The sequence below is a fragment of the Odontesthes bonariensis genome, chromosome 6 (genome assembly GCF_027942865.1).
Source record: "Odontesthes bonariensis isolate fOdoBon6 chromosome 6, fOdoBon6.hap1, whole genome shotgun sequence".
NCBI lineage: Eukaryota > Metazoa > Chordata > Actinopteri > Atheriniformes > Atherinopsidae > Odontesthes > Odontesthes bonariensis.
In genome coordinates, this window is record NC_134511.1 from 39,608,935 (window position 1) to 39,681,023 (window position 72,089).

Sequence of the window (72,089 nt, forward strand, 5' to 3'; positions counted from 1 at the left end):
TTTTTTTTTCCACGCAAAAAAATCTCTCATCATTCGTGCATTCACTTTCTATCTACACTGTGTATGCATGTGTGTGTGTGTCGGTTTTTTTGGAGCAAGCTTGTGTGTATGTGTGTATCTTTTAAGATGACCTCTTATGGACAGGGAGCAACGTGAATTCTTAAGTGTGGAAACAAAGTGACGTTTAAAGTTCTCTCTTCCCTTTTTATAATTGACCTCATTCCAGATTTAGCTTTGGAATTGCATGTTGCCCCCCCCACACCACCCCACCCCGTCTGGAAACCGGTAAATGCGTTCCGTTTGTCAAAGCGTGTTAGCGAAGCGCCTGCAGCAAATTCATTACCACCCAACTGCGAGGCTCACTTCGCAACCTGGTCGGGGGAGAGGAGGGAGAGGTCCACGCCAAACTGCGAACAATGCTGCCTTAGTTCGTGCGTGCAACAAAAGAACCGAGGGAACTTGTTTGAATTTCAGAGCACGTCCTCCTCTCACACAGAAGGATGGACTTTAACCCCCCCACCATCATCATCATCATCGCCCCCTCCCTCTTCATCCGACCCCACCATCAACAGGGAAAAAAGAGAACAGAAAGAAAAAAAACTTGCACACTCTGAGAGCTCAATTGTGCATGCACTTTTCTATTTGCTGCTCGTAGACGTTATGGGAAAGTTGTGTCTCTCCCTCTCCCCATCCCTCCCTTTTTCTACTTGTCTTCGTCTGTCATGTGCCTGGGATATGCTCATGCTTTGCACAGAGCAGCTGTAGCACGCCAAATGCAGGCTACAGTGGTAGCGGCAATTTTAAAGTCCCCCCTCCAAATAATACGGCTGGGATTTTTTGAGGGGAACGTATATCTTCCATATCACGATACACACGGACTTCGATGTTCCTCTGCCGCCTGGGACACTTTCTGATTGCTGGCAGTGATCTGACTCGCCTTTAGGAAGTAAGTGCAACTTTCTTTTGCCCGAATTAAAGGTTTGCTGGTGCGCAAAAGTTAAATTCAAGGATACGGAGAAGTGAACAGCATTGCTGTTTTGTTAGAATTTGACATGGATTGATGGTGGGTAGTGAGATTCCGCTCACTTTAGAAATAAATCTGAAGTTTTGGAGTTTTTACACCCAAATCGGAATTAGGGCGCACATATTAGAGTACTACCCGTTTTACAAGAAGCTACTTCACAAGTGATTATTGGTCAAAATTAAGATTCATTTGATGTTTTATGAGTAATGCACTGTTTTCAGTGTATTCTTCTGAAAAGTCCCATGTAGAGTTTTTTAAATCAACATTCTTAGAGCAGTAGGTGCATCTTTTCTTGTTAAGAAAACACAAAACGAATATCTCCTTGATACTACTTTGAAAAAATGTATTAGATGTCTTTTTAACCAACCTAAAAAGGGAACATTTCAATGACGCTGAAGACACTGTCTGTAGCTGCAGTTTGTGTGAATTGGACACAGTGTGACAGGTCGAATTTCGGAGGCGATGAATCCCTGACAATGTCAGAGAAATAACAAAAAAAGACTAGACCACTACCTTTTTTTACTAGATGAACTGATATAGCAAATACAACTCCCTGTGTATTCTCAGTAAATGACTTCATTTGTAGTGCTGAAACAATGAAGTTTCACTGTACACAGAAGGTAAACGTCACCGAAATCGTCATGCCGTGTCTGAAAAACAAAGTGTCCATTGTACTGTATTGTCTATGCATGTATTATTATTATTTGTCCAAACAAAAACTATAATAAAACAATAATGCCAGGCGTCCTTTTGATATAGTTTCACGGAAAAGCGGGGCACTGTAAATTTCAAAAGGAGCAGCAGGTTGTGTGTTTAAAAAAAACCCCGATGTGCTGTAATTAAAGCATGGCCTCTGTGTGGGAGGCCCATTCTGAAGCCTAATTCATCCTAATCAGGTGAGCGTTATAGTTGATCACATTAATTTGAAGTTGACATCACGGTTTGCAGTTCATCAGCTCCACAGCAGGGGGAAAGGGTGATTGGGATTTGGGGTAAAACTGACACTGAAAGAAACAAAGACATTAACATTGTGTGCGCATATTTGTAGATTTGGAGTGATCCCCATATGATGATGTATTATGATAAGGACATTTAAACAAAGCCAGGCTGCTTGCGCATGACACATGTTGCGAATGGAGTCTATTTCGAAATCAGTGACTGAAAAATTGACATTTTAATGAAAAAGTTGTTACTGTGAACATCTAAGGAACAAAGTGGTGTGCACAGTATTTCTTTAATGACACACTCGGGTCACATGAGTCATTTTGTCCATTAAAAAGACCTTCGCTTCGCCCCTCCCACTGACGAGAGCGAACTTGAGGCTCAGGTCTAAAACTGTGGCAAGTTCACAGAACACCTGAGACTAAAGCTGATAAAGCCATACACAAATGTTTCGGTCTTAATTTGCCACCACCTGTGTGTCTCTAGTTCACTCTTGCTCACGGGCACATTCAAACACTGAGGGGCAAGTGAACCAGTCAATCTGTTAGATAATAACTTTCATCCTCAATTAAGGGTGTTTTATGGTCAGAACAGAATCAAAGTTTTGCAAAAGGTACCTTAAACGTACTCGGTAACCTGCAGCTGCACGCTCCTGCGCATGATCCATCACATGTCCCCCTGCTTGTTATTGTTGACTCGGTTAGAAAGATCTCATATTTTGACCCATTTGTGCCGAGCTGTCGGTCAACTGCTCTCATTTCTATTGAAAAGTGAGCGGGTTAACATCCGCACTGTGGAGCGCTGGAGCTTTATTTCGTGTGAGGCGACATCGCCAGCCTACCTGCAGACCATTGTAGTCTCCCCATCGGATGCGACAATGGCTAAAACCACAAGAGGCTTCTAAGGATTTTCGACGCACAATCAGACACGTGAGAGCGGCTTTACTCGTAGAGTTGCAACTCATGTGAGGAGGAGAGCAGTAAGCAGAAGGAGATCATGCAATCGCAAATATTTAACACAGTGCATTGACAGAAGACGCCGGCGCTCATGGCAGCTCCGGGATGCTCTCGTCACTGAGTTACTCCGTATTTCTATTAATCTTTTTTCAAATATTCCGGTTTAATATACACTATTTATGGTCGCATATTCTATGAAAAAACTGTTGAATCGCTCCCACTCTGTGTAAAAACAAACATGCTTCCCCTGTCATCCATTTTCACCCGCGTGAGAGAAGGCGTGCGGACTGCTCGCTGTGAGGCGGACTTATTCCAGTGCGATCGGTGTAATGGATGAAGATTGCGCACTGAAAGGAGGGCGCATTTGCGAATTTTTCATGACATCACCGTAGTTTAATTGTCGTGGTCCGAGGCCTTTGACCTCACCAGGGTTGGTCCATATTTTGGCCACCCCCAGCCCCCCTGCCCCCCATTCTTTACAGACTGATCGCCCGTGCAGCCTACAGAACGGACCCTCTGGCTCAGAGTCATCGGTTTTTATCTCTCCCAAATATTGGATGCGAACGGACAACTTGACACTCTCTGACCAAAAGAACAAGCTCGTGTCTTCATAATCCGAAACATTTGCGTCGTAATTCCTTATGCCTTTATTGCACTTTCCACAGGAAACAGGATTTCCCCCCTTTCTCTGCCGCGTTTCTTCACTGCCGGCCTCACAGGATATCTATTGCTACTGCCACAACGACTTAATAGAGGCGATAGAGCCTTTTGTGGGATTGAGCCCATTTGCATTGCAAATTAGGGCCCCTGTGCAAGGACGACTGCACCTTACTGCGATTTTCAAGGCCTACGTCAACCCAGTAATACTGGCTAATGTCAAGTGAATATGACATTAACATTTGGGAATATATAATCCTTTTTTCTCTGAAGAATTGTCCTCTTTAAAGCGGGTGTTAAACATTGCGGACTGTGCTAGGGGGGTCTTCTACAGCAGTAAAAGGAAATACAAGGAATATAACGCACAGTGTGGCTTGAAAAAGAACACAGGTTACTTTTTATCAAGTACGTTTGAGTGCTGAGATCTGGAAACTTGGAGACTACAAGATGAAATGTTCATGTGGATTACTGCTGAAGATTGGGGAGTGGGTTGTTATCTTTGGTTATCTAGCTGTATGAGTGTTCTGCTCGTCATAAAGCTAGATAACCGAAAGTAAAAACTACTTCCAGACTCGTCGAGGACTTTTGGACGACACACTCTGATTTCCCAGGGACCCAACATTGTAAAAGATTAATTTACTTTGGTTTTCTTTTTGCCACATATACGTGAATGAGTTCAATTATGTCCTGTTTTTTTGTGTTTTGTTTTGTGTTTTCAGGAAAATGTATTCTTGCACATTCTTGAATGTAATTAATTACATTTTCAGAGAGTGTTACACCTACACACACACACACACACACACACACACACACACACACACACAAATATGAAACTTCCCTTCATGTCAGATATTGCATGTTAATATTTATAGTCCATTATGATTCCGTAATATTACGTGATATGAAGTGTTATTTATTCTGGATGAGGTTTCTGCATATATGGCCAATGAGAGCATGGAAGAGTGACATTTGAAGCTTCTCTAGGAAGTCCACGTGCGTGCCCCCAACCCCCTAATTCAGCTTGTTGGGGTCCGGCCAGGAAACAGCGCTGGCATTCCAAACAGTAATAATTAGTACGTATACTGAACTGACAAAAAAATGAGAGACGGAGAGAGGGAGGTGGGAACAGGGCAGGAGAAGGAGGGAGATGACAGAGAGAGGGGAGAGGTGGGAGGGAGTAAGGGGATTGGGGAGATGTTGGGGTAGAGGGTGTGTGTGTGTGTGTGTGTGTGTGTGTGTGTGTGTGTGTGTTGGGGGGTCGGGTCTGCTTAATTGATTCCGTTAACCGCAGTGCAGGAGATGTGAACGACTGGACGATCCCATTCCCACGCTCAGTGGGGCAAGTGGCAATGCCGTGCCCAGGCCCAATATGACAGACAGCGCCGTAAGGGCCTGGAGGGGCCGGGTGGGGGTGGGGTGGGGGGCGACAGGGGTCATGAAAAGACGTCAAGTGCACCAGACTCATCTGCATCCCCAAAGAAAGAGGCGACGTTTCCCAACCCCAGCCGACGCGGCGCTCCCAAACTTGGAGTAGTAACGGTCCTGCATGCGTTAATGTCTCGCCAATTGTACTTGTAATGAGGACCTGGGGTCATTATCTTAAAAGTATGAGGGTTTATGAATGTGAAAGGGATGTGGTGCGATTCTGTAATCCTCAGTGGCCCCCACTTGAGAGCTCGGGTGCAGGCGTTACTTCTGTGAATCAGTGATAGGAGGTCGTTGCACCTCCTATCACTGATTGCATTTGAACTTGACCATAACCCGAGTCAAATTTCAGACTAAGAAACACTGATTCAAATAAAAAAGCATTAGATGACACAGGTAAAACATTAGTGTGGCACAATTATGGAACCTATAGGATTGTTACATTTTACCCTAAAGGATATTACCTAAGCAGACTTGCATTTCCAAAGGGTGCATTGCTCAATTACAAGAAAACTAATGCCATCTGAGAGCTTTTTCAAACGTCTTTAAGTCTCAGATTTTGAATGCTGCTATATCCTTCACATGGGAGATTGTTTGCCCTGCAGAGCACGTGTTTCAAACAAGCCTGATTGATTAACTAAATGACTCGTTGGACAATTCGTTGCGAATTCAATGTCAGTCTCATTGATTTTCTTTCATTCTTGAACATTTCGGGAAATGTCTCTGTCGGGTTTGAAACATCTGACTTAGTCACAGTGCCAGTCCAGCATATGTTACTAAATCTGCCATTTTGCAACAAAGCATTATTCACGTGCTGTGTTAAACGGAGGCCCAGTGGCTGATTTCAGCATCGCCTTTGCTGAAAAGGTATCTTCGAGACTTTCTGACACCATCAGGACAAAACTAGTGTCTCTTGTTCCCTGTCAAAGGCGGCACACAATTCTGGGTAGGTTGCCAAAAAGAAATCTGAGAACACAATTTAGACCGAGCAGCGGTGAATGTAATAAGACTTATTGTCCTCGGTTAAGTCGATTGAAATCGTCGTCTTAAGCTTTATGAAAGAGAATATTGTTTTTAGGTCTGTAGGGGGCATACTAACGTAAAGAAGGAAAAAAACAAAACTCGGTTTGTAACTAAGCCACCATCTCATCATTAACCAAGATTTCTACTGTAGAACATGCAGCGTGTTTCTCTTGCACAATATATACAAAACGGAGGGTTTTCTATATAGAAATATTAATTTCAAACAAGTAATTGGGATTAAACGTGTTCTTGTATCCTATTACTTAGTCTATGTTTTAAGAATCTGTATTTTTTGCAATTTAAGTGGCGAAAGTCAATATTCACAAAACTGTGTGAGTCCATTCGTCTTCGTAGGGAAGTCTAACTTGAGAATAATTAAATAAATAAGTAATAAGTGTAAAAAAAAAAAAAGAAAGAAAGAAAGACAACTCTTGTAGAGTAAATTGGATTTTCAAAGCAATGCTGAGTTGTACTTTACCAGGAGAGTAGGAACACGTCTCAGACAGTTGATAATAACACTTGCTTGCATCCCGGCTATTTCAGTCATCGGGCTGCATAGGCAGCTGCAGTATGATTGGCAGTGATTTGCATGGTGTTTATGGCGTGTATATTTTAATAATTCGGTTCATTGCTTTTTATTAACCCTGCCAACCACTGCCGCCATAACTCCAAAAAACAATGAGCTAAAAATAATACCTTCTCCAGCTATAAATTGTCTCCCATCTAACATTTATTTTTTGTTTTATAGATGTGTTAAAGTGCATTTGTCTTTTCCAGCGTCTAGAGATCAGGATGAAAAAGGCTTTCTGTTGTGTGAGGTGGCCAGAATATTACCATGTTCTGTTTTCCTATGCATTTAAGCAGGTATCGGCAGTGAGTCTACTGCCTGTGCCCTTCTTCTACCTTAAACATACAGTGTTCTGCAGCCTTTGTTGTCACGTGCTTTGTTGAGTAACAAAACCATGACGACTGGGGAAGGAGTTTTCATATTCATTGGATGAGCAATCAGCATATTTTATATGAGTCTGTTTGAGGTTTTATATGAATCCTCTGTGGCCGTTTGTGCACAAATGGCAGGTGCAGTAGCACGTTTGTAATGCATGGGATGGAGGTCATTTCTGCACCAGACAAGGGATGTGAATATAGTTGTCATGCAAGCGCTTGTTATTAATAAATGTAAAGCATACTGTAATTTTTTCTTATTCATTATGGTGTTCTGCCATGATGTTTTACAGTGGCAAAGTGGTTTACTTATATGGCTTCTTAGGCTGTTGGAGTGGCTGTCATAGGAAAAGCTGCTGTGTAGAAATGTTTTTAGTTTTAGCCAGTCACAGTCAAATCTGTTCTGTCCCACTTGACAGAGCAGGATTATTGTCCCTCTGTTAGGGTTTGTGACGGGGCAAAAGCCTCCATGTATACCAGCACATGTATGTCTCTGTTTGTATATGTGCATGCTTTGGTGTGTGTTTGCCTCTGCCATGAACTGATCCTGGCATCTTGGAAACTTAGAGAGGCTACTACAATCATGTTGATGAAAGGGAACAATGGCTGTGTCTCAGTCAACAACGTCTGCCTGTCTGGCTCAGGCCATGTCTCACTCTTTTTGTGTGCGCGTCTCCTGGACATGAACTTGAACTTGAGACAGGCTGCCAGACACCATCTGTGCACCAGGGGTAATGAATTCAGTGCATTCATGGCTGTGGAGCAACCTAGGCCACCACCACCCATTGATGAGCAGATGACCCCCATAGTCTGAGTTAGCTCCTCATCACTAATAGAATTCAACAATACCAGCTGGTAGTAGGGGGTTTACTTTGGCTGTTTTTCCTGAAGACGAATGTGAGGACTGCTATGCCAGTACATTTGAGCTTACGTTCACATGCAATATGCAGCAGTATGTGGTGTGAGCCTGTTTACATGAAACCTCCCATGCTTTCCTGTTTATCTTTGACTCTTGAATAATAATTTACATACCACCTTTCTCCCACCACATCCTCGTCCTTTCTCTAATAAAACAGTGTTTGGTTATTTTACCAACAAAGACATGCTGAATTTATTGCGTCGATAGCTGAATTGGCCCATTCAGTATTTCCCCTGATAAAGGCTAGTAAATGAGTAAGGCATAAACCTTAAACAAGCCAGGCAGAATGTGGATTCCTGCAGGCCCTCCTCCTATTTCTCTCTCTCTTCTTTCAGCTCAAGCTTCTGTCACAATCACATACACACACACGCACACGGACGCATGCGCACACACAATAAGGCTTTTCCCTCTGGTTGGTGTCGCCACGGCAACGGTAGGTGAGATCACCTTGCGCATGGCAGCATCAGTCCTTGCCAATGCAGGACAGGTTCCTGGTTTCTGTGAGTGTTTGTGTGTGAGTGCATGGGTATATGTAGAAACTTGAATGTCACCCACACCCTGTCCGTGGCACTGTGTACACAAATACACATAGTGTAAGGTGAACGCACAATCATATATATACATATATCTATATATGTATATAGATATATGTATGTGTGTGTGTGTGTGTGCGTGTTAATATGCACACACATACCGACACACACAGAAGCTTGGAAGGTGCTACTGCGCTCAGTAATGGTGTCATTGTTGATTAACAGGGATCTGATCAACCGCCCTCCATAGCAGACCAGCCAGCCAATAATCCACTGAGGAATGTCATGGCTCAGCCCTTTTTAATGACATCATGCATGGCCACTTGAGCGTCTTGTGGGGAGCAGCGGGCATGCTGTGCTCTGCCACACTGTATGGCCCTCCCCTTTATCTAACTGTGTGGATATGCATAGCCGACATGTTTGTCAAGTTCTTTGCATATATGTACTTCCAAATATATGTTCCATAAGCAACCTAATGGCATTGAGTTTGAAAGTCATTGATAGATGCCATCTGTGGGTTTGCTGTTGTCAGATTTCATGAGATTATTCAGGTCCTTTTGTATTTTAAAAAATCTTTAGCAGGAGCTGAGAAAAAGTTTTAATCAGAGAAGTACATTTCTGGGTATCTACAGTTTTACGACTGGTGCTTATACCCTAGAACTAAAGTGATTTGTAATCTAGAATGCAGATGCTCTTAAACCAAGGTTAAATGTAAATGTTATACTTTTACCTAAAATTCTGTACTTTAAGCTCTTGACTGACCTTGAAGGTGACATGAATTATAAGCAACTACACTGGAGTAAAGCCTAATTCAGCTGTCTCGAAAGTGAAACTAACACCTTACTTGTATCATAAATCTAAAATCTATGGTTGTTAATATTCCTCGATGACACACATGTATTTCTCTTAAATCTCATGACTGAGCATAAAGCCTCGTCAGGATTCAATGAAAAGCTCAATCTGGAGGCAACAAAAAAAACGTGTATACATATATACATTTCTATATATATACATGTATATATGTGAGAAAACAGCACAAAAATACATTTTTGAAAGAGTTAAACCAGTTAAGATGTGAACCATTTGAACCAAAGAAATACATTTTTTAAAAATATGTTTGTATAATCTTACATAAAAGATAAATATTTGTCATGTTATCTCAGTTAGTTTTTTAAGTGTATCCACATTTAATGCGTATACAAGTATTTTGTCAAATGATAATGCAATCGTTGTTGCATGAACGGATAATACTTTAAAGAAATTCAAGATAACAACAGCTAACTAGTACAGTATACAACCACATTACTGGCCATGTGATTAGATATCAACAGCTGTGCACAATCAGGCTGTGCACACAATTGCTAAATCTGCTCTAAAAGTCTAAAGAAGCCTGTCTTCCAGGGTATTTGTACACTCTTGGCTTTTGATTATGCAAATAACCTGCACTATAAATGAATTAGTACACTTGCATCTGAAATTTGCTTTCTTCAAGATGAAAGGGTGTAAATAATGTATTTTTTATGTCACTGCATTATTCATCCCCTATTAATTACAAACACCAGTCTCAGTCTCTGCATGCTGTATGCTTTACACTACACTCACGTGAGGGTGTTACAAAGCCCTCACAGTATATAAATCCACAATCAGTCAATATCAATGTACTCGTCTCCAAAATATAATCAGAATTGTTTTTCGCAGTATTGACTTTCAATTTGTCATTCTAAAACCCCAAATGGTGTCAGTCATCTTCAGTCAAAGTTAATTTGGCTTTTACCCTAAAATTGGTAATTCAGGTCTGCGCAAGCTCTGATTCTGTAAAACACAGCACTCCTGTATTCACTCTCTAAACATGGAGAATATTTCCTTTTCACGCTTTGCATAAGCCCGTCTATTATGTATGAGAGGAGGAGCTTCAGAGACATTAAAAAAAGCATAAATACTGCAGACGTGCCCCCACCACGATTAGAATATGCCCATCTTTCTGCTCTTTGTAAAGCGTATGGCATCGAGGCCCGTGTACAATTTGAATACGGTGAATCGTTTGAAAAATATATGCTGTGCAGCAATTAAATTATATGGGCCCTCAGACCAGAGCCAGTGCCAGTGCATATAGAACAGCGAGCATTGGTTGCTATACTCGCATTAGCATCTGGTCCTTTTATGTAAATTTGATGAGAAAGGACTCATGCATATACGCCAGGGCTGGGGTGTACTTGCCTAATATCCTTATTAGAGAAAGGTGGATTAAATATTTATTGGGGGGGCTAAGGGTTATGGCGGGAAGGGTGGGGGGGTAGTCTGTCATGTGTTGTCGTGAAGACCTGAGGTGGAAGAAGGGGGAAAGGGAGGAGGAGATTGGCTTTCTGTATGAGTGTCTCTCTCTGCCTCAAGGTGCCACCATCTTAAGGCGTTTGGCAATAGAGAGTGTGGGGAGGGTAGACCTAAAATGTCCGCTGGCACAGACACGTACGCATACACATTAGCGCATATAAATTTTTGTGTAGTATAGGGGCAGGACAGAGATCTGGAAGTCAATCGTTTAGTTACTGTCGTCGGCAGTTTTGCATGCTAAGAATTTCTTTCACATGTATTCATTTGTTTGATTACTGTCAGTTAGTACCACATCAACGCTTGTTCGGTTCTCTTATTCTGGCACCTCTTTTATCAGAGCAAAATTGCTGTGCACTAATAGTTTCAATTGACCATATAAATTTTTTTCATTCTTAAGAAATAATTTGTAAGTTTGACTGCATAATAATTGGAGACACAATCTATTTCATTGTATATAACTGTGATTTTGAACAGTGTTGATTATTATTTGATATCATTTTCAAGTTCTTGCCCCTGTAATATTCCATATATTATAAGAATAAAACTACGTGTAACACAATAAAGAGTGTTTATATGACAAATGTTTTGTGTAGTTTCTGGTACTTTAAAAGACAACGATATGCAAATTTGGCTTTCTGTGAGCAGTTACAGATAATACTTGCATCTTTGAGAGTATACATGCTGCCTTTTTTTTTTTAAGCTGTTACACCAGCAATGACAATATAAAAGCTTTGGAGCAAAGAAAGGAAGTCGGTGACAGTGTTTCCAGTTTATGCAAATCGGCCATGTTCAGTCTATCATTTTCTGTCTTCTTGTCTCTAACTCACTCTCACCGACACATACACACACACCGCAGCTGACCTCTCCTATCTGTTAATTATCATAAATTTGCTTTGTGAGATGGCATACAAACGGGCACACGCGCACACTCTTCCAGCACATAAACACACATTGTTCAGTGTGATACAGACATGGCATTAGCATTCTCTTTCATCATGAAGTGCTCCTGAGCATGAAAAAGAATGTGCGGGAAATTATTCAAGATGAATTACACCACACATCATCCCCAGTTTTTGGGCATCAACACACTCATGCATACACACACACACACACACACACACACACACACACACACACACACACATCGTATATGGGGTTTGCACCACCTTAGGAAGCAATGTTAACTGAGGTATTTGTGTCTTGTTACAATTTACTGTGTCTGTAAAATTTGCTTTATATATTTCTGTAGATACATGTGTGTTCATCCCAGTATAATCAGCCTCCTCATGCACTATAAATGTGTGAATCACTATTCAAATTATTTGAGCTGTGCATCCTTGTACAGTCAGCCCATTGTCCCTCTTTTATATGCTTTTTGTATACACATAGAATCAGCTGTGCCCTGTCCCTACCTCCCTGTTTCCTCTGATGAGTGGTACGCCCCGGCATGCCGCCAAAGAAGTGCGAATAATTAAACGGCTGTGAGTTTGAGCCTGTCGTTGGCTAATGGATTGTTACTGAGAGGAAATGAGAGAGACAGCATGGGGGAAGCTGGGTGGCAAAACAGACCTCAACTTTGGATAATGAAACGGGGTGGAGAGAACATACACCTCATGTACAGGAAACGCTTTTGTTCTATGGTTTCCTCCTTTTGTCATAAAGGTAGGTGAAATGGGTGAGGAGTCACACATTGTCAGAAAGGCACAATAACAACCGCATCACTCCAGTCTAGATGTGATGATTCCAGATTTAAATTGCACTTTGTTTCAAATCAGTGCAGCTCACATAGGTGTCATTTTTTTTTTTAAATTCCACCTGTGCATTTTGCATTACATTTAGCATCTAGGGCATCATCACCACAGTACAGATTCAAAGAAAGAAAGGCAACAACCCGTTGTTACCAGCGAGCCTCCATCCTACAACCCCCCCCATCACCACCACCACATCCCCCATCTCTCCACTTGCCCACCTTACACACATGTCAGCTATGAGCGTGGTGGGGAAGAGCTGTGCGAAGAAAGGAGATAGAGGAGCAGGAGGGAGATGAGATGAGACAAGCCACACAAGCCACACAAGCCACACAAGCCGCAAAGGGAACTAAGTGAAGATGGAGGGGGTAGTGCTGTATAGTTACCCTAAACTCTGCCGTAGGGCCTAAAACACACATACACGTGCGCACACTGGTTTTCCAACCACAACCACAAGACATTCTCATTTGTGTTAAACATTGCATAGATGAGTTTGACAGTGTGGCCTGCAATAACGGTTATCCTTATTACTAATGAAGTCTCAGTTAATTGTAGATGTAATTTTAAGGATCCTTGATTTTTAATGTAATCATGTAGCATTTATTTGATGAATTAAAAACATGTATAAAACAGCTAAACTAAAAGAATGTTGTGTGGGTTTATCAATAATTATTGGCTTACAGCATGCAGACAGTGTGCGTGAGCACATGTGGGTTTTGAGGTTTTGTATGTGTGAGAGCTCTGATGTGGAGCTCTAATAAAATGTGGCATCTGTCAGTTTGATACTGACAAACCCGAAGATTCTCCCAGCTACTTGGGAGCACACCTGAACAAAAAGGTAGAAGAAAGAAAGTACGTAAATGACATGCTTTATATATATATTATAGATTCTCTACTCATCAGTTATGAGTGGAATATGAAAGAAAAGAATCGTAGCTTTTAGATGAAAATTAAACAGAGAGATTTTAAAGGAGAGGGGTGGGGGTCAATCTTTCTTATGTCAAAACTGCATATTTTGTCATTTGAGGACACGATTGTTGACATCTGACCAGTGTTTGACTGCACTCACTCCAACCTATCTTTGCATGGGGGGAATGTCAGCAGTCACATTTATTTACAGGATTAAAGGATCAAAATAAAAAGGAAAGAAAATGACAAAAAAACCAAAACAAAGATAATTGTTTATAGATGCAATAAAGTTTGCCATGTGTGTTTCCTATGACATCAAATTTTTATCCTGATATATTCAGAAATGTCAGTCACACATAACTGCATATTTCTAAATAAAGATTTACCGTAAATTAAGCTTCTTATTGAAATGTTTCTGCTTGACTTAAAAAAAAAATGCAGAGGGTTCAAGTTTGAGTAAAAAGGTTTAGAATACATTTATAAAAAGTTATTGCCATTTTAAATTAATTCAAGTAAACTTTGCTATGGTAAATACTACTTCTACTTCCTTCTTCTGTAAAATAACTGCATGCTTGCAGCCATTCCTTTTCAAAAAAAATCTATTTAGTGGAAACATGATTTTCAACACTTAAAGGTTATGTCTTGATAAACAAAGTCACCTCCGTATGTGTTTGTGTTTTATTTCTGCAGTGATGGAAAAAGATAGCTGTGAAGAGCTGCATTCAGCAGGAAGTAGAGTTCATCACAAGATCTCTGGGATTTTGCTCTCCACCGGAGCCGTCTGAGGTGAGATTTGGTCAATAACCAATATGTGCCTGTGTATATTTTTTCAGTAATTGAGAAAGAACTTGCCACATTGAATCCAATACATATTAATTTCTGCTTATGTCTTTAACATAAATTATAAGAAGAATATGTCAAAAATAGCCAAATTTCTTTGTTAGCAGTGGTTTTGATGGTTCTTCTCCCTCTGTGCCTATATCTGCTGATGTGTGAGTCTGTGTCCATGTGGATCTGTTTGCCTGCAGCAAAGTTAGCCCATGTCTGTTGGATGAAGGCATAGATGTTAGTAGTGGTCCAGAGGACACAGTAAACAGAATAACAGCGGTTTGAAAGGGAGCTGAGGCGATGTGATCGTGGGCAATATCAAATCCCATGACCCATTCTTTGCCCTGTGGTTCATACCAAAGATGATGAGCACAGGGGAAACAAAGGTTACTGCTCACAAATCATCATCCCAACAACACGCACATACACTTATGCTAGCTTCAGCCAGGGAGTGATTTCTCCTCTAGCTACTAAAATCTACGCAACCGTAATTGCTCTCCACCCTGGCAGCGTTAGATTTCCGTGCAGGACATCTTGCTCAATCAATTAAACCCCCCACAATTATAACATGTGACATTTTATCTTATTGAAGACAGGGAAACATTTTAATGAGCTGAGCGTGGTCTCTTAGACAGGAAATGCTAACTATATATTAGCTGATATTCATCTGTGCTGTCTTATTTGAACTTACACACCTTTTTTCTTATGACTTTGTGACCTGTTCAGACGCGGAGGTGCTGTGAAGTACAGGGATAGAAAGTACACAACACTGTACACAGCTATCTGAAATAACATGACATTTGTCACTGTAAACAGAATTCATAAAATATTTTACCACCTATTATCTGCACAATGGCACTAAATATATAAATAAATGAAAAGAGAAAGAAAAATTAAGGGGCTGAAGAAGAGAGGTGGTATGTCAGCACCCTTGGGTCTCACTATATTGTGGTTTCACTGGTTCTAATTACTCCCAGTACTCGCACACATTTGGTGAACTTCTCAAAAAGGCCAATTAGAAGGGCAGGGAAGGTCACTCAGTAGGAAAAGTCAGTGCCTAACTCTGTAGCCATGTAAACTATTCCACAGAGAGAACTCTGCAGCACACCTCAATTTCTGTTTTGTACAGTTAAGACTTTGGCCCTCATAGCTCTGTTTCTTGTCTAATATTTTAAGCTTCACCAAAGGTGTTTTCTTTAGTTTTCTTTTTTTTTTAACTGAATATGAACTGAATTAAACTTCAATAAGGTGTCTTTTTTATTCAGTTCTTAGCTAGAATGCTTGTTGCTTGTTAAACAATGAGGTGAAGGGATAAAGAGAAGTGTCACAGTACAACACAGATGCAGCTCAACCACATAAAGCATATGCACTTTGTTGTACAGTCGTCAAGTTCATCTTTTAGTCCATTTAATCTTACATTTATAGTTTTTCTGTGTTTAGTTTTCACAAGCAGATCCAATTAGATACAATGAACACACATTCTTTGGAGCATCTTTGTGAATGTTTTTCTTACATGTAAAGCCATTAAGCCAGATATCTCACTCTCATCTTCATGCCAAAAACCTAACCCCTATTTGTGTGGCAGGGTCTTTAGACATCTATGTATGATTCTGATTTGTTGAATGAGAAATATCTAAACTCCCAATCAGCTATTTCTGAATGGAGAGCATGGCAGGGTCAAGGATTGGGCTTTGAAACAGGAAGCCAGGTCAGCTCACAATCTTGTATTAGATGTATAAAAAAAAAACAGGAGATATTTTTACTTGAAATGAGGACAAGGATTAACTTACCTAGTCCCCTTTTTTTCAGTACTGTACATACTGTACATATGATATACAAAATATTTCCCAGCTCTTTACACTGTAAATTTATTTTAGTCTTGTTGGCTTAATGTTACAATAAGTACCAAAGAAAACACTGTACTTTGACATCAAAGTATAGTTTGTCTATACGGCATCTCCTCATTTACTTTGCCCTAGTCATAATCATCTCCTCGATATGCGTATTTGTGGTACAGCTGCTTTGTGTTAGGGTGCCAGTGGGAATAAGTATTTATAATGTAGCACCCGTATTTTCAGAATATAAACCCTCCAGCCTTGTAGGTCGGCTTCTGTGCCATCAGTGCTAGCCCAGAGCGATTAATGAAGTCATCTGCATGTGTCTGCATGATTAAGGAGTGCTCAAGTGTCAGAGTGTGTACGACTGTGGGAGGGTGGATGTTTTCTGGTCTGTATGGATAAAACAAAACTACAGAACAAGAGATGCCAGCATACAGGAAGACACAGCAAATCGTCCATTCACAGACATATATATATTTTTTTTTACACAGTGAAGAAAGCATTGTAGCTACAAAGGCTTAATTCTTTTTGATCAGGTCACAGCAGAAACTATAAATGATGGACAAAGCCAGGGAGGCAACCAAAGGAGCAAATAGTGAATTATTTACGAAAATATTGTAAAATATGTGAAATGGTCCTTTCAGTGATTTAGTTTCCATCTATTATTTTCCTATTTCCTATTTGTCAAGTTATTCCATATTTCATGCTTGGATGCAGTCCCCATGCTATATATTGCAGATGCTCATGCCTCTTAGCGATAGGACAATATGTCTTTTCCATGGTTGTACAAAAATTCAGCAAAACTTACTTACTTATCTATCTTATTTCTGCTTATTCTCAGGCACAGCATAATCATGTTTGTGGCTTGTAGGGATTTGATTTTGGATTTGTAGAAATTTCATTGTATCAATTCTTAATTAAAACATATAAAGATTTTTGTTTCATCTAACATTCGAGTATCTTTCAGAGGGTATGTTACAAGGCTGTGTAGGGAGGGTTCTTCTGCATCATCATACAGTCAGAACAAAGGATATGCACATTGTGTAAATCATGCAAATAAATGCAAATTGCTGGCAGGAGGAAATAACGGTGTGGCAGGAGGAGATTTTGTGTGAGCAGAGAGGGATGCAATGGACTTATTTAATACATGCTGGAAAATTTTTCTTTAAGAATAATGACACATAAAGACAAATAAAACTATACTGGTTTTGAATCTGATTCTAAATCTCTTCTTAAGACTTTCCTCCCCCATATGAATATTGGTCAGATAAATGCAAAGGCAATATATACGTTTTGTGTCTTATTCTTTTATTCAAAGAATCATATATTATTTTTCTTTGACGCAATAAATTGGATAGCGTTCAGTGAAGACTGTTTAAAACGCAGTGAATGCAAATGGGATGCACCGCCTGCAAACAGTGATGCATTATGTGTGTGTATGTATACACGTTGGGATGATGCAATATGTCCATGGCGCTGCCTTGGCGAAATGCAAAGCAGATATTAGTGACAAAGACGCTAATGACAGTAACGCCTCTCTTCCTCGCATTTGCAGTAAAAACTTCAGCTTTATCATACATGACATTTTCATAAAGAATACACTATCTTTACAGACTCATCAGCAAAGAATGTTAAAAAAAAACATCACCTTTTTCGCACAAGTATTTGGTTTTGTTTGAAAATTTGTACAATGTTTTTTTCTTGTAAACACAGTTTTAGACAGGTGTTCGGATGTGTTAAATATTCAAATGTGTCTTTTTCATCACAGATAATAATAAATTCGGTTGTAAAGCTATTTAAATCCTGTATATTTAGGAATTACAAAGTAAGATCTTCAAACTTAAAATGAATCGTTCTGCTAAATATAGATCCCTTTTTTTGTATGAAATCAATAACTGCTCCAAATCCCTCTTTGACATTATAGTAATGTAGACACGGCTTACCAATAAAACATTTAGTCAGGTAAACGTACAACAATCGGCAAACTTGTAAACTTGCATTCAAAAAATGGAAATTTCAAAAATCACATTTAAATGATAACAGCCTCCTCCTTCTTTCAGATACCACACACACACACACACACACACACAGAGAGACTAACCCGCAGACACAATATAGAAGGGGAGAAAGGGGGAGGGCAAAAGCAGACAGACATTCACAATTGTGCATAATAATGTTAACATTCCTGCATGTCTAATGCAGGAGATATTGAGACAGACACCAGCAGTCTGTGATATCACTGCACGTTGAATGTGTATAAGATTCTACGCTGTAGGAGTGCATAATAATGCAATAATTGTGGCTTGCATTGACTCGTGGTGTTGGGGCTCCTTGCTGATGCTACTAAGAGGCATGTAATCATTAATCTTATGCAAGATCACGCTTTTCTTTCTGGAGTGTTGACATAAAACTGTAGGTACACCATACCCAGAGTAAATTAGTGACCTGTCGTTGCTATTGCTTTTTAGACAAGAGCAACCATTATATTGTTTTTTCTTTGTTTTGTTAACTGGTTATAGAATTTAGGAGGATTATTCACATTTGCACAATCAACTAAGAGATATGTAAATGGACATTTAAGGAAACAAAGCAAACATTTAGAGAAATAGCATACCCTAACAATGGAGAACTTCATCATCCTTCCTCATGGATTTGTGTATTCACAAGGAATGGCTTAAATGGTGGGACATAATTGAGTCTCTGATACTGTTTCATATATTTTTTAAGGATCCTTCAAAATGGAAAAGCGCAAACAGGGGGAGTGAATATGAAAATGGAGTACCGACATCATAACAGATGGAAACAATGAGGGACAGACAGCAGATACAGACAAGGACAGGCGAAAGATGAGGCTGTTTTTTTTGTTTTTTTTTAGTGCACCCAGTGGGGTCTGCATTGCAGATCACAGAAATACCCCTTGTATGTGTGAACAAGGGATGGGCGGATGCTATCTGGTACACTTTGTTTATTTTTACTAATTATTTAAATTAATTTCCTGGGTGCTATGAGGGATTTATCCTCCCCATTCGGTATGTGTGGCAGGGTGGTGGATTGTGGGAGCGTGCTGTGCGTGTCAGTGTGTTCGTGTGTGTGTGTCTCTAAGAGTGTGTAAGGGTGAATGGGGAAAGGGAAAGGTTCATGGCAAGGCAAAGAGAGACACCAGAGGTTACGCGGGGGTTCGGTACAGTACGGTTAAATTGGTTCTCTCTGAAGAACTAGAGAGTTGTGTTGGAGGTGTGCACACTTCTGTGTGTGTGTGTTTGGTCTGGTGGCAAAGAATATGATCCAATTATTAATAGATGCTTTTGGCTGTGTGCCCATGGCCACGTACCTATCCTCATTTGTGAATTCACATGTTCAGGCTTTTGAAGGTTCATCCGAGCTGAATAGCATAGAAGAGAACAAAACATACTATATATATTGTAACTGATGCTTCATGATTCAGTGTCAGTGGGGGAAAAAGCCTCTAGTCCTGTTACTCTAACAGGTATTTCCCCCAAAAATAGATATAAGTAACGTGTGGAGGAGTCAGTAGAAAAGCATTTTGTGTTAGCTGCCAGAAATGTCTGAAGCTCATTACTAAAAGATATATTTTACACATTTTTGCACGAGCCCTTAGTTGATGTTGCAGCTTAGCAATAGCCTCCTTTGTGTCTCCATGCCTTCCAAGGCTTTGTTTCATTCTAATTCTTATTTCATGTTTCCCTTATTATGATCAGGTATTTGTGTCTCCCAGATTTCCCCATGTCTACTACTTTTTTTTTGTTTCTTTACAAAATGTATCTAACTCTGCATATCTGTGTGTGCTCGAGTATGTGGATGTGTGCCTATATATGTTGTTTGTTTGCATGGTTTTTGGTATTTTGCTCGCAGCTGTGTGTATTATGTGTTTAAAGGCAAACTGTATATTTTAAGCGTAAAAAGTCTTATTGCAGAGAAAGGGATTTGCATTCGTCAGTCGCGCTTACACTGATGTATGCTCCTGCCCCACAAATGTCACATCCCATAACCCAGAAATATTACACTAGTCCCACCTAATTAAGCATATTCATGATGCTGTTTTGCATAGTGCTGGTAGCATACTTCTGTTACAGGCTGCAGAGCAGAAGAATTTGGTCGAGTGAAAAGGCTTTCAATCCACTGATTCAGCGTGTCTTTGCCACAAGCATTGGCTTGATAACACTACATCCATACCATTTTTTTTATTATCTGAGACTATTATGGAAGGAGAGTTTTCTGTTATTTCGAGCAGTCAGTCATATTTCCACTGCCTGCAGCATGTTCAACCCAAGTGGGAATTTATAATAAAGAAATTAGCTTTGTCCTAGATTATGAAGGTCATCTTTTAAGTAGACCAGATTCAGCTAATGATTCTTTTAAATTCTTTCCTATTTACCCCATTCCTTCTCTGTTTCATTTTACTTTGTCTACTTCTCGATTTTTTTCCATCCTTCTACTATAGTAAATATGATTCTCTTTATCGCTGGAATATGCACATCAGAAGGAGACTGAGGCAGCTGAAGTTATGACTGAAAAGACAGAAACGAAGAACCAGTGTTAGCAGCAGGCTCGGCGGCTTATTGTTGCACTTGCAGAACAGACTTAATCAGAGTTGGCTCAGCTGTAATGAAGAGGAGATGGTCCAGGCTGTGCCACTTCTAGGGTATGGGTAAACAGCAATTGTTTCAGTCCGTGGTAAGTTCCAGGCATGCAACAATGATAGTATTGTCCCACCACCTCATTAAGTAGGAAGTAGAAACACAGTAGGAAGCAGAAGTGGGGATAGGAGGTGGGTAAAAAAGGGGCAAGAGGGGATAAGAAGAGGGAGGATGAGGGCATGATAAACAAAACAAAAAAAAGGTTTTGGGGAAGGTTGGAGCAGGTAAAAACCTGGCAGGAACGGAAAAGGGCTGGATATGGGGAGTGGAGAAAAAGAAATAGTGAGAGAGCATTTATGATCACTATCTTTTTTTCACTCTTTAATTGTGTCTCCTTTTCTTATTCCCCTGTAATCTAACACCTTCCCTCCCTGTCTTTTCTCTCATCCCTCCATCAATGATCCCTTCTTTCACCATCTTACCAGACATCTACTCTCTTCCTTCCATCTGCCCTTTGTTCCACTATGTTTCTGGGGATGATGAGGGATGTTTTGCTTGTCATACCACCTTTGTATCATCTTTCCCATTCAGCACCAGATAGAAACAAGGGCTGAAAAAAAGGAGGTAGGAAGAAAAAGAGGATTGGGAGGGGTGTGAGTGGAGAGAAAGGGGACAAGACAAAAAGGAAAGATCACACTGCTTCCTGGCTTAATGAACATGGGCAAAGGATGATAACAATAGAACACATTATATGTTCCTGTTAGTAGAAGCAATCAATTAGCAGGGAGCACACCACTGGCACACCATCTCTCCTGCTCAGCCACTGGCTCATTTACAGCCCAAATGATTGACCAAAGGAACCCCCTTTCCTTGCAGTTTTTCCCACCCTCAGTGCCCGGTGGCCACAAAGGATTGAATTTCCTCCCTTCGTGTGAAAAGGGGCAGTGTTGAATTTGCATTTCTGCTACAATTTACTCCACATTCTTTGGATTTTTTTTCCGTTTTTTCCACAACAGAAAGACTTGGCCCAGTGTAAAATATGTGTGTGAGATAGCATTTGCATGAATGCATTTATACTAACCAAAGTTAATTTACAAACCCAATTTAGTCCCCACCAGCTATACCTATAAAATGATGGGATGCTGATTCGACTGTTGAAAACAGTCCAGTGACAATACATTGTACTCACTAAAGCTTGGTTCTACAAAATGGAAATCAGCTATCACAATGTATCTGTAAGTGACACAGACAATTGCACATCAAATTGTCACTCAGGTTCCATCAGCAATTCATGCACAGTTTGGTGAAATTCCTTCATCCTCTTCTCCTCCATGTTTTCCTCCTCTTTTGTGTGCCATCTAGAGGAATACTTCCAGATAATGGCAGCAATCTGTATTGTGAAAAAGGCAAAGAGTATTTCTGCCTTAACACGGGCACAAATCACCACTGCCTGGCAGAGGATCTGTAGAAGTGTCTGTGATGAGTTCAACTGAATGCTGTCACTGAGGAACTTTTCTGTGATTCCAGTCATCGGCTGGAAATGGAGGAAACAAAAGGAAATGAAGAACTGGGGTGGAAAAATGTATTAAAAGTCAAGATGCAGGACTCTTTTTTCTTTATATATTCATTTATTTATAAAGAAAAAAGACAGAGCATACTGAGAGAAAGATGGCCCCGGGTTTGGGTTCAGGGAATCAGCTGTTGCTGGGGTTTTTTTCCACAGGAAATCAGGGCATTCAAATTCTTCAGCATGACCATCTGGATATTGTGTGTGTTTCTCAACGAAATACTTCAAATAAAGTGTAAATTCAATGTATAAGCTGAACAAGCCGACAAACTTACAGTATTGCTAACAGCTAGTTCACCTTGCATTGTTGTCAAATAAAGTGATGAAGGATATTTAATGTAGAACAGAAATTATGACCAATTTTAACAGAAAAATCCCATCAGGGTTTATATACTTTGAATGATTGATGATGTGACTGATACTTGCTGGGATTAGAAAAAAAAAGTGTTCCCATGTCAACACATGTAACAACATTTAGTAATCTTAATATGGGATGCTAGCAATTCTGTTTGTTGCAAGAAACGTGCTGTTTTGGTCAACAGAAATGTTCTAATTTTGTGTTTAAATTGACATGATGCAAATACTTTTAGCACCAGTTCAGATTAATGTGAATAAGGACACAGCTACTCAAAATAAATGGAAATGAGTGGGAATGCGTGTATGTACATTTAAATGCAAGAAAATACATCACATTGTACATGGTATATGTTGTTCCCTGAGGATAAGTGGATTTCATCTCCTTATATGGAGAACTTGTGCATTTTGTTTGTTTTCAAAGTACTGTGAACCGTGCTTCATTGTGTTTTGACCATTTAAAAAAAAAAGAGGAAAAAGAAACTGTCACAGACTCACACTTTATGTTCTATGTATGTTTGTATTTGTTGCAATATTCAAGTGCAAGCACAATACTTGTAGTAAGTGGTTTTAGCAATGCAGAGGGCAATGTGTTCCCTAACCACTTTCTAAGAGCAGGAGAGGTAGAAAGCATTGGTATTTCTTTAGAAAGTAAAAAATGATCAAATAAGTGAACAATATAAATGGCTTCAGAGCTATTACCTTTAAAGACGTTGCCTTTATTGTGTCTTGGTAACTCTCTCTCCCTTTCTGAAGCGAAACAACACAAACATAGAAAAACAAGTTTGTATCTTTGGTCTTAAAATCTCTTTCTTACCTAAATGTTAAGCAATTTTTTCCTTTCTAATGTATCTTTGAAGGCTGTTGTAGTTTTTCCTCTCCTCTTTATCTGCTTCTCCTTGATCATCTCCTGTGCTTTTCTCACTGCTGGGTCTCTGTATACAGGTAGTCATGCCGCTGACATTTGTGTCCAAGCAGAGCCCAGTGGCATGGCCTTTACCACCCCTTGCTGCTTCTCCCTTCACCATGAGTACCCCCTACCACCATCCCTAACCCACCAAGTCCTCTTCATCTCCATGCACATCAGTACGTGTGTGTTTGTGCATGTCTTTGTGTGTTTTGGGACCATCCTGTGTGTACAATGTCTGTTTATTTAAGCGATGTCCAGATCAACCACAATCATGCTTGCCTTTAGCCTGTGTGCACAGTAGGGGACATTGTATGGAGCAAGTCTCCTTTTCTGCTGGATGCAGGGTGAGCAAATACAGTCACTACATGCTGGGGGTAGGTGGGGCAGACATCCACCCATGTAAATGAGCAATGCTACCTCAGATGTAATCCACACATGAAGTCTATTCCCTTTTAGACAATAACTATCGAGAATATCTTTAAATCTTGTTTTTTTTAAGAGAAAAACTTTTTTAACTTTAAATATTGAAACCTGAATATTTTGCAGAATTTTGGTAAAGTTGATTTTGTGTAAAATAAATAAACACACATTTGCCAATATACAGACATACCTAGTGTCCCTGCAGACATGGGAATGGAGAATTCTGAGGTTCAAGGTCATTTCAAGTATTCTGAACCCGTGGGCCATCCAGTGTCAGTTAACCACATCCTTTAGCTCAGGAAAGCTCTCAAATTCACATACAACACATTGTATGCAGACACAAATCCCACAATATTTAAAAAAACACACACATCCAAGACAGGAACATGTCTGTCAGGTGAGAACATGAAACTACTTTAGTCTACTCATCTATGTAAACAATTATGTGTGTGAAAGGGCTGCAGAGACACAATTTACCATGTTTGTTTCTGTGCCATAGTTTGTTGAGACAGAAAAGAATGGAAGGGGATGACTGTTTTATCATCATACATAAGCTCTCCTTTGCCAAAGATTCCTTGTATTTGGTTTTGTATTTGGTAACGTAAATGATGGAGGTAAAGATTTTAGACTGAGAGCAAATGTAAGGAATAGGGTGGGAGCAGAATTTGGTGTGATTAGCTCCTTTGTTGGAGGTCTGTTGAGCTTCATTGGCTCCAGAGAATAGGTTCCTAATGAACCCAGCCAAGCTTGGACCAAACTTTGTGCTGAGGACAAACTAAGTTATGGTGGTCTGGCAGAGCGATGGGGGTGAGCCGACTGATATACAACGCCTGGACATATGGTCTCCCTATCAGGGCCTCTCCCAGCTACTTTCTCATGTCCTGGCTTCTGTGTGCTTGTGTATGCGTTCTTTTGTGTGTGTTAACATCAGAAGGGATACGCACAGAAAGAATATTTATAGTGCACATTTTTGTTTTTGTTTGCTAACTCACTGAGCAAAGAAACTGGAGAGAACACTGGGGAAGAAAAAGAGGGATTTCGGGAGGCATGGGGGGAGAGGGAAAGGGAGGCTGGTTGATGCTTACTGAAAGCGACAGAGGAGAGAGGGCTGCGGGCTTTGTCTTTACAGCTGACCCCAATACAGAACCTTATCTGACACGTCCTACAAGACATGGAGTAACTGAGTAAATCAGGTCAACTTGGCTTTGTTGTGGCAATGATTTCACAATAACAGATGTATAATAGATTGAAGATATTAAGAAAAAAGGTTTGGAGACTTTTTGCACTATTAAAATTCAAGACAAAAGCTAATTATAGTTATTGTGAAGTTGCAGATTTGATAGCAAATAGCCCTGCACGTGTTTTGCGTTTCTATTTATGTATTTATTTGTGCAAGTATGTGGGGAGGAGGTGGAGGTGATCCTTGGTGTGGTTTTAGGCTAATTGTTTGGGTCAGGTTGGGAGTGTGGGGACGGATGTCTTCAGTGTCCCACCAACAAGGCTTTCGGTAACTGAGCCAGCAAGGGGAAGAATGGGCCCACTACAGGGCCACACAGCAGGCTCAAACAACACTTATTCTAGTGGCCAAACTGTCAGCCAGAACAACTTCATTGTGCCCAAAATTGGAGTTGAAAGCAAGGCAGAGACTTGTGAGGGAGGGGGCTTGGGAAGGTAGGGAGAAATAAGGAGGATGCAATGCTGGAGAGGGAGAGACAAGTGAGGTGGTCTGTGGGAAATCGGGCGACTGGAAAAGGGGGAGTCCCAGAGAAAGTGCAGTCTCTGGGATGAATAGGGTCAGATTGTGTGAGTTCATTCTAGTGAGGAGAATTCCCATAGATCCTACACGAGGGGCACACAGCCAGGAGCAAGGCAGCGGTCTCCAATGGAAATGTATTAAAATGGATTCTGGGATAAAAGAGGGAAGTGTACCAATTTAGTGTTCTACTGTCTGTAGTGTCACTCAGTGGGTCTACACTACATGATGAGTTTAATTCGATTATAGCTATAGTTGGATCATGCTCCTTATTTGAGCAAGGGCAATCATCCAAATATATATGGCGTTGAATAAATCGAGTAATAGGCACAAAGCATGTCATACGATAGGTGGCGCTGTACCCATTTCAACTATTGCTAATAGAGCCACTGATAGGTAGACCTCGTCACCATCAACAACAACAACAAACTCAGGCATTGGAGAAAGATGGCGAACGCAGAGCAAGATGAAGCTACGTCCCTCTACATTTCGTTTGTGATGAGCTGCTTGTTGCACAAACGCGATGCCCAACGGAGCATTCTCCATCGTGTTGTTTGTTTCTTTCCGACGGCGGCGACAACAGTAATATCGTCTCCTTTGACTTCCGGGTCACGATTCCGGGAAAAAAAAATCTCGAGTCCAATTCACCACGTGCTTCACCGTCTACAAGCACATTTAGTGAGTTCAGACGAGTTATCTCGGGGTCTTAATCCGACTGCGAGTAACCCGATCCGATCCAATTTTTAGTCAAACTAAGGTGTATACATGAACTTAATAACTCAGTCTTGTTGTAATTTAGCCATTAATCTGATTCTTCCAGTGCCATGTAACCTCACTGACTGTATTTAATCATACAATTCAGTCACGACACACACAGTTCTTTGACAATGACGTGACAGTGTTTTACATTTTTAAAAATGTGTATCTTGTGTTGCTCTCTTGGTAGACACTTTTCTCCTGGCAATATTTGATTTAAAGAAATTTACAAATTTGTCAGAATATGTCAAAGATAACTGCTACATACAAGTGTAACGAACACGAATCGTAAGTAACGAACATGCATTAGACTCTTCCCCACAGACTTCCCCTGTGATGGACTTTAGGAGGGACTCCAGCTTCAAGCGTTGAACTGTGGTCTGTATGTGGTACAACAGAAAGCCCCTTTAGACTGACACTAAACCAGTTTAAATCAGTCCAACACAGCTTTACGTCACCATTCTCTTTGTCTCTTCTCCATTCTCCTGCTAGCTATTCCAAATTCATCTTCTTGCCCTCTGTAACGATTGGAAAAAGGGTGACAGAGTTTACTTAGTCACACTGAATTTAGAGAGATGAGGAAAGTCTGTGATTGTGTGTGTGTGTGTATGTGTGTGTGTGTGTGTGTGTGTGTCTGTGTGAGAAATATATACGCACGCACATGCACACCATCCCTGTTTGATCCAGAGCTAGCCCTGCAGCTCCCAGAGACTCAACAAAAGGCCTTCTCTATCCATTGTATGAGCTGCGTGTTTCCCAGGAGAGTCCAGCCTCAGTGAGAGAAGGGCCCCAGATCGCTTTCGCCTGACATGGATGTTTATTCGCTGTATGGTCCAACAGAACACCCTCAAAAGGACTGGCCAGAGCATTTTGACATGCATGACATATAGTTTTCGAAAAGCACAGAGGTGCTAGAAGGTGTGAGAAAGAAAAAAAAAAGAAGAGTGAATGTCTTGACAGATGAACAGACATACGAGACAGACAGATAGAGTGCATGCCTGTCTAAGATGGTGTTCTCAGAGCACTCATATGAAAAAGAATATTCAGGGTATTTTTCACCATTTTATTTGCCTCTTGTCTTTACACTAGTCAGATTTCTTGTCAACGTTGTTCATGAATGTAGATTCACCCAGTGGAGGGGTAGAGATTTCTTCCTGATCTTGACAAGCCCTCCCATCCCTGACTGCATACTAATTTCTTCAGAACAACTGAGCCAATGCAAAACAAATACAAACTGCCAAGGCTACTGTTCATTGGAAGCAAAGTTTCAGCAGATGGTAGCTGTCTGTTGAGGGTATGTGATTATTCAGATAGTCTGCTGTACAAGGTGAAGCATACTGGGACAGCTTTTGTAGTTGGCTTTGTGGTATCTTTAGGAGTCTGTCAATGTATCCTCAGTGTATAATCCAAAACCAAATTGAGAGCAGTCATCCACCAGTGAAATAAAAGTCCTTCCCAAGTTTATTCAAACTCAGACCGACATTAACTGATTTAGTCAGTTGCAGGTTTTCAGGTTTCAAAGAATTTCCATGATACATAAAATGATCTGTCCTCAGCTGCTCCCATTTCTCTCGCTGTCTTTATCCCAGAGGTTTGAATACTATCTATCAGCATACCTTTCGTTCTCTGAAAATGTGTACAGTTTTCCTTGAGATTGAGAGTGCCTGCATGGATTTCAGTAGATCTGTAGTAGCTGAGAGTTGAAAACAAACATGGTAGGCTGATACCATCTAATCTGCCGAACGCCATTATCGTCTAAGATATCGCTATACTCCCATACCCGTACAAACCACCCTCAATACCACACTCTTTCTCCCTCTACTCCCTTTGAGGTAAAAGCTTATGTGTTGAAGCTGAGAGTGAATGTAAGCTATTGTTATGGTGTAACCAGACTCTACAGCAGGTTGTTTGATCCTGTTTTGGGCCTGAAAAGCCTTTTTCTTACTTGAACTGCCACACCAGCTGAGAGGGTCAGGCAGGAGAGTCTGTTTGGAGAGTCCTCTATCTGTCAGCATACTCAGTTTTTTCATCTTCACTTTGTCTCTTTGTCACTCTAACTTTCTCAGCCAGATTCAGGTTTGTGTCATTTGTTTTAACTATAATCATAAGGAGTATGCATTCTTTTAAGGACACACTACTCCAGTTTTTTTCAACTTTTTTCTCTTTTTTCTTTAAATAGTATCATCTTGTGTTTCTGACTTTGTGCAGACACAGGGATTATATTCATTGTGTACCTCTGGTATAGCAATTGTTAAAAAGAGAATGTTACTGTGTTTAGATGACAAAAAATTTGGTCAATTGTGTTGTCCGCTCACAATACTTCCCGTGATACACTCAAGCTCTTGTTGTGTTCCTGTTTACCCAACATGATTTCATTATTAACATTACGACATAGAATTGTGCTGCACGTATTGTCGAATGTTTTGATGTCTGACTTGCACTGCTGTGACTTTGTTACTGTTTTGACACAGTATTCTCAATTTCTGATCTGTCTGGCGTTCAGCGGAGAGGGTGGAATTGTAATTTATGTTTTTTGTAGAGAGTTTCATGCGTGCAAACACATACACACCCATCCACACATCTGAGCCCCCAAACCCATTTCAGACGTGAGAAACTGTACCTTCATTTGCATAAGAATAATTGACACTTCAAATTAGCCTTCCGATCATAGAGGATTATTTTTCTTAGCATATGTGCAGGCAGTGAGCACTGCCATACTGGAGAATATGAAAGGGAGGGCACAGAGAGAAGGAATGGGAGGGGGTATGTCCTAGAAGATTAACCCTTTCATTCCCATAGCTCATAGTGGAGGATGTGCCTTTTTTTTACTGCAAATATAACTTGATTGACAGTAAAACAGACATTGGCAGAAAAATAATAAACGATTTTTGTTTTTTAAATCAAAGGATCAAGTTGCCCCTTGTTGGGAAGAAAAGTGTTTCTGATTTCTAAGTATTTTTTACCTTTAAACACTTTGGGTATGTTCATTGTGTGATGTGCAAGTTTAATGTCCACATTCACATCAGTGGCTTTGAAAGCAGGCCAAGAGAGAGCTATTAAGAATAGTGTATGAGTGTGTGTGTGTGTGTGTCACCTGGATGGATGTGAGCAGATTGAGGGTCGTCCACATCGAACCATTAAAGCAAGTGGTATGTTTAATAATTGATAATGGCTAATGAAAAGGATCAGGATGAACCACAGCCCAGAGGCTATGCACATATACACATTTTCTTGCTTCAACAGTTATTTTTGCTTTTCTCAGGAAAGAGTTAAACTAGTATTAGAGTGTTATTTCTTTGTAAATGGCTCAGTCCTGATTGTTTCATCCTCTTTCACTTACGTTACAATTCATTCCAACTTCGAGCAAATAAGACCAAAAGAACACAAGAAGATAACTGCTGAGTGTTTCAAGGCCTAGCCAGCTGACAATAAAAGAGCCTTTTTATTTTTTTCAGATTGAGGCGGGTTTCTGGAAGAATAAGGGACGAGGATTCAATTAGGGGGAAGGGGTAGAGGATGAGGGCTGAGGGTTTGGGGTAGGTGGGGGAAAAGCCTCGGCGCCAGCCCCTCTGAAGCGCTCAGCATCCCCCCGCTTCTGGGATGGCGGATGTGTCTGGATGTATCCATGACAACCTCGCTGCATGCAGGGATATACCAGGACAACAAGGAGAAGGAAAGTTGATGTAGATATGTGTGTGTGTGTGTGTGTGTGTGTGTGTGTGTGTGTGTGTGTGTGCGTGTGTGCAGGTCTATTAGGGCATACAAAGCTTGATGTTATTAATATTCACCCAGTCAGGATTAAGCTACCGAGGCCTCAGTTGGTTTGCTGATAGACAGGCATGTATTTTTCTAGTACCTTTATTTTAGATCATAACTTATTGCGTCTGCTGTATAGTTTTCATCGTTGCATGTGAAAATTCCCTCTTACTTTTACTTTTATGTTATATATTTCATACTTTCACAGACACAAAGAACTGCGCCCTCACATTAATTTAGGTCAGGATTCACTTACTGTCCAACAAACATGCACTGACGCTGACATAAAGTGTCACCCACAGACTTGCACATTTACAGACATAGCTCTTGCACAGATCAAGCTGTGTTATAATAATCCCATCTGGGATGGCCTGGTTTTTGACTCAGAAAATATCCACATAATCATGCTCTGATGAGTTCTTGTGTGTGTGTTCGTGTGTCTTTTTCTTCAAAAGAGAGGGAGATAGACCGAGAGGAAGGTACATTATGTGATTCAGGTTACATTCTGTTTTATATTTTAAATCCTAACCCTAACCCACACGTGCACATATGCTCACAAGCTCACACTTGGATGTAGAGTCAAACTAAGATCTTGCGGGAGTGTATTTTTAACCCCGACTGCCTGTGCATTTTCTGAGAGGTTAAAGGGCTGAATGGTGAATCAAGTAAATAATTCACAATAGCTGAAACTCTTTCGATGTAACCTCAGAATGAACAGGAGAGGAAGACCTGAGAGACTTAGTTATAAAGTGGCACACCACAGTCTAACCCAACCCTACTTATAGGTTTGATTTAATTGTACAAAGAATCTGGAAACAAGTAGTCAGGCAGGACTCTCATAGTCTCATTCCAAATGTGTACAGCTACGTGTAGACAGCTACATCACTTAACATTACACCTACGCTGTGTTTTCAGGTTGGATGATGATCATGACCCATAAATGACTGGAGTCGCAACACTGAGGATGTCAAGCCTATTCATCTTATCTCTGAGGTGACTAAGCTCTCTCTTTTCAAGCATTCCTCTTTTGGCCCTCTTGTTTTATAGGCTACAGTATATTTCACAAATCCCCTGCTACTGTGTGAACCAGTGGTATTGGCATCCCTTTTCTCAGAGAATATTATATGGAAGAGTCTGAAAGACATTTTGAGTGACATTGCTTCTGTCAAATAGCTTATTACAGTGAGTAATACAGTGCTAATGAAATTGTCTGACCCACATCGCATAATGCTATCCATCTCTCTAGAGACAAAGAAACGACATTTATACAGGTAAACCATGACTGGTCCCTAAAGTGAACAAGAGGTTTTTTTTTTTGAGAGGGAAGAGGAGCATCCATTATTTACCATACTGTGGTTGCTAGACACTTAGGAGATAATGCAGTGCTTCAAGCATACAAACCATAGAGCCTCCTTGGTGCTGGTGAGGCCATTGTTGTGTGTTTTGAGCATGTCTGTTTCTATCCATACTGACAGATGAAAAAGAATATGTCTCCCAAAGGTTCAGAAGCATGGACAGAGATAGAAAAGGGAGAGGCAGAGAATGGGATGGTGATGAGATGTGTCTGTTTGTCACAGCTTTGTGCAGGTAGGATGCTTATGTCTGTGTAGTATTGTACATATGTGTCAGGTTAGCAATATATGTGTAAAGTTGTATGTCCTAAAACCTACAGCACTTACAGAGTCCTGGACTGTATGTTGTGCAAATAAAGTAATATAACTATATATTTATGTATGTGCAATTACATGCACAAAATCGTTATAAGTAGTAATAATAGGTTTTAAGTGAGTCTTATGCTCTACATTTTAGGAGCATCAATTTCCTCCTGTTAGAAAGTTGAAGGATCTGACTGTAGTCTACTGGGAATAGTTAACAGAGGAAGACAAAGACTTACAACTCCTCTACCCCGTTATTGTACTTGGGGCAATGCTCGAAACTACTTTCTGCCTTTCTCAATTTCCTAAGGGACACTTTGACATGAAACCCTTTTTTGTGGATGAAGGGACAGCACAATAAAAACCCAATATTTTTCCATACAAATGCACATTGTGATGAACAGTATGAGTATCTATGTTTGCAGTGCTGGTTTGGGAGAGTATAGGTCTGCTGGCAAAGGTTTTTGTTGGGAATAGTTAAGCAGGGGGAAAAAAGAAGAAGATCAGACAGTTTTAAACCAATGCCAATAACCACCGTTTGGTTTAAATAAACTAGGTCAATCTGGTGATTGCTGTACAATTTTGTAAATTCATTGCTCCCTCTTCTACATACAGACAGTGTTTTGGATCATCAGAGCTATTGAAAAAATGCGGCTGTTCTCCTCCCCAAAATGTTCATATAAATATTCTGTTCATATAAGTAAATATGACTATAAATATATTCAAAGAATGCAAAAACTCTTGTGGTCCTGAGAGCAGCTGCATGTGAAGTGTAAAATGGCAATTGTGAAGGCAACTATAGCATTGTAGAAAGAATGTATTCAATCCTTGACCATGAATATGTATTGTAACCCACAGAGTCTTGGGTTATTTCTAACCATAACCAAGTTGTGTTGTGTCCTAAAAACAACCAGAAAGCTAAGATGTTTAGGGGTTAAACATCCTATTTCCTTGGAACCACGACAACCAGCCAAACAGCATCAATGAGGGGGACGTTGTAAAAACGAATGTATTTCATCCCTAAATATGACTAGCCAAGGTATTTTTATTTTCTAAACCTAACAAGATAGTTATGTTGCCTCAACATAATATGGAAGGGACAGAAGTGTTTGAAACAAGTGTCGTCATGTTGCAGCTATAATGTCACCCAGAAGTAAGAAAACATTTGTCATATCTTGGCCTCGGTTTAAACTCTCTATGGTTGAAAGTGCTAAACTTAATGATACCATGTGTCCATACCTCCTACCCCCTTTAGATAACTTGAAACCCTTACGAATGATATTTGGTCTGAAGTAGTAACATTCATTTGATTTGTATTTGAGGGATTAACCAACATATTTTACAATCAGAAAATAGTTCAGAAAGGTGCAATTCCCTCTTCTGCCTGTAGTTCTCTAAATTAGATACAACTGTGGGTGGTATGTAAAAGTATGAACAAGCCATCCGTGAGGTTAAAGGGATGGGAGGACTTGTCTTTTTTATGCCAATATATCATTTTTAACATTTTCAGATACTCTTACAGGTTAAGTGTAAAAGCACAACCACTTCACATTTTCCCTCAGTAGTGATGTAAAAGCAGAGGTTATGCATTGTGTTGCTTCTTTGTTTACACAGATTTTTTTTTCATGTATCTTTCTGTCATTTTTTTTTTTTACTGTCACATTTTTTGTCCCAGGAAGAACCTAAAAGTTTCTCAGGATGTGGACATTGTCTTTACACAGGAATTAATTTGCAGTGTCAGTGGAGCAGATCAGGAGATTGTATAGGGAGGCACATGTAGGTTCTATTGCAATCAGTTGTCATACACTGGAAAGCAGCGTGTGCCCTTGAGGTGCTGTAAGCAGACAGGGTGGTGTGCTTGAATTGTCGGAATCCACCTCCCTTCATCTTTTTGAGTTGGGTTGCATTTGGCTGTTGATGGCCCAGGGACCCCCTGCCAACCTAGCTCTGTTCTGTACTGTCAGCCAAACATCAAAGAAATTTGTTGATGGAGAGAGCCAGGACAAAACAGTACTTTTACAGTATATATTCTGAAGTCCCTGAAAAAACAGGGAAGCTATTGGCTTAACATCAACAGTGAATGTCTATTTTCTACTCCGAATGTGTTAAAAATCCATTTTTAAAAGATGTGTCTGAGAAGGTAAAACACAAAACAGATGTAGCATACACCACTGTTCAAGTTTATTGGATCCTAATGTGACATGCTGCTCTGTTTTAGTTGTCTAATGCCGACAATGACACCACCTAGTGAAGATTTACCTGACGCAATCGGCCAGCCATCCAGTCTCAAATGACTCCAGCTGTTCTGTGCAGCCTATACATTCACATTGGGCTCCAGAACATCTCCAGTGCATGTCATCAAGTGCTATAGTTACAGAGAAATGTAATATTATAATGTCTTTTTGGAGGAAAGGAGTGTCAAGTACACCAGGAGTAATGGAGGAAGGGCTGGGAGTACAGGTAACTCAGGGTTGACTGAGTGTACAGGGGATCCGATAAGGCGTTCCCCAGACCCTACAGTCTTCCACTCACCTCAATGAGAGAATAATAAGCAGCTGTAACCCTGAGACACTCCCAGGCTTGTGTCAAAAACCTACAAAAACCTTTGCAGGGTCTTATCAAGTTCTAAGAATATCATGTAAGACAATACATGTGAGAAATGCAGCGGGGACAATGGGAGGAAAGTGCAGTGTGATATGAGGGGGACTGATGTCAGAGGATATTGCTGAGGCCTTTGTCGCCTACAAGTACATGGGGAACTCACAGCTTACCTGTACTCCTTTTATTCAAGACTCATGCTCTGGGATGTGATGAAATTCTTCAACAAGTGCCTTCCCTCATGCTGGAAGTTGCGTGTTTTTTCAGAATAAAGTGCAACCAACTCTTGCTCCGTCTAGCTGTGAATATTCAAATGCATCTGTAGATGTTTGCTGTTGATCCTATTTTCCCTTCAGGTTTCCATTCTTTCCCATGAAAATGTAAACATCAGTGTTATAATAAAATGTGACACAGTTTCAAAGATTTAATGAGCTTTTAGGAATAAATTACTTTCATGTTTCTCTTTGTTTAGGTTAATCCGTCACTCTGATGATGATGACAGGTGCCTCAATATTTGGCAAGACAGAAGTTTCAAGATCTTCAATGATACTCTTTACAACTTGCATTGCAGTCTTCATTTCTGTGTTTCTTATTTCTAAAAGTGACAAACTGACAAACATTCGAGTCTCCTCTGAAAAGTGCATAGCCATTTGTGACTTGACCGTCTCAAATAAGTATCAATGTGTTTATTCATTTAAAGGAAGAAGACTTCCAAAAACTTGAAAATATTACACACATTGAAAATGTATTTATTGTTAAGGATTTAGTTTAATATATTTTTGATGGCTAAATAAAGACTTTCTTTTGTTTAAGTGATGTTTTAAAGTGTGAGTTATTTCCTTGTTTCTGTGCAGCTTTGTGGCACTCCAGGTGAAAAACTTGACATAATTGGGTCCTATTTGACTGCGAATAGAGCATGTGGGCTGATAAAAGCTGGCAGTGTGATCAAAGCACCATGTGTCCCAATCAAAATCATACCTCAGACACATTTGTAGTTTATCCAGAGATGAAATTTGAGGAAACAAATTTCAGACAGCACCAAAAGCTATCTTATTTCAAATCTGTTCCATTCTACCATGTACAGCATTTTGGTATACTGATGTGTGTTAGATGAAATGTAAGTGTATATGCAACAATTCAATGCGCAATATTTCTATTATTATAATATTTCAGAACAAAGAAAGTACAAGTTCAATGTAAAAGTTTACTCAATTCACATATAACAGGGAGGATAAAAATGAGAATCATAACCCCACATATTGTTTCTTATGGGAAACAGTCCAATTTTTGTCTGCTTTCCATATTTTATTACTCATTTTTCCCCCTCTCTTTTTGTGCTCATCCATTTTCTCTTTCCCTTCCTAATCATATCAATCCCCCACCACACACCTCCACCCCCACTCCCCGCTTATTCATTCCCACTATATTTCTCACACTTACCCCATCTTCATTTCCTCTAACAGCATCACTCTTCTTCCCTACAACTGTCTATCCCCTACTCTCAACCCCCAACCCTTACCCATTCTTTTTCTTCCCCCTCACTCTTTCGTGCTCGCCCCACCTTGTATTTCTTTCCCTCTCAGATGTCAGATCATAGTCTAGTCTTCCACTTGTCCTGTCATCACATTTTTCACACATCCCCAACCCTTAATTGGGCCTGTATCATCATATCATATCATGTAGAATACCTGATCATAGCAAGAAATGAAAGATGGCCTCCACCTATCCCCTCACAGACAGATAAACACACACACACACACGCACACACACACACACACACACACACACACACACACACACACATCAGTGGTCATATGGGACATAAATGCAAGCTGAAGGCTGTGTCTGTGTACATTTTTGCACTTCAGGTTTGCAGCACAATGTGGATGGGATTGTTATACTGTGACAGGTGAGATGGTGTCTATTCCAGGAGTGTCCAGTGATGTTTGCAACAACTGCTATGGCATTTTGTGATAAGACAAAGGATGCCCTTGAGCCAGCAGTGTTGCATCTACAGGTGACTATCAAGACAAAGGTAATACCAGCAAAAGGTGTCTCCAGAGCGTTAAAATAGCTTTCACTTGTCTCCTCTTGAAATTGATGAAATCTAGTTATGTGTTGTCAGACCAACTGCTGCATACCTAAAAAGTACACCATTAAAGTTAACTATAACATGCATCAGGTTTATCAGGTTCAATTCACCATTAGTCACATCAGTCAAGATAAAACCAGCAATGGCACAAAAGAGATCGTACCTACAAAATGCAGCAATGCAGTAATGAACTCTGACAAGCAGAAGGACGAATGATGTGCAGCCAATATTGTGCCATAAACAGCCATATTGTCAAAACCTGCACATATGTTGTATCACTTCCTTTCAACTTGACATGTAAGGCAAGCATAACAAAATGCAGTGTAGGAATGTATTCCATTCGTCGATTTAGATTTTTATGTTTTCCAGGTCACATCAAACTAAATCTTTGTATTTTTGACAACCCAGTCTTGCATGAATTATGTAGCGATTTAACATTTCTGAAAAACCACAATTAAATATCATAGTGTACATTCCTCAGACAAAGAAGCAAAGAAGTCTCTGCCACCATGTGACATAGTGATAGTTGATTTGGAACATGCTGGTTAGGTGAGCCAAAACGTTGCTTTTAATTCTAATCCAATCCATATTTTTTCTCTAAATGCAAACCAGGTTTTTAATATTCTTAACTTAACATATTTGATGATTCAAATCTGACTGACAAGCTCTGTTGTGTATATATTGTCAAAGAAATGTAATAAAATATGATTGAATTAAACAAAATAATGAAAGAGGTGAAGAAACACCAGTGAAAGGACTTACCACTGAGAGAAACTGATTTCTAAGATTACACAAGAGAAAAATTTCGTATCCCAATAGAGTCAAAGTCTGGTCCTTAAAGCTAAGTTTTTGCTCGCCATTCTCAGCCTCACAAACAGTAGTGTGTGCTTTGTTGTCAATTCTTTGGTGTCAATTTGGCCAGTTGTACACTTCCCACTTAATAACTTACGTGTGAGTGCTGTGTGAAAAGCTGTATGAAAAGCTGAAAGAGCTGCAGGGAAAAAGTATAAGAGCAGGGCCATCTCTGTGGGCATTTGCACAACCCATTAAAACCCAAGAAGGCATATTTACTGCAGATGTTACAAAAATGTTGAATATCTCTTAAAAGTAAGGCAGATAACCAGTTAAATTTGTATATGAACAATGTACTTTCAATACAACTCCCTCGACCGCTGGGGTTGAAAAAAAAAAAAAGACCTTTTAAGGTCTTTTCCTAAGCTCTTCTCCTTGAGCTTGTTGAAAAACGTCACTGAGTTAAGGACATACGGTAGAATACAATCTTTAGAACTCAGACAAAGACTATCGAGCTGGAGCAAGAATCCAATACATTTATTCAAAAGTGCTTTAGATACTTCATCTAATGCAACAATATCATGTTGTTACACAGAAGCTATATTATATCAATACATTAAGATATTATATAGAATATCACTTTATCATGCAGCTTTGCATACAAAAAATGAAGAAAAAAAAAGGCTCAATAGTGAACAGAACAGAATTTGAACAATTCTTATAATGGCTGCTACTCTGACACTTCAGGGACATTTCATTCCGTAAGTAACCTAACTAAAGACCCGAGTAGTGTAGTCCGGCCATATTCTCCGTAGAAACATCTACTGTTTAGGATACAGACTGCAGCGAGTCCAATGTACCTCAAGCAAACCCGTCTGAAAGGGTTAGGCCACTGTACTGACTTTTGCAATGACATTGAGCATAATTTCTGCCTAAGGTGAAAGTGGGATGTTTTGGAGTCCCTCATACCCCATGTTTGTCCCCTTATAACAGCTTTTTTGTTGCTTCTTTATTTAAGACGCAGACCGATCACTCAAAAGTCTGCAATGCATGTGTCAGAAGTATAAATTTGAAAAACCCACCAAAAACAAAAAGTAAGATAGCTACATAACAAAAGGTATTTTTTATACATACACTATATTGCCAAAAGTATTCGCTCATCTGCCTTTATATGAACTTAAGTGACATCCTATTCTTAATCCATAGGGTTTAATATGATGCTGGCCCACCCTTTGCAGCTATAACACCTTCAACTCTCCTGGGCAAGCTTTCCACAAGGTCTAGGAGTGTGTTTATGGGACTTTTTGACCATTCTTCCAGAAGTGCATTTGTGAGGTCAGACACTGATGTTGGAGGAAAAGGCCTGGGTTCGCAGTCTCTGCTCTAATTCATTCTAAAGGCGTTCTATCGGGTTGAGGTCAGGACTCTGTGCAGGCCAGTCAAGTTCTTCCACACCAAACTCACTCCTCCACGTCTTTATGGACCTTGCTTTGTGCACTGGTGCGCAGTCATGTTGGAACAGGAAGGGGCCATCCCCAAACTGTTTCTCAAAGTTGGCAGCATGAAATTGTCCAAAATCTCTTGGTATGCTGAAGCATTCAGAGTTCCTTTCACTGGAACTAAAGGGCCAAGAGCAGCTCCTGAAAAACAACCCCACACCATAATCCCCCCTCCACCAAACTTTATACTTGGCACAATGCAGTCACACAAGTACTGTTCTCCTGGCAACCGCCAAACCCAGACTCCTCCATCAGATTACCAGATGGAGAAGCGTGATTCCTCACTCCAGAGAACGCGTTTCCACTGCTCTAGAGTCTAGTGGCGGCGTGCTTTATACCACTGCATCCGACGCTTTGCATTGGTGATATATGGCTTGGATACAGCCTTGGAAACCCATTCCATGAAGCTCTCGATGCACTGTTGTCGTTATGAATAATCATTACAATAGCACTGACAGTTGACTGTTGAATATTTAGTAGTGAGGAAATTTCACGACTGGACCTGTTGCACAGGTGGCATCCTATCACAGCACCACACTGGAATTCACTGAGCTCCTGAGAGCAACCCATTCTCTCACAAATGTTTGTAGAAGCAGTCTGCATTCCTAGGTGCTTGTATTTATACACCTGTGGCCATGGAAGTGATTGGAACACCTGAATTTAATTATTTGGATGGGGGAGTGAATACTTTTAGCAATATAGTGTATATTTGGGATTGAAAATGTAATGTGGTCATGCATTCTCCTGGCAACTCGACGGATCTTTGGTTTACAATATTAACCAAGCAATGACTGAACTGGAAAGTAGCAAGTGCCGAAAAAACACTCTCAAGGTTTGAGAGGTGATAGAATGTTTCCACTTAGGATTCAAACCAGAGGACTATGGTTTAAGCCTTGCATTTGCTCTTCCCTCACACATCCCCTCCAGCCCCCAAAAACTATGTTTTATTTATTTATCTATTTATTCTTCTTTTTGGGTCTTTGTAGTTCCTCAATTGAGCCAGGGTTTCCATATGTCGACAACATGCCCCACGACCTGAGAATTTGTGTCTACCATGACAAAACCACCAGCTTTCTGTCAGAATTATGGTCATGGTTCCAGCATGTAATCTCAATACATTACATGCCATCACCATGGGATGCATTGCTAAAAAACTTTTTCCTTTTCTTTTTTTTCAAAATGTAGGTCAAAGCCACATGATTATTTATTAATAAAATTATGGTAATCCAACTAACTTTGGCTGTTTACTAGATTTGCTTAATTATTAATCAGAGCCCAAACTGTTTTGCACGTTGTCTGTGCTTTCTTGATGTGATATTGTATAATGAGCCTGATGTCTGTTATGGCAATATAATCGTAAGATTCAAAACACAATATTTCTCATAAGGGATGACTTTCAAATTACATTATGTTGTTCCCACAATAATGCATGCACAACGCATGTTTCTGAAGGGGTAAAATGGTTTGTCAACTCACTCAAAGAGTGATTGCAGGTCAGCAGGTCCTGATTGTTTTTGACCTCAGACTTTCTCCTGAGTGAACATAAACTGACATTAACAAAGGAAATTATGTATATTTTTTTAAAAACAAATAGTTTTTTTTAGTTTTGTGAACTTACTTGTTTAATTTATATCAAAGGCTTAATAACATGCTCTGTGATGGACTGGCAACCTGTCCAGGGTGTACCCCGCATCTCGCCCAATGACAGCTGGGATAGGCTTCAGCTCGCCTGTGACCCTGAATTGGATTAAGCAGGTATAGAAAATAGACGGACGGATGGATGGATAGGCTTAATAAAATGCAAAATAACTTATACTTATAAATACACACTTGCTACACTCATGTTCTTGTCACATTCAGTTTTCACCTTTTGATTCTTTTGTTGGTCCATGAATATAACCTTGCTAACAGCTGGCAAGGAAAGGTAAACAACAAAACTTCTAAACTCCATTATGTGATAGAACTATTTTTTTTTTTAGCTTCTTTTGACTCCTTTTTTTTTCCATAAGACGGCGCAGTATTTCACTTTTATCTACAGATGGCAGGACTTTGTGTTATCTCATTTTGTTTGAGGGGAGGTTCACTAGTACTCTCTACCACATGTTCCCAACAGACGACAAGATATAGAACTGGAAGTCTGGAAACTTCACAGTGAGAAATATGAGGTCTTACTGAAATGTGTGCGTATGTGTGTGTGTTTAATTCTCTGCTTATTCTCTCAGAAGATTTGGAAACCATATTGATGCCAGCTGCACAGTGCGTCAGTACTTTAAAATGCAGCAAAGGGGGTTGTGTGGATTTTAAAGAGCAGCTCATTTAAGGTCACTACCGAAATCCAGAGCTGGAAAATATATTAAAGAAACTTAATGATGCTGTCAAAATAAAAATCACTGATAAACCGTCTGACCATTTTGTTTGTACTCAACAAAATAATTTTTTTCATCAAAAAGGATTTGGACAGATATTGAATTTTGGTCACTTAAGTGCACATTAGCAATTATCTGGTGTTGTAAGTATTCATAGTCAAACAAATATTGGCATTGGACGTGACACGGACATTTATCTACATTCACCTGACGGCTCAGCTTACAAATGTCAGCATCTAATGACATTGCTGGCCGGCTGGGTGTACTGCTGTAGATCAATGATTCCTGATATTTTCTGTCTGATATACATTAGCAGGCAACATTTCACAATTAAGGATGAAAAAATCCTAGATTACTGCACTTTCTGAGCTACAAAAATGTTAAATTTGTTAATCTACCTTTCAAAATCCTAATAAGCCTATGTTTAGCATCATATGAAACTGTCATGCATGCTCAAAAAATTTAAAAATATGACATCTCCAAGGCTTGACAAACATCACATGCCAACTTTATCTTTTACAATTTGTAATGCATTTACTTTTTATAAACTAAATGTGGTATTTAAGGCCCAGCTAACTCAATACTGTCCAACAACTTTTCACTTTTCTACTTTGCTGTCGGTTGTAGTTGGTTAGGAGTAGACATAAACTGAATGAAGTGAAAAAAAATCTTTATTTATCTCGAAGGGAATTTGTTATGCTGAAGCATTTTTTTTCATTTTATTTATATATTTATTTTTTAATCAATCAATAAGCTGTCATTGTGTATAATTACTGCTATGGCAGGAATAAAGAAGTCTCTTACTGAGCACACTTTGTTGTTTGAATATTATGCTATTTAGGGAATGGTCAGTATTGCCCACGATCTTCATCAACTTATGCAGCATGTTTGGAGAGTTAAGAAACACATGGTTAGGTTTGAATGTCAAAAAATGGTTTGCATAAAATCACGTGAATGCTTCCCTATGCAGTGGGGGAGGCAATTAAAATGTACCCATCTCATAATTTCAGTGCCTTTTTATGTGGAGCTGCACTTTAAACATGTGACCAACATGTCTAATACACTTTTTCTTACAAGACTGGGCTACCACAGGTCAGATGAACTTAAGAATTTCTTTATCGACAATGATATAGAAAGTGCATTTAAAGGTTTGAATTTTTAATATTGTTTGTGTAGATCAGCGGAAAATTTGCACTGCTGTCACCGGAAAACGTAGAAGGGCAAAACGCCATCAAGGAATGCAGCATTGTGAATGCTCTCTCTGCATCTAACTGAAACATGAAAAAAAAAAATGGGTTGCCCAGGAGTATTTGATTGTCACGTTCTAAATTTAGGAAATGTTCGTGGTCTGATGCGCTACCTTCTAGTTCCATTATGATCTGATCCTATCACAGCGGGCTGCTATCACACACTGACTCGACATGCTGAGGCTCCCTTGTTGAAGCTGGACAAGGACAGAGGACATAGAGTGTATCATGTTGTGTGATTGTTGTGTATGTGAGCATGCACACGCGTGTCTTTCTCTTTTTGTCCAGTTGAGAATGATTGATTTTGAAGTGTAGAATGTTGACAGAATGTTCAGCTATCCCAGGAGGTGCGAGACCACAGGGCCGAAACAGAGCAGCAGCCTTCACTTTCTTCTTCGCCCTCTTTCTTCTCCTTTCAGTCTCCCTCCTCTGTCCTCTCTCATTCCTCACATCTTTCCCCTGATCAATCTAACCCCTTTTCCTCCCAACTATTTTTACCCTCCTCTCTGATGGGTTTATTGATAGGTAACATTGATATTTATTGCTGGCTAAAATGAGCTGCCGTCGTGCCAGTGGTTGGTGGGGATTTCTTAAGTGGGTCAATAAGAGACAGACATGCTTGCTGATTTTCTTTGAATTCACAGCTGCTGGAGCTTATACCACAGAGATATAGCTCCTGTCAAACTCCAATCCATTGGGGGGGGCAACAGAGATGTGAAATGAAAGGATCTCATCAGAGATTTTCAAAAATGCTTAGATATAATAGCTTATTTATACTCTTTATGAATGTGTATTTTCTTATCACTTATGGGCATTTACAGTATTATGATGCATAAATGGGACTGAGAAAATGAAGAGATTCCCTTGCATGTGCAGAGCCAATTTAAAACACATGTGCTCATTCTGGATGTATCATACACTATATTGCCAAAAGTATTCGCTCATTTTCCTTTACACGCATATGAATTTAAGTGACATCCTATTCTTAATCCATAGGGTTTAATATGATGCTGGCCCACCCTTTGCAGCTATAACACCTTTAACAAGCTTTCCACAAGGTCTAGGAGTGTGTTTATGGGACTTTTTGACCATTCTTCCAGAAGTGCATTTGTGAGGTCAGACACTGATGTTGGACGAAAAGGACTGGCTCGCAGTCTCTGCTCTAATTCATCCCAAAGGCGTTCTATCGGGTTGAGGTCAGGACTCTGTGCAGGCCAGTCAAGTTCTTCCACACCAAACTCACTCCTCCACGTCTTTATGGACCTTGCTTTGTGCACTGGTGCGCAGTCATGTTGGAACAGGAAGGGGCCATCCCCAAACTGTTTCCACAAAGTTGGGAGCATGAAATTGTCCAAAATCTCTTGGTATGCTGAAGCATTCAGAGTTCCTTTCACTGGAACTAAAGGGCTAAGCCCAGCTCCTGAACAACAACCCCACACCATAATCCCCCCTCCACCAAACTTTACACTTGGCACAATGCAGTCAGACAAGTACCGTTCTCCTGGTAACTGCCAAATCTAAACTCCTCCATCAGATTACCAGATGGAGAAGCGTGATTCCTCACTCCAGAGAACGCGTTTCCACTGCTCTAGAGTCCAGGCATACAATGCGCCCCAGCATCCACTGACTCGGCTCTGTAATTTTACGTGGCCTACCACTTCGTGCCTGTGTTGCTGTCTTTCCCAACCGCTTCCACTTTGTATTTTTGTACTTTGTATTTATTTTAAAAATTAAAACATAAATAAAAATAGAATGCAATGATTTATCACACATATATATATCACAGGTGATTGGGACAAAATTCCTGTCCCAAAGGTCCAGCAACTGGTTTCCGGACTGTTGTTTAAAGAAGATGGGATGCTTAACATGGCCCCGTCCCAACATTTGTAATGTTGTTGCCATCAAATTCAAGATGAGATTAAATTTTTTTGTACGTACTTAAGGTTTAAATTCTGTAACTGCAACATATAGTATTTTACAGTGCACAGTGAAAATGAGTACACCCCTGTTGAAAAGTAACATTTTGAACAATATTTTAATACACACACAAGTTATTCCCAAAACGTGCATAGAGTAAGTTTAATACAACATCTGTTCAGCTTACAACAGAAAAGAAAGGTCAATAATATAACTTAAATGACATATTTGTCCATTTTTGTGAAATTATGCTGGTGCAAAAGTGAGTACACCCCTATGTTAAACTCCCTGAGAATGGGCCGTGTTGGCCCGAAATGTCATGAAATGAAAAGGCATTAAAAGGGAGGTCATCGTTGTGCGTTTCATCCTTGCCTTACATTGAAATTTTACATTTTGAGTCTGCACCAGGCTAAAAGAGACGTGTGTGAGATTTGACTGAAATCCTATGGAGAGTATCATGATCTGCTTCAGTAGTCACAGTACATGTTGACAAGCATGTTTCTTTTGGTGAAATTCAGCTTCCTACTGTTGATGGCATCCATACAGCCCCAAACCATGTCACTCCCACTACTATGCTTGACTTTGAGCATGGGGCACTTTTCTTTGTACAAATCACTTTTTACCACCACACAGGCTTGACACCATCTAAAGCAAATTTGTTTATCATTGTCTCATCAGAGACAAACAAACTAAGGATATGGATTGCTGGAACCATGTCCTGTGATCTGATGACACCAAGATGAACAAATTTGCTTTCGATGGTGTCAAGCCTGTGTGGTGGTAAAAAGTGATTTGTACAAAGAAAAGTGCCCCATGCTTAAAGTCAAGCATAGTAGTGGGAGTGACATGGTTTGGGGCTGTATGGATGCCATCAACAGTAGGAAGCTGAATTTCACCAAAAGAAACATGCTTGTCAACATGTACTGTGACTACTGAAGCAGATCATGATACTCTCCATAGGATTTCAGTCAAATCTCACACACGTCTCTTTTAGCCTGGTGCAGACTCAAAATGTAAAATTTCAATGTAAGGCAAGGATGAAACGCACAACGATGACCTCCCTTTTAATGCCTTTTCATTTCATGACATTTCGGGCCAACACGGCCCATTCTCAGGGAGTTTAACATAGGGGTGTACTCACTTTTGCACCAGCATAATTTCACAAAAATGGACAAATATGTCATTTAAGTTATATTATTGACCTTTCTTTTCTGTTGTAAGCTGAACAGATGTTGTATTAAACTTACTCTATGCACGTTTTGGGAATAACTTGTGTGTGTATTAAAATATTGTTCAAAATGTTACTTTTCAACAGGGGTGTACTCATTTTCACTGTGCACTGTAGATCTGCTGTTTGTCACGAGAACCAAGAAAAACAAAATATGGGCAGGGATCCTCTCCACTCCACCATTAGTGTTGTCGTGTTACCCACTCCTGGGGCTCCGGCTTTGTTTTTCTATCATGCCCTTGTTGCCTCCTGGTTGGTTTAAACAAGCAGCATTCTTCTTCAGCCTTTCAATTATACCATGCCCTGTAGCAGCACCCTGCACCCTCAACATACTCCAAGACAGGAGCCAAGCAAGTGGGAGGAATTGATTTGAATTTGGCATCTAATGGGTGTTTTGGTGTTCCTGTGGTGTTTCTTTGTGTTTGTCCTCTGACTGGTTGATTTGAACTCCTTATGAATAGATATTTTCTGTTTTAGGTATTGTTTGGAGAGATGTCCTAATACAGAGGAGCAGGAGAAAATTCAGGGGTGATGCCTTCAAGAAAAACCTGAAGCGACAGACTCCAATCAATGAACAAAAATAAATAAATAAATATCTCAAAACTCAAAGGCTTTGAGATCCAAATGCTTTCTTTGCAGTTGTAGCATTGCAACATATAAGTAATGATAAATACTTAAAATGCAATTTCGCACCAAATGTTTTAGGAGTTATTTCCATCACTGATCCAGTGTCTTACCGTCTCCCTCTCTGTGAGTCGCACAGCATCTAGACATGGGTCAAGTTCTCCTTTTGAAAGGGTGATAGAGAGGTTGAAACCTTGCAACCACAAAAGCAGCCTGTCTAGACAAGGCTCCACAGTCTTGACCCCAGTTAGACCCAGTCCCCCTGGGGGCCCATATCACCTTTGTTTCCATGTTGATAAATCATCTGTCATACTAGCAGCACAATAAACACTGACATCCTAACTTTGAAAGTTAGACCACAGGCATGTAGCCTACGTAGCAGAAACTTACTCTGTGACTTTCATTATTGAAAAAAAAAAAGGCAAAGTGTATTCTTGTTGTGATGATTATATATTAAATAATACATCTATGTATTCATATTTTATATTTCTTTATTTACAAGGGACTCAACAAAACGCTCTAATAAAAGGCTAAATTAATTCAGCGGCTAAGACTGTTCCTGTTGCCTTGATGTGGTTAATGTGAAAAATTCCAAGGTTTGATACAGGATCCTCTGCTCCCACAGACACATGTCTGGTTTTGGATTTGGGGGTTGAATGCTGGTGATTTAAACATGAATTATCTTCTAGTCACACGGCATAAATTAACATCCAGCTTTAGACAGACCATACAATATCAGGACCATTCTATTCAGAGGCCCACATGGGAACATGGCCTGAGAATCCTCTGTCTGTTTTAGGCATGCTTGTGGCTAAATGTTATGCTAATACACTGATGTTTGCACCCTGTCATTAATTCACTGTTGTGTATAGGAAAAGACGATGTTACAGAGAAAGAATTAGCAGCATTAAAAAGGTTATTTTAGCGACAACAGTGCACAAATAGATCATGCACAGCATGTCATCAGTCAAAATCTGTAGAAATTCTTTTTTTATTCTTTTTTCATTTACAATTACACCTCATGTCGGCCTGTACACCATCAGTATCAACTTTTCTTTCTTCGACAAGACAGCAGGTAATGGATGAAGATGAAAAGTGAAATATCAAGTGTTTCCTTCTTAATAGAATGTTTCCTAAAACATCTTCCAGTAATGTAGGAACTTCCCCCCTCTATCTTTAGCCAAGGTGCCAGCTGAAAGTTTGATCTAAAATGTACACACTAAGACACCAATTTAGGGTTTTGCTTGCTTTCCTTCAACTGTTCCAATAGACTCCTTGTCTATCTGTCTCCACAGAGAGCCACGAAGTGTCTGAGTCATTCACAATTACAGTGTGTATTTATAGACAGTAGAGTCAGGACCTGGGCCTTGTGTGTCCATGTAAGAGTGTATGAGTGGGTGGATGGGTATTCATGATGCCTAAAACACGGACCTATTGTCTGATGACTCACCTCAGCTAGCGGACACTGCCACCAGGAGAGCTGACGTCAACTGTCCTACGACAGAGTTACTGCTTGCAGTGACCTCCCTCCATCTCAGGTTAGAGAAGTAAAGTACCACAAAATGTCTGCAACGTTTGTGTGGAAAGACCTCTGCCTCATTTCATTTCCTTAAATCCTGAGCATTTGACAAGTAAGCATGCAGCATCACACTTGGTGGAAACAAAGGCTCTGAAGTGGTACTTGTTTTGCCAGCCAGGTATAAGAAAAGGATGGGAAAGTAAAACAGCGCATGCATGCAGTCTTCCAGGGTGAACTTACAAAGGCACAGAAACACAGGGTTATGGCCTCCATGTGGTTGATGTCTGAACATTTCAACTGAGAACGCTATTAGACCTGCAGCTGCTCGTCTCGTCGGCTTGAAAAAGAAGGGGTGATTTTTTGATGTCAGTAAGGCAAGAATGCACTGAATCTTTCCCCAATGAGAGATGAGGCATTCCGAAAACTATATTAAATTACCCTGATTAACAATTTTGCCACGATCAGGCTAGCCGTGGGGGTGCTCTGTGGGGAGGCCTAGAGACCATTCATCCCCACAGCACCAGGGTCAAAAGGTGGCCCAAGTTCACAGGCTCAGACCCTTTGTTATGCTAACACTGAATCCCAAATCAGCTGCCTGCTCCATTGCCAGACATACGCACTTTCCCTGAGAACTTGAGAAAAGTCGTCATTTCACTGTTCATCTCACCCCCACCATACACTAACACACACATGCGGGCACGGAGAAACCTCCATGAGCAATTTCACATTTTCTATGTGGAAAGGGGGTGAAGGATTTGCTGCATTGCATCTGTGTGCCCTAAATACAGAAATTAAAATGAGTCTTTTTATCTTCTGTCTGGGGATAAAATACCAAATGTACAAAATCACATTTTTTAAAGTTGAAAAATGTAGATGAAAAATAGGAAGGATTTTTATTTTCGCATCTTTGGGGTTTCAAATCTACGCTAAGAAAACTACAATATGAAAAATGTGACATCTCATTTCATATGAAAGGCTGAAAGTGTTAAATTCCAACCCCTCTGTCTCATGGGAGGAGAAATCAATACACATTAAGAGGGGAGTTGATAAGACATGTATTAGAGGTCAAGTGCCAAATTCTGGTCAAGCCCCCTTGACCTCGGGTCAAAGTCTTTAGTGTGAGCATGCCACTAGTGGACAATTATACAGGTCTGAAATCTGGACTCAATGATGGCGAAGGTGCATTTATTTCCATGAGAATTTATCACAACAAAATGTATAAAGTAAGATTTTTTTATGATTTTTTTAAATGTTTCCCTTCACCAAATACATTTCAAAACATTTTACTGTTGTTTTTATGTCTTTAAGAGGATATAATTTCATATGACGAATTTTTAATTACAATTTTTAGCATGAAACACACAGATTTCACAACCACACACTTTGTGTAATACACTCTTTGCTTTGCAGATATCAACGACAACAGTAAAACAGCACATATAATATTCTACATGATAGCGAACGACAAGTCTTGAAAAAGCATGCGATATAATTATATACCACTGTTGGGAAGACACTGCTGCCCATCCATAGTCCTGAGTTGTAGGCGTGTTCAATTGCCTTCGTCTCTAAACTTGCCGCTGATCCATAACCTCAACCAGGAGTGGGGAAAAGAAAATCAATGCAAATTTGAATCTACAATCTGAGGAGCCTCCAAAAACCCAAATTACAGGCTTTCACTGCCAGATCTTGTTGCCACATACAGATTCTCCATATTAACACGGAATAGTCAGTGATATCCATGGATTAGTTTGCAGTGAGTTAAAAAGCCGTATCCACTCTTAGACTACCACAAGAGAAAATAAGGACGCCTCTAATTCTGCCAGCATAATTGCCTGATTATAATGAGCTTCCCTCTCTCTCTCCCTGCAGCTCTATCTTTATTTCTCAGCGTGTCGACTGCTGTACACACACACTCACACACACACACACACACACACACACACACACACACACACACACACACACACACACACTTATACACACTGCACCCTAATTCTGATATAAATCAGTCTTCATATGAACAGGGGGGAAACATTTGCATTAATATTTTGTGCTGCTCATTGGTGCCGTGCAGTGTTTAGCTCGTGAGTTCAGTGGGCAATGGAGCTTTTGAGGAGGCAAAAACAATGTACAATATAACGACTACAGGACTAAAGTGTGCAGTAGTGACATCCTGCCAAATGCTCTGACAATTAATTGATTAGCTCGCCTTACTGGTAGACACACTGCCCGTAAGGCAAATTCATTTGATGCCAAGATTATGCCGCTGTACCTTATGTTGCATTGTCAGCTGCTCATATTTCTTTATGTGAATCATGAAAGGGGGAAAAATGAAAATTGCACATTATAATTCATCTTAAAATTAGAAACTCTGCTGACATACGTAGAGTGAATTACTTAAATAAAAAGCTGCAAAAATAAAATGTGCCAGCTGGACAAATTGAAATAGATATTAATATAGCTATTATTATATTTCAACAAAGACTTGCAACTTAGCATTATTTGACTTTGGAATCAATAATCAATATTCTAGTTCTAAAACCCAAAATGATCTCTTCTTGTTTCTTTAAATTTTTAGTTTTTCCATTTGAGTGCCAGGTCCAACATCTGGTGGTTTACACAGAGAAAATACCAGAGCACAGATTTAGTTTCGAGATTTTAATACTGAGTCAGCGCGTCGTTTATGTTAAAATGAGCACAGAAAGGCATCATTATGTAAAAGTGTACTGTGGCAAATTAGATTTCAGAATTTTTCAAACATTTTCCATGTTAAAAAAAAGCTTTGGTGTCTCTACGTTAACTCAAACATTATGCTAAATCAGTTCAGCTGTCCCTTCAGCCTGCACCAGATTTACATTTTTACCTCGAGTGATCACAATACTGCCAGATAAAGGCTTAAAGGTAGACACCTAAAGAATATCATAAATGGACAAAAGCAGATGCAAACTTAAACACCATCAGCTAGGCCAATAACGCACTTTAGTTTTCAAATAAGAAAAGACTCATCACACATCTACTGATGTCACAAAAAGTGTCTCAGCAAAGTAAAACACTGCCGAAGAAACTATTTGCACTGGGAAAATTGTATACTTCACACAACATAATCTTACTAACTTTTAGAGTCGTTATTATTCTGTCTGCAATGTATTTCGCGTTGGCTATAGCATGCGCCGCCTTGTTCCACCAGGATTTGTTCTTCCATCCCTCTAAAGCTGTCTAAACCCGGACGCAGGCTAAATGAGCATGCTCACTCATGAATACCTCTGCTTAATTACAGCTCCTAATGGAAAACCTTCGAGGGAGAAAACAGAAAACAGCCTTTTTCTCCCTTAATAGGACAATAAAATGTATGTGTTCAACTGTGTATGAATGTCATCAACTTTGATATCTGCCTTTTACCCTGTCCAAACATTAAAGACAAAGCTATTCCGTAGATGCTTTAGTTTAATTTACAGAAATTGTATTGACATATTAAACTGGGACTATGAAAGGCTTTGTTACTATGTTGGATGCAAAGGCACTGTAATATCTGAGAATGGGATCTGATGTCAACAGCGGTTTGGACTGACATTTACATACCCTACATAGGAGCTGTTTAAATATTAGCTGCAGCAAACATAGAAATAAATTAATGATGTGAAAAAAGCGATTTAACTTTGGTTGCATATAACTGACACTTCTGGTAAAGTGTTGTTTCCTCTCAGGTCAGAATGAACCAAATTACACATCAACTGCATTGGGCTTGTGGATGTAAAATTAAATTCATTGTTTAACCAGAAACGACAAAAATGTCGGTTGATTGATTTGACTTTTGAGAGGAAAAAACCTTTTTGAATGATTTTTATAATAGCCAAGATGTTAAGTCGTCATTCCTTCTAAATCTTCACTAAATTGTTTAACTTAATTTTACAAAGTAAATGTCTATAGCGTATATATGGGGTTAACCAAATGTGTGCTGTGAATACCACATTGCTCTACTTAAGCAAAAAACTGCCAGTTTCTGTAAGAGAACTCTACACTACACATACATTATTCAGTAGCATTTGCATTTGCATTGTAATTTGCATGCTTGCAGATTAGAGAGAATGAAGAAGGAGGCGCTGCACCAAAGAGAATAACATTCTCAACCATTTTCAGTCCTACTGGTGAGGAGGTGACATAGATTTCTGTTCTATTTCCTCCTCTGCTTCGAGGTATGCTGCTGAGATCAGTGACACACATTTCAAAAGTGTTATTTGATTAATAAAAGAAGGAAGCAATGTACCATGCTCACCAGCACTCATCCACAAAAAAGCCCGGCCATTAAAAATTAATTGTGACATTCAGCAATGAGTCTACTTGATTGACTTTGCTGAGATTTTTACTGTAATATTCCCATCATCTTTAAATTTTCAAGGGTTGCGTAGTGAAGCTCAAAAGAACTAGTGGGCACGGAGGAGATGTTGTATGGATTAAACACGACGAATGCGTGTGAGACTCTCACAGTACACTGAAGATCCTGGCTATTATGTTTCATCTAAATATAACAAGCCTGACTAAAAAAAAGAACAAACAACACTGAATAAGAAAAGAATAAAGAAACGCAGGCTAAAGAGAGCAGTGTTCAAACGGCAGCAGTCATAGTGCTGAGTGTGATATGGAACACAATGAGGAGAATGTACAGTGTCAGACTCTCTTCAATTATAAATGAAAAGGAAATCAGTGTGAAATGTATGGAATAACCCAGATTCTGAAATAAAACAGCATATTTTTCTCTTTGGAGACACTTTTGTGAAATTACATCTTCCTGTCAAAATAATAAAGATTTCATGGGTTCTGATGTCTTTTTTTTTTCCTTATGTGAATTACATTGCGTTAACTGAAATGTTGTAATTGCTGACATCAGAATAAGTAAACTTATTATTAAGTAAACTTAATCAAGATTAAATGTATTAGAATCAAAGGTCCAAAGGCATTGCTGATTTTTTCTTAATGGGGAAATGTGACAGTGAGCACACTGAGCCTGTTTGCAAGTGTGTATTTTTGTGTGTCTGTGTTTGTCGAGGCAAGCACGCTGTATCAAGAGGGTGGGGTAGATATCCCTGCAATAACAGAGGAGGGCTTAGGCAATATATGCGCATGTGCAAATACAACCAGACCCTTATGTGCCCACATATTGATGAACATGCCATTCCACATGTACACTGCCAGGGCAAACACACATCCACAAATGTATAGGTTATTCTGTGTGCACTCATCTTTGCATTAGACCATACTCAAGGCCATGGAATACAGCTTACGTTGCCAACATTAAAATTAATCAGTGTCATAAATGCCTGCACTAAGTATAAATACATAAATGCAGTGTGTAAAAACCAAAAATGTATAGAATGTGTAAAAAAAAAAAAAAAACATGAGACAAAAAGAAGTTTTTACTGAATTTATTACAGAATGTTTAAGGGATCACCTCTGCTAATTTGCAATAAGCATTAAGAAACAAAACAATCTCTTAAGTTGTGGAGAAAGCACACAAAAACAGAGGGGGAGGAAAAAAACTCACAGTACATGAGAAATGTTGCTTCTTAAAAAGCTTAGTTGAAATCAAAGTAATTGAGAATGAAAAGTATTGTCTCTTGACAAAAATTGTTCTATTTAAGGTTTTTTTTTTCGGTCTACTATAAAACCAAAATAACAACTGACTGCTACATAAACATAAGATGAATGTAAGTGTTCCTAAAATTTTTCAGTTAGACTGGCACCTCCCTCACTTGGCTGTAGCCAACGGCACATTATCAGCTTGCTGTACTGTTTATAACGTTGTAAAATATGTGACGAAACTATGTTTAATAATTACCGGTCATACTAATTAAGGCCAAAGCCAGCATTTATTGCTCGGTTCTACCAATTCATACAACTACCGAGTGCTGGTATTTTAGGGGAATCGGATACTACTTGTACTGTCTGCTGCCAGGTAACGGCTATAGAATTCTCATGTGCAGTGATGGTTATTTACCCTTTTCCGGTTGAGGCGGTCCTACTGCGTATTCTTGTGCATCTTGTCTACTCCTACATAAAATTACAGAGAAATTATGCAATTTGTCTATTAAATTAAAAATCATTCATCACACATGTTCACGTACAGTGTAATAAAAATTATAATTCTCCGCAGTTTTGGGAGTTTGGGATAACTAAACCCCCCTTGGTTCACTTTTACATACAGGCATATTAGAGAACACCCTCTTACCCAGAGTTTTCGAGTGACCTCTACTGCAGTTGAAAATACTTGGGAGCGGAGGTTGAATCCATTGATTTTTTTGACGATGTTACACATCTCTGTAAGGCTGTGGTGACAGTTTTAGCAAAAAAACTCTTTATTTTGTGCACAATAATCGTAAGAAGGGCTTATGTGCTCCTCGCCGCTTGATCTCCGAGTCGGGGTGCTCTGTGTTGTTGGGGTAGAGTCCGTTTTAGCTGCACTGCATCAACATGGTGAGTATGACAGCAATCACTTTTAACGGAATGGTTTAACTCATTTTTCATACTTCATTGGTGTAATATCAGTTGGATAGATTGGTTTCATTTAGATATTCACTGTATATGTTTCGGCCCATTTATATTTACAGCGTAATTGTTATTGTGAATAGAGGATAATGTTAGCCTAGCTTGTAAGCCACGACAGGTGTTGGGAGCCGGCGTTTTTTTTTTTTATTGATTTGTGCTTCCTATCGATAGGTGCCACTAAGCCGTTTTATGTTAACAATGGGGTTATATATAAGCTTGGAGTGCTGTTGATTTGTTCTACAGTAGCATATTTATGGCGGCACATCAACAGAGTACATTAGTGATGCTTGTTAGCTTGCATTAGCCTAAATTGAACATTGACTGCTTGGCACAGAAATGGTCGTTTTTAATGCAAATGAAGTCAATTTACAGTGTTTCTACCTTTACCAGGATAGAGACTTTAAAATATTTACTCTAACCAGCGTGAACCGAACTTATTTGCCACTGAGGTGACAGCACGACACACTTGGAGGAAGTCAAGGTGTGCCCTCTCAAATGACCTGCTTAGTTTGAACCTAAGATGCCCTCAGGTGAGCTGTGAGGATTATTCAGTGCAAAGGCTCCTTTGGTTTAAAGTATTCGTTGGCATGCTACTTTGTTAATTGTCTCAGCTTAGCCTGATCATTTGGCATAATCGTTATTGTTGGAATTGTTTCCATTCACCATTGACACTGATATCACACACACTAGCTTAGAGTTTAGCGACAGCATACCACACTATTGATATGGGCCTGTTTTTGGCTTCAGGCCACATGCAAAAGAAGGGTTTGGTAAATTGGAGGATCCGATTTATTGTACTTTTCCATTAAAAAAAACTGAATAGATAAAATAGAATGAACAGATGTGGACAATTCATTCTCCATCGCATCAACATGATATTTCAGTGTTTTGTCAAATAGGATTTCATCATCACAACAGCCTTAAGTACTTCTAATAATTTCAGTGGCTTGCATCGGGAACTCTGATAGACATTATTTCATTATTGATTATTAGATGAGAATTATGTCTAGTATTTTGTAGAAAGCTGCTGCTGTAAATTTTGAAGGAAATGGACGGATGTGAAATGCAGCGTGCTCTGCGTTCACATTTGACGGTTAATTTACATTGCTTGTTACGAACAAGCAATCTACATTTAATCCCTGATGGTGTAAACTATGCTATCAAACCCACTCGTTTTCTCCAACAAAAGTTCTATCGCTTGCAAAATGTACAATCATTCCTATCCATCGATGTTTACAAAGATAAAAGACAACAGTCCAAGCCTTTTCTCCTCTCGCCTTAACGGCTGTAATTCTCTCTTTGTAAGAATTAGTCAGCTCTGCCTCGTTTGCAAATGGTTCTAAATTCTGCTGTGAGCCTCCTTACTTGTACCAAGAAGATCAATCTCTATAAACAAATGTATGTTTGAGTATGTAAAATCTGTTGGCAAGAGACAATATTTTAGAACTGCATGATTTCTTCTGTGTGTAGTCCCTGTAGTTCAAGTAGTGTTGGCGATTGTTGTCACAAAGACACGCCTGACACAACGTTGTGGCTGCTGTTTGCAAGTTTGCTTGTGAGGATTCTTTTTGTTTGTGTCCTTGTTTGTTCACAGAGTTTCCCTTATTTGTCTCTGTTTCATTCAAGTCATGCTTTAAGATATTTTAGTCTTTTTGTTGTTGTTTCAAATCTGCCTAAAAGTCAACTGACTTGACCAAATTCCAGTTCAACATTATCAACTAATAGTGATTAACAGCGAGGAAATTTTACAGGAACGGGGAGTTGAAATTATACAACAATAAGACACTTTAGAAAATGGCATAAATCCTTTGGCAATAAATGGCACATTGGTACACTTGTGTATTTATTTATTAATTTTTTTCAAGCAGGCCACATAATAAAGGTAAGATATGACCATGTCTATGTTATTGCAGTACTATCATGGATGATATATTACAATACTAGGGGCAGGAAAAGGGGGAAAAAAAACTTAAACTATATACAATAAAGCATAGCAAGTATAACCTCCTGGATGTCTTAAAGTGTAATACTACTGTGTACACCAATTATCCATCCATTTTCTAAACTTTCTTAATCCAATTCAGGGTGGCGAGGGGACTCAAACCTATCGCAGCTGTCATTGAGTGAGAGGCGGGATACACCCTGAATTGGTCACCAGTCCATCACGGGGTCACTGCTGGGACAAACACAGCAAACACAAACCCTAACCCCAAACAACCATGCGCACTTACACTCACTCTTAGGGTCAATTTAGCGTGACCAATTAAGCTAACATGCATGTTTTTGGACAGTGTGAGGAAGCCAGAGTATCCAGAGAGAGAGGCAGGTCATGTATGCATGGGGAGAACATGCAAACTCCAGACAGAAAGGCCCCAGCTGGGAGTTGAACCTGGAACTCTCTTGCTGTGAGGCAACGGTGCTAACCGCGACTCCACCTTGCAAACCTGTTCACAGTCAGTCATAACATTATGACCACCATTTGGCCTGTATTGTGTGGATTTTCTGGCCCCTCAGGGGGTGGACAGAAAACATCCTGAGGGTTTCCCGGAGAGTCTGGTACCAGAATAGGGCTGGGCGATAAAACGATAACGATAGTCTTCAAGGAATAACTTTTCCTCAATAGAGATATAAAACACCGGTTTTAAAATTGCTGCATTGGCTCCCAGTGTGTTTTAGGGTTGATTTTAAGGTCCTTTTATTGGTTTATAAATGTCTTAGGGGTCTTGGACCTTCTTATCTATCAGAATTGCTTTTACCATATGAACCCTCGCGCACCCTGAGATCCTCCGGCACTGGCCTTTTAATAATACCCAAAGCTAGAACACGGACTTACGGTGAGGCATCTTTTCAGCACTATGGCCCCCGTCTATGGAATAGCCTGCCGGAGGACCTGAGGGCCGCAGAGAGTGTTGATATTTTTAAAAACAGGCTCAAGACCCACCTATTTAACTTGGCTTTTAACTAATGTCGTATTTATACATTAATTTAATATTTTAGTCATTTATATTTTTAGCCCTTTTATTATTTTATTCTTTTTACTTTTTACGACAGAGTTCATTTTAGCTATTTCCTATTATTATTTTATTTTATCTATTTATTTATTTAATGTTCTTAGCTTTTGTAGTTTTATGTTCTTATTCCATATTCCCAGTGTTTCCTCGGTGGGGGCCGTCTGTGCTCGGGGCTGTGATCGACTCTGGCTGGGATGTCTCTGACTCGTGGTGGGCATTGGCTTGGCCAGGTGGGGGGTCTGCGGCAGTGCTCCACTGCTGTGGGCCCCTCGCTAGCCTATTAGCTTGGTGTGCGCCCCAGCACAGATGGCCTCCTGTGATGGTGTTTCCTGACCTGGCTCCTCTGTATTCAGCCACACGTTTCTAAGTTTATTTTATTTTATTTATTTATGTATGTATGTATATATGTGTGTGTATATGTATATGTATATGTATATATATATATATATATATATATATATATGTATATGTGTGTATATATATATATATATATATATATATATATACTCATACATATGTGTGTGTGTGTGTGTCTGTTTGTGTGTATGTGCTAGGGTGGGGTGGGGTGGGGATGGGGGCTGCTTTTAGACATGTATAGCACTTTGTGCTACATTTTTTATGTATAAAAAGTGCTTTATAAATAAAGTTTGATTTGATATGAAACATGGTCGATATACTTTTCGATAGATTACATTCGTTCCATCTTTCAACAGATAATACGCATGGCCAATGACAACGAGAGTTGCGCCACGCTGAACCAATCACGTGGCTGTAATAGAGCCATGCCAGCAGCTAGTCGTGGCTCGTTTGTTTGTGCTGCTGCAGCTGTATAAAAAAAAAAAGAAAATGAGTGCTCCCTTGGAAGAAACGACGGAAGACGCAGCCCAAGGCGTAAGGGATGACATTATTGCTAAGAAGGGCCCGAAAAGTTTGGTGGTGTGGAGGTATTTTTGTTTTTTGAAGTCCGACACGAAACAGAGTAGTGTGCACTGCAAATTATGTCGAGCACGTTTTCCGACAAAGACAGGGAATACCACTAATGTTTTTCATCACCTGAAGCAGCACGTTTGAGCACGGAGAATGCAAACTCCGTAACAAGCGCTAATCTCCCCCCAATAACAACACCAGCAGCAACAGAGTCTGCTTTATCCAGCACCATGCCGTATGACAACAAATTTAAGAGACATTGTGATATTACAAAATGCTGTAGCTTATTGTATTGCAAAAGACATGCTACCAATAAGCACAGTGGAAAATAAGGTGTTTAAGTGGATGCTAAAAGTTATGGAAATTTTGTAGATTGGGATTTCCCCCCACAGATGCCATCACCCATCTGATTGGTATTCGGGCAGTTTGGAAGTTCAGTGAACACCTCAGATCCTTTGTTGTGTTTTTCGAGCCATTCCTAAACTGTTTTTGTTGGATCTGCTGTGTAAGGCTGCTACAGTAAAGGGTTGCTGATGCCCTATGGACAGGATTTTGACTGGTTTACAATAGTGTTTAGGTAGGTGTTAAAATAACATCCATGTGAATTACAGGAAGATGAAAGTTTTCCCAGCAGAACATTGTGCTGTAACAAGATGATTAGTGTTACTACCTTTATCAGTGGTTTAATGTTGTGGCTGATCGGTCTAATTATTTGTCCCATTTTGATGTACAGAATGGCCAATAACTTCAGCTGCAATACATATATTATAAAACTGTAATCAAACACTTCCAATACCAGTTCAGCAGTATCCAGCCAATGGAAGATTAGATAAACCCAAGACTAGTCGAGATAGATTGAACTTGGAAACTGTTGGTCAATACAGGTTTCACTGTTACACATTTAGTTTCATCAGTAAAATAGGAGTGAGGTATTTGAACACTTATGGATGGTCGTTATCACTGCAGCTCCCACTTCCCACCCCCTGCAGATTTCATTTGGTTGTTTTGTGGAGGGGGTCAAGCGGACTGGGCAAGATAAGGGAATCCATGCTGGCTCAATATCCCCCAGGCCTGAGATCCATGCCGGTTCCCCGCAGGGAATGGTCAGCATCCGCCAAAGTAAGGCTGTGTGCTTTTGACCTATATAGCATGACCATCACTCTGATGGAGAAATGTCTTGAGTCCGAGAGGTTGTGTTTGGTCACGCGTCACATCTGAGTGAGTATAATTGCCAAATAAATGGCACCCACTCTCCCCTGTGTGACTTCAGAAGAGGTATTGACTTGAGCTTTTGGAGCTTACCTCATGCTGGGTGACGCTGGGGATCCCTAAGACCAATCCGAAATCTAGGTCTAGTGTGCAGGTCTGTGTGGCATTTTTCATTAAGATAAATGTCCTCTTGTTATTCAGCCTTACATTGGAAGCAAACTGTGTGATATTACTTTTGTATTTTCACATAGATGTTGTTTTTAAATATTCAATATGCTGTTTGTCATTGCAGTAATTAAGTTTAGTGCAAGTTTCTGACATTTTGCAGTCTAAAGAACAGAAACGTACTGTTAAAGTTTCAAAAGGCACTACTGGGACGGTGATTCTTGCCACCACACATCAGGCCAAGGGAAATTAGCATTTCAAAGTAAATTTTCAGGATTTATCCGGTCCATTGAGTAGATCTTATTTAAGACAAGAACATTTGTCTATATTGTACGCATCACCTTGGGAAAACGGTAAAGGCAAGAGGATTCACGCAATGCTTCTCAAGATGAATTGGCAAGTGTAGTTCCAGTGGTGCTTGCGCAGAGCTGGCCAATGCAGACATAAGACTGTTGTTGGAGAAGAGGAACATATATATGCTGAAGTGTGCGCAAGAACAGATGTCAACAGCTCCTACCTGAAGCCAGCTCACAGATATCAGCCTACAGTGAGTGGATAAAAGCACCGCTTGATGGGAATGATTCCGGGCTCTTAAGCCTAAGTGAATATTGATCTAAGGGTGCCGGGTTAAGTCTTTGGATAACTACCACAAGAGCTCTGGCCTGTGGCCACACAGACATTTTAAGAAATGTTGCAGTCAATGTTTTTGAGAAAAATTTTCATTGGACTACTACTTTTATTCAGAATACAGCAATTTTGCACTTTGAAATGTTAAATTCAGATTCAGTTTACTGTTCCTCGCATATGGATGTGAGATAGTAATTTTTATTTGAATGGTTTACTTTGCAATCATCAGCAACTCACCACTGTTGCCGGATTCAGGTTTGGTTTTTTTGATATGTTGTAATAATACAGAAGCAATGAACTCCCTGACCTTGTTAATAAGACTTCAGAAAATGTGCCCAACCATGATTGTGCTATTGGTTGTTACTGGTTGCTACTAGGGTATCGATGATCATATTATAGTTGGTGTTTTACATGGTACAAATGGACTTTTATACCCCGTTCAAAACCATTCAAAGAACATTATGGCACTAGTATTTCTCTTCGACCTATCCCCATTTCCTTGGTGTGCTGATGTTTGTTCTGAATATTGCGGAATAGAAGATAAGATCATGGAAATGCTGAGATCATGAATGCAGTGGCCATGCAAAGGTTGCAACGGAGAACAATCAGAAAGGTCACAATAATTCCCTTTTCGTTGCTTTAATTCTTGCGCTTCTCGTCATTTTCACACACACACACACACACACACACACGGAGTCCTGAGTTGTTCCAGACATGTTCTGGACTGGAGGCATGTGAGAATGCAAATGTTGCTCCGGATTTATTGTGGAATTTTTCCACCGAGTTCCCAGGGAAAATCTCCGGAACATCAGCGGGTTTGACTGCGTGCAAATATTCCAGAGCATTTGCAGAGCAAGTGAGCATCTATGTGTGTGCTGGTATGCTGGTAACGGTTGTTCCTTCATTCCTTTTCTTTTAGATGACCCATATGCTGTTGTTTATTTATTTTATTTTATTTTTTACAATTGCATGCAGAATTGACATCAACACAACAACGAGCCTCATCTGCCATCATTAACTCGTAAATAAAACGAGCGATTTCTACGCCTAATTTCTGCAAATTTCGTCCTGCCTCTGGCGCGCTCCAGACAGCTGAACACACACCCCCCCCCATTTCCAGCTGTAAGCCATGCGCTCTGCTGTGAAAACAGCCACTCTTAGAAAAAAGGTCCCGGTCCAAGGTCCAAATTGTCCTGCACTTTCTCCTGAAAAATCTCCAGTGGTCATTACTAAAGGCAGTTTTGAATTTTTTTTTTTTTTTTTTTTTTCCAATAATGTTGATTGATTATTCATTAATTGATTTATTTAATTTTGCCATTCTCCAGTTGAAGAGTATGATAATGACGGTTTCAAATTCTCAAGTGAATCAAAGAAGACGTGATCGGTGTAACGGTGGTCAGCAGGTCCTGAATCCGTCAGTCACCTCGGATCTTTCAGCCACTTTGGGCTCCTGGGTTCAACTGGGTGCACTTTGGGTTGTGGAGCTGAATTTTTGTACAACTTTCAACAAAATAAATACATTAAGGCAAAGTACGTTACTTCATCTGTGCAACAAATGGCAAACTGACTTGTTATATTGTCAGAAACACTGGGGGGAAAATGACTTTGTATTGATTAGCCAATGCATAATCATGGTTTGATGTGTGTGTTGTTACCCTATGTAGCTTAACCCAATTAAGCATCATGTCAAGTAATCAGTAGTCGCTGTTGGCCGGAGCAAGAGTTTCTGTCTGCGTCTGCAGGACCAGCAGAAAGAACTTTATGAAACACTTGCAGTTAAGACATGATTCATACTGGTTTGTCACGGCATGTGTAATTACAGCTTGAAAGCGATTATTAATTCTGTCCTTTTTCCACAGGGTGTGATCGGTGTGCAGCTGGTGGTTACCATGGTAATGGCCAGTGTAATTCAGAAAATTGTACCTCATTACTCCTTTGCAAGATGGCTACTCTGCAGTGGCAGGTAATGTAGATTCTTTATAAGGTAGTTGCTCTAAACGATCGCCTCGGGTCACCGACCCCCTGAGATGTTTTATTTCAAAGAGTCGACAACAGAAAGGATCAAACTGTGATAACAGAATTAAAAAGGGCTCAGATAAGAGAAGAGTTAAACGAGTTTATTAGAGTATACAGCAAAAACCTTAAGGCATGAAAATATTGGATTGACCCAAGAGAACGGAGCCTGAATATGATTCTCCTGACTCGCGTATTTAGGGTCATATATGTTTTTCGGTAAACATCCTCTTGGTACATGTTGAATAAATAATAATTCTTACTTTTTAAAACTTTTTTTTACCCTTAAGCTAGAGTTGCCTGAGATTTTTATTTTGTAATTGCTTTCAGTAAAGTAGTACTTTGTGGTGAATGCCTATACAAGGGGGGAGAGACAGCAGTGGACAGAATAATTATGTATTATATCTGTTAGCGTTTAGCATCTTGTATGAATTTAAAGTTTGTCTTTGTAATTATGTAATTGCAGCAAATCTAGCTTCAGTCTGTCAGTTTTTCCCATGTCCACAGCTTGAAAATATCTCCTTCTACTACTTTACTTTTCTACCCTTTCTTCTTTTATGTCTGAGTCTGACTCCGCATCTTTTTTTTTCTCCATGCTCTCAGTCTGCGGTGGTATCAGCACCCTACGGAAGATGAGTTGAGAAGCTTAGTGGGGAAACAAAAAGGACAGAAGCGGAAAGACAGGTAGGTTGGAAAGGCAGAGGGGGCTATCTTTTGGTTGGTTGGGAAACACAGAGGAACACAGAGGGTATGAAGACGGTCCCTTCATCTTAGTGGAAAAAAGATGCGAGGCAAAGGTCTGAGGTGGATGGAACCCTAAAGCCCCGTACACACACGTCGCTGCTATTTACTCGCTACTCGCTCACTCGCCTACTCGCCACTCGCTTTGGTGCTCACGTGTGATGGTGTGTAGAAGTTGGGTGGCCACTGTTTGGAGAACACTGGGGGAACGTCACCTGTCAATAATCTGTATTCTGCATTTTAATTGGCTACTCGCTTTTACTCGCGTCGCTCGAAGTTGAAATATATGTTCATCTCGGAATCCGCCCACATCGCATCGCTTGTACTCTCCTCGCCTCCTCGCCTCGCGTGAACACATAGACATTCTATTGACTTCACTCGCTGAGCGAGTAAATAGCAGCGACGTGTGTGTACGGGGCTTAAGGCCTGTCAACGGATAGAAAATGTATGGGGCTCATTTAAGGCCCATTTTCAAGTATGTTTTTGTTGTTTTGGAAAGCTGGACCTGCTTTTTGGGACCGTTACTATTTAGACTTTCTTTTAGGGGATGACAGTTAAAAGGACTGCGGTCATTCTTAGATAAAAGTTACCGCATACAACAGCATTGTATGTTGAAAGTGCTGTGAGGTCAGGATTCTTTCTTTTTTTTTTTTATCAGAACTGTTTTGGAACTGAGACTACAAGCCCTTTTTTTGTGCTTGTAGGTGAAAGTTGAACTTGGACATTTAGTACCACTTCCTTTGTGCTTCCCCTTTAAATCTGAATTCAAATTAAAGTAACATCTGAAAGTTAATCCTTACAGTTCCACATGGTGTCTCCTAACTTGAGGCAGTTTTTTGCTGAAGTCCTTTCTCTAACCCTGTATGAGGCAGGTCGAGTTTCTCTCGCGCCACATGCTCAGTAATCCTTTGAAGAAAAAGATGGACCCTCTGTCCTTTTGCTAGCTCATGCCATGCAACTCCAGTCCCTTTGTTAACCGACTGACTCCATCGGTCAGAGTTGGGAGCTAAGCCTCTTTTTTTGCCTGTCAGGTGTCTCGGAGATGAAATCTGTCCAGCGCATGTTTGGTTCAAGAGTCTTGCAGTGGCATTGTCCTTCTGAATCCAGCACACACGCAGGGCTGAACAAAGTCCAGAATTGAGGAGGCCCACCAGACAGTCCTTCAACCCTTAAGAATAGCTCTCCATTCACCTGCTGTTAGTGTTGCCCCCTTTGTTCTCAAATATTCTTGTGGTATTGGTAACAAAGGTAATTAGGCTCACTCTTACTATTATAGTTTTCTACCAGAGCTGCATTGAACAACAGGCGTTAGCCCATGAATTTCCACTTTTACTGTCTTAGCAGCAGGAAAACTGCTCTCAAGCTGAGACCACCACCTTACCTTTCAAGTCTACCACCAGAATTAGCTACTATTACCAAAAATGCCTTTCACTCGCCTAGATTGGAGTTTTATTGCTTGTCTTTTTACACGGGTTTGAAAAATGTTCAAGGTGTCAAAATCACATGTGCTTTTTTTTGGTTTGTTTCGCTGACCTTTGTTTTTTTTTATTTTTTTTTTGCTTCTCTGTATCCTTCTAGGAAGTACAATGGTCATATAGACAATAAGCCACTAACGGTCCCAAAGGATATAGACTTACAGCTGGAGACGAAATACATCACAGAAGTCGACACATTAGGTATAAAACTAAAGCCATGTCCTATAAAGAGATGGCTTTATAAGACATGTTCTCTTTAATGTTTCTACATGCATACAGTGGACTGTATAATTGAGTATTCTGATTTAATCATATTCCTTCTGCCTCCAGCATTGCACTACTTCCCTGAGTTCCAGTGGCTGGTAGATTTCACAGTAGCAGCAACTGCAGTCTATCTGATAACGGAGCTTTACTACAGTGTTGCTCAGCCCTCGGGAGAGATGAACATCAGTGTGGTGTGGTGCCTACTAGTACTCGCCTTTGTCATGTATCCTGACATCAGTCACTCTTTGCATCTTGGATGCCCTTTTTATTTCTCACTCAGTCTCACTCCTCACTGTTCTGTTGTAAACTAGTCTTTAAATTGGTGACATGGTCATGTTGTATGTGTGTGCGAGCTGAAGTTTCTACCATACAAACGTGTTTTTTGTTGAGGCCCCTGTGTACTTAGACATTTCAAATATTTCTATCCTATAAGGTCTATATTCCATTAGTTAAGTTTTCATCTATAACGGAGATTAGATCATTACAACTTGTGTGCATGTGGCTGTAGTGGTGAGAAACTGTAAAAGGACACATACCAGCCCTTACCATAGCCTTTTTTTTTTTTTTTTTCTCCTCCCGATATCTTGCAGTGCTGAATGATATGCATTATCCTCGCCTCTGACCAAAGGGATCAATCTTGCCAGTGGTCCTGCTTGTACGTAGCTCACCACCATCAGATGGTGTCATTTCCTGCCTGTGTTGCAGACTGGAAGCCCAATTTTCACAGCCCTTCTCACTGATATGCTTGAGGAAAAGGACAGGCTGGGGAACTGATGAAATGGGACTATGAAGATGAGGGATCTGTTGGACCAATATATGTGTTGATGGGATGGTTGATTTCAGTTGAAGTATTTCAGCTTTGATGGTATGTTGAAGACTCTTGCTTTGTAGACCAGCTCTAACGCAGTTAAGCTTTTACGCCTAACACTCCAACACTGGGGTTCCTCGAGTATTTGCATTTAAGTTTTACTAGTTTTACTTTGACTAGATATCCTTCCCTTTGGTCAATATAGAGGTCAACTCAGTGGTGTATCCATTGTAGGTCACTACATGACAGCTTAAGTATCACCATTTTTCTTTCAGCCACATGCAGACATGTAAGCGTTTACACAGCTGTGGAAAAAAAAAAAAACTCCACTAACTTTAATATTATTTTTGAATTGGACTGATCTGGAGGGAATGGCAGGCTAGCCCCTGAAACCGAAAGATCACTGGTGTGCAGAGCGGGTGACATTCTTTTATGATCAGTGGCATGCATTGGTGACGAGGACCAAATGTTCCTTACCCACACATGCTTTAAAAGGGCTGAGAGTTCACACAAACAGGTTTGCTTCTTTAAAGTTGAAAAGTCATTTTGTGTGGTTGTATTTTATTCATTTATTTTTTTTCTCTGGTTTATCTTGAATTTGCAATATGCATTGTAATGTTTCTCCTGAAATACACTTTGCTAGGCCAGTGTGCCTTGAGATGTGTTCTTCCTTAACTCTGTCCCTTCAGTAAGACCCTTTTTTCTATAACGGCCCACTACTTTAAGCTGGAGGAAGGAGGCGAACGCTCACTCTGCATTACCTTTGCTTTCTTTTTTTTTGTCAAAGCCATGGCCATTCTCATCATCACTGAAAACTACCTGGAGTTTGGTCTGGAGACAGGTCAGTGCCCCATACACCCTCTGTCAAATGACCCCGATGTAACCCCCACATTTATTGCTTTTTCTTGAACCGAGTGAGTCACTGTTGACTATTTCTTCATTTATAGGCTTTGCAAACTTTTCTGACAGTGCTCAACAGTTTCTGGAGCATCAGGGCTTAGAGTCGCAGTAAGTACAACATTTGTTAATTTACTTACACCTGACATGGCTGCAATAGCTGCGGCAAGGAGCAGGCGTTGTCAAGAGCATAGGGCAGGTGTTGGAGTTTTCTACACATATTATAACTTGTATGTCTATATCCAAGCCACATTTCTGATTGGACCTTGTACACCTTGGCGTATGTAGCAGTTTTCTTTGTTAATCAACATTGGCCATTGGCCAGGTCATTTTGGAGTAAAAGGGCGAAGGATCACTATATATTGTTCCAAAATAACCATTGGGCGCACACAAAAAGTCAAGCTGAAGTTTCAGACCATGGCAGCTTATCCACTTTTGCACAATCTAGTTATTTTCCAGAATAACACCCCTTCTCAGAAAATAAGGAATGGAGGCTATTCTCTTTAATTTCAACACGTTCGGCTTGATTTTTATGTCCATGGTCCTGAATCGGGGGACAAAAAAACCCCCCAAAAAACGAGTGAATGTTTTGATTTAATCTAGTTTTACTTTTCTGTATCAGTTGTTTTGTTTTTTAAATCAGTGAGTGAATGATAAATCTGTTTGTCCTCTATTCCCAGCCTTTACATTTTAAGAACGCCACAACTGACATCCCACTGCACGTCTTTAACATTGTGTATGTTTTCACAGGAATGATTTGGGCAAATAGGCAAATAGGTGGGCTAGGTCGTGCCTAAAATCATGGATATTCATTTTTATTTTATTCTGAGGCAGGCAGCTCAAGTGTTGGAGAAGTCTTATCAGGTTATCCACAGCTTCATCAGGTCTGCTTATTGTCACCTCACGTCTTTTAGTCGATTGCGTTGGTTACAGTTGAAAAGATGGCCAGTCTCAGACCCTTGCAATTTCATGTAATTGATTTAATAGATATTTTCCTATGTCTTTTCTCTTTCACAGGGGTCCCATATCTAAACTCACCTTCAAGCTGATCCTGGCCCTGCTCTGCTCTCTGATTGGAGCTTTTTTAACTTTTCCTGGTCTGCGACTGGCCCAGATGCACCTAGATGCCCTCAACCTTACCACAACCAAAATTACGCAGTGAGTTTGCTGCATTGGCTGAAACATTTGATTTCTTCTTTCCCCTTTGTCAGATACATGAAATGGGCAGAAATCCTTGTTAAAAGGCAACATTTATGAACTTTAAAGATCGGTCGTGGGCTAGTGGACATGCAGGAGTTGCCTTATGTTTTCTTTTTGCTTGCTTGGCAATGCATTATAACTGCTTTTGTAGCCCTTTTTCAAGACTGCTTTCAGTGTATGGCTTTACTCAAACACTTACTAGTTTTCTCTGGCACTTTAAGTTAAACCATTAAGTTCAGAGCAAATCTGAGTGCACGCCATGAAATGTCTCTGAAATGACGATGATTTAAAGCGTTACCTTCTTCAAAAGACTGTATTATTTTCAAGTTTAAGTATGGGTCATTTGATCTTGTGTGTGATCCAATGCAAGCGTGGTAGTTGTCATCGTGAATTGGCACCCTAAGAAGCATCTCCGTACAACAAAAGCAAGTACGCCCATGACCACTGCAACAACAACATTTATTCATGTGATTTCCATTTAAAGCTTTACTTGTATTAGCAAAAAGAGAGAGAGAGAGAGAGAATGGTTTCATGATAACAGTAAGCATTAAAGTGATGGTTCGGAGTAGATTCACCCTAGGGTCATTGGAACCGTGACATCCAGCCAAGTAGCCCACCCGAAGTTTTTCCAATCTTGGCTGAACATCAGCTGAGTTACTGAGTTATCCCGAATAGCTTAGTACAAGCGCTAACGGACCCTGGCAGTATCTCCAAAATTACCACACTAAAATCACATGCCATGACACCAAACTTCTACAGTAGTACAAATATGGTCTGTACTCACAAAACGATGCATTTGGAAGTTTGAAAATAGTCCAGGAGTTTATTATTATCAACACAAGCCTGATAGCTTTTCTGCTGCTAAAGCTGCGTCGACGTTACTTCCTTGATCTGGGAGCTTCAAAGTAAGATGAGGGTTGATCTACTACTGTAGACAACAAAGCAAGGCTGCTCAATTTCTCCATTAATAAAATAAATTCACAACTCTACAACATAAAAATTCATAAAAAAAATCATGTAGAATATAGCATATACTTTGTGGGAGGGGAAAAAGCCTCTATCCTTGCTGATGCTATTTTAATTAAATAGTTGCTAGGTTACACATTGCAGAATGACAGAGGTGGGTGGAAGTGACGTTGACGCAGCTTTAGCAGCAGAGAGGTCCATTAACCCTTGTACTAAACTATTCGGGATAACTCAGTAACTCGGCTGATGTTCAGCCAAGATCGGAAAAACTTCGGGTGGGCTACTTGGCTGGATGTCACGGTTCAAATGACCCTAGGGTGAATCTACTACAAACCATCACTTTAAGTAATCAGTAAGCATTGAGCATACCCATCTTTTCAGTTGTGTAGTGAAATTGTTATATTCTAAACATGGGGGGGGGGGGGTTAAGACGAGGACCTGGACTTGTATGTCCTCATTTGTTGAATCCAGTATCTTGAAAATACTCTTAAAGGGGAAGTTTTTTTTTTTTTTTAAAACCTGGACCTTATTTCGGTCATAAAATACGTTCATCTACTTACCAATAACAGTTTGGTGAAAGTCGGCGTCCTTCGGAAGATTTTTAGATCACTCGAGATCGGCGTATAGCCATATAACGGGAGAGAACAGTGCATTGACAATACAGCCTCTAAATAAGGCATTATCTGTCTTTATTTCACCAATACTTTAAGACCAATGAATGAATGAACGCTTACTGTTGCACTATTAGTTCAGAGCTGCCGTGTGGTTGTTATTGGGGGCTATCGGGGGGCTTATCGGGGGCTTTCTACACACGCATCTGGTGGGATGACGTCATCGACGAGCGCCGCTGCAGCACAGCTTATTTACTCCGTGCTCGGCTAACTTCACACAGTTTGCTTCGGCTACTTTTGTTCAACATGGCAGAATATTTGTCAGATTTTGACGACGTGGATGACGACTTTAAATGAGCTGCGCTCGCCGATGGCGTCATCCCACTAGACGTGTCTCTAGAAAGCCCCCCAATAACAACAACATGGCAGCTCTGAGCTAATAGTGCAACAGTACGCGTTCATTCATTCATTCGTCTTAAAGTATTGGTGAAATAAAGTCAGATAATGCCTTATTTAGAGGCTGTATTGTCGATGCCCTGTTCTCTCCCGTTATATGGATATACACGGATCTCGATTAATGTAAATAGCGTCCGAACTGTTATCGGTGAGTAGATGTACGTATTTTATGAGAGAAATAAGGTCCAGGTTTAAAAAAAAAAAAAAAGTTTTTCGGTTTTTGTCAGATACTGAATAATGTGCAAGTCATTACAGATAAATTGGTGAGTTGCCAAGTGAAATACTGTATGTATGATACAGATTGTACACCTTTCTAGACGTTAAAAACGGCTCTCCAGTATCGGATTGTCCTGTCTTGGACTATCAGGACTCAAAGTATACTGTAGTGGTACTTTACTATACTGGATGTGTCTGATACAAGAGAAGACCTTGTGAGTCAGATGACAACTTTTTCGGTTGGGTCAGATTTCTATTTCAGAACTCACTGGGCGGTATAAAGTTGCAGAGCAACTTTGGCATAGCTTTTGCTTCAAAATGGCTCCAAAATGGCCTCCTCTTTCGCCCCCTCCCCATACGTTTCACAAGTTTACATCTTCAGACCTTAGTACATGGAGGGATTATGTACGTAACATTCCAAATGTGTGCCTTGGTTACATTGTCAGCCCTCTGACAGAAAGTTGTAGAAATTGTATGGGCCAATGTTATCTTCGAGATAAAGAAGGTAAGAAATGTACGATTTCAGCAAGACGGACAGTTTTTCATTATATACCGAGTCATGATGTTTCATGATGACTCTGACAAATCTTTGGAGCAGTGGTTGCTCTTTTTATTCATTCATTTCGTTTTTTAATTGTTTCTTAATCATTTTGTAGAACTCTGCTTCATATCAACTTCCTGTCCCCCCTCATTATGGTCCTGCTGTGGGTGAAGCCTATTACCAAGGACTACATAATGAACCCCACTTTGGGAAAGGAGAGTGTGCCTTTGTAAGTAAAAAAACAAATAAAAAAAAAACATCTTGTGCATACCTGGCTTCGACTTTTGCTCTAACATTTCTTATGATGAGTATTTAGTGTGTGACGTAGGTTGATGGATTAGAGCTGAAAGTATGATTAAAATGATCTTGCTTTACGTGCAATGTTCTTGAATTATTTAGAGTTTTAATAGTTATCGCCAATCAGCTGTTTGAAGGAAGTTAAGTCTTTGAATTGGGAATAGACATAAATTAACATTTAAAACGGCATCTAATGGAAAACATTTTGTATCCTGCATAATGGACTGGTGGTAAAACTATTGGGCATCCATTGTCATCATTTCTCTGACCATTACTAAACAGCCAAATGTGTAACAGACTATTCATCACAGCATAGAATAAAAGCTTAAACGTTTCAGTGTTTTCATAATGTTCATTTTCCATTTTTAGTATTTGAAATGAAATGGAATAAAACATGTTTTAAAAGATGAATAAATTACTGCAATAAGCAAAAGTTTGGTTACTACCATGACCTGTAGAACACTTGTATAGCTAGTTAATGAAGAGCATTTTGTTTCTTTGTTGAGAGATTTTCACCCATTTCTCCTGTAAGGGGCTTCTAATTCTGCGAGCAACCTTCATCTGATGCCACTTTAAGTAACGTTTGCGTTGGAATTCCAAGAAATTTCATCCGGTTGTCAAAGACCCCCTCTGTGCCGTCTTCAGCTCTGTAGAGTAAAATGTTTCCCAATGCTGTTTGCTGCAACGCGAAACCCAAAATCTCATCAGTTCACCCGTGGGCTTCACGGTCCAACAGGTGCTCTTTTCATTGAAATCGTACACTGTTTTTCCTTTTTAATCCAAAACATTGGCCAAAAGTTCTATTTCAGTTTCTTCAGTCCACGAGGCCTGTCTGCAGAACTCGTCGGCCTTGTTAAGATTTTCATTTGCAAGCCTCTGATGCTGAACTTTGTAGCGAGGAGGAAGAAAAAGGTTTTCTCTGAGGACTCTTCCATAAAAAGTCACATTTGTGCAAGATAGTCTACAGAGCAGAACACGTGACCACTGCCTCAGAGACCTAATATGTCCTGAGGGCCTTTTGCAGCCACATATCGCTTTATTTACCTTTTCTACAACTCCCTCAACTTTATCTCCAACAGCTGCCATTTCATAGTTGCATAACAAACTGGGCACTTGCTACCTGTTAAAGCCTTGAAACCTCCAAACCCGTTTTCAAAGTATTATTTATTGGAGTCAGAGCATACTCGTGGAACAATATTTGAGATGTATGAAATTTTGTATAATTTGACTGCTTCTAATAATGAACCACAGCCCCATTAAGGCTGACTAAGGCCTTATTAGCAATTTAATCAGTGGTGGAAACCTTGGTAGGAATTATCTGGCCCACATTCTTGCATGTTGCATGTATGTATGTATGTATGCATGCATTTTGCATGTAAAACTGTGCAAGACAAAA

The 72,089-nt window shown here is 40.0% G+C and overlaps 1 protein-coding gene and 1 long non-coding RNA gene across 3 annotated transcripts in view; both read left to right on the forward strand.

Moving 5' to 3' along the window:
• Positions 1-384: 384 nt before the first annotated feature.
• On the forward strand, positions 385-35,254 carry LOC142382667 (uncharacterized). The gene is made up of 4 exons (XR_012769947.1): positions 385-946; positions 14,100-14,195; positions 31,105-31,182; positions 34,915-35,254. It is a non-coding gene; the product is annotated as an uncharacterized LOC142382667 (long non-coding RNA).
• An 18,716-nt stretch (positions 35,255-53,970) lies between these two features.
• Positions 53,971-72,089, forward strand: part of tmem161b (transmembrane protein 161B) — a 23,049-nt gene continuing 4,930 nt past the window's right edge. The window contains exons 1-9 of one of the 2 annotated variants that reach the window (XM_075468775.1): positions 53,971-54,197; positions 62,068-62,171; positions 62,825-62,905; positions 64,541-64,638; positions 64,768-64,924; positions 66,199-66,350; positions 66,457-66,517; positions 67,424-67,564; positions 70,512-70,625. In XM_075468775.1, the coding sequence (XP_075324890.1) occupies positions 54,195-54,197; positions 62,068-62,171; positions 62,825-62,905; positions 64,541-64,638; positions 64,768-64,924; positions 66,199-66,350; positions 66,457-66,517; positions 67,424-67,564; positions 70,512-70,625 (911 nt within the window). In that variant the 5' untranslated portion in view covers positions 53,971-54,194. The remainder of the gene's footprint in view (positions 54,198-62,067; positions 62,172-62,824; positions 62,906-64,540; positions 64,639-64,767; positions 64,925-66,198; positions 66,351-66,456; positions 66,518-67,423; positions 67,565-70,511; positions 70,626-72,089) is intronic. The other variant, XM_075468776.1, reaches the window with a different exon arrangement.